General features: G+C 34.0%; 1 protein-coding gene across 1 annotated transcript; it reads left to right on the plus strand.

Annotated features, from left to right (window-relative positions):
• Positions 1 to 9049: 9049 nt before the first annotated feature.
• LOC129239659 (ataxin-8-like) lies at positions 9050 to 59313 on the plus strand. The gene is made up of 2 exons (XM_054875327.1): positions 9050 to 10188; positions 59258 to 59313. The coding sequence occupies exons 1-2, from the start codon at positions 9752 to 9754 to the stop codon at positions 59259 to 59261; spliced, it is 441 nt and encodes a 146-aa protein (XP_054731302.1). The 5' UTR covers positions 9050 to 9751; the 3' UTR covers positions 59262 to 59313.
• Positions 59314 to 72089: the final 12776 nt, after the last annotated feature.

Below are 72089 nucleotides of genomic sequence, written 5' to 3' on the forward strand. Positions count from 1 at the left end.
GAACAGTTAATTCATAATTTTGTGAAATTAATTTTTAGAGTAAATTTTCTCCAAAAATGCTGCAACTATCCGGTCGATCTATAAAATAAAATGTCATGTGCGTTCACACGCCAGTCGTCAGGGTAAACCGCTCTGGTCATATATCTACCAAGAATTTTTATTTCAGCAACAATTACGAAAGCGTTTTTTTTTAGAATTTCTGTGATATTAAAACATCAACATTCCTTGCTATACGCTTATTTTTTGTCATAACTCATCAAGTATGTATTATAATTTTTTTTTGTTCGTTCTTCATTTGCTCAAATTACTTAACATATTTAATTAGGCTTAGGTTGCTTTTATTTTTACGCTCAATAAACGTTGTAATATACTTTAATTTGTTTTTTGCTTTTTTTATGTTACTTGAAGTTCACAAGTTCAATTTACATAGGCAAGTGAATTGAAAAAGCTGCACTGACACTCGGCGCTGGCTAATTAGAGACGCCATTACAGAAAAAAAAGAGAAAAAAACTACAAAGTAGAAAACAGCTGAAACATACAAAATATTTGCGAAAAGAAGTTACAAAAAAAAAATAATAATAATAATAACGAACACTAGCCAATTAAATTAATTTGCCTCAGCATTTCTCAGTCTTGTTTAATTTTTTTTGTTTTGTTGCCTGGGTGAAAATTGTCAACATTGCGCATCGTTTCGTCTACAATTACAGTTTCAGTTTCGCTTCAATTCAATCCAATTTAATTTCACATTCAATTCAGTGCAGTTCTGTTGACTTAAGTTGAATTCAACACTCGGTTGGCGCTTTACACATATATATGGATGTATGTGTGTATGTCTACATGTGTGTATGTGGTGTACATACGTGCATACGTATCTATATGTATGAATGTATCGAAATTGTCGTCAAGTGTTTGGCAAAGCATCCTCATGTGACGACAGCCATACAGCTGTGCAGGCGTAACACCCCCTCCCTGCTGTTGCATAAATTTATACGAGTATACGTACGTAAAACATTTTGTCACCAATCAACCAAACCAAGTGCCGGCAAGCAAGCAACCTCGTCTCTAATCCGGTCAGCAGTCTCTGCGTATGTGTGTGTGTATGTAATGCGGGTAGCGTAGCCTTAACGTGCAGACAACCGTAAGCATTTATGTATGTAGTTACAAACAGCCATTCTGTGTATTTATTTATAATTGGATGCAGCCCCTTAGTTTCGCTCACACAAGGCCTAAACTGTGTCCTTCAAGTTCTGTCTTTCAACGGCTTTATCAGCATTTTTTCCTTTTTTATTTATTTTTTGCAAAGAAGTAAATCAAAAAGCAAAAAAATGTGAGTCAAAATTAAAAGTCAATAAAACAAAGCAAATGATAAAAATACTCGTATTGTACACGTTTCAATTGAGCTGGAAATTTATTTTCCAGTTATGTAAATTTTTTTTTATTTTTGATTTCGTAATTTGCTGCTCTGATATCCGATTTCGACTTTTTATCGTTATTTATTTTTGGGTGTCTGTATTTTTTTGTATGAAAAAAAGTGTACACTGACACGCTTGTCTCTCCTTATTTCGCGCGCTCCTCCCGCTCTTGCGTGGCTGGTTTAATGTCTGAGCTTGTCGCATATCTCTCTTAATGGCGGGCATTACGAATTAATATAAAATGGGAAATTTACAAATTGTCATTTGTATGCAAATGTAACTGTTTATAGCGGCAAACCAATTTTGTAATAAAATGATCATTTTTCTATACATTTTTGTGGGCTGGTTCTGGTCGCATATTTTATGAGTTACATGCATTTTCTCACTGCTCTGCTTTGCATTACAATTATTTGATTGGCGTCTAATCGCTAATTCACATCCCAAATGGCGTGACTTGCTATCGAATCATTGAAATGGCAATTGTGTCATAAATTGTATCTTCAAAGTTGCTCTGAATGGCTATTTATTCTAATCTACTGTAAGATGAATACGAAAATAAGAAAGTGAGGGGGAAAACACAGGGGCTGTAGTCAGGGGAAGAACGCTTAAAAGTTAAAAGATGCGTTAAAATTATCAGCAAATATTTATTTCCAGTGCGCATCTGTGTGCGTTGGGCCCCTACATACATTCATATGTATTAAAAAAATTTGTTAATAATTTATTTAAAAAATTAACACATTTCAATATCCAACTGAAGGTTAACAATCTTTTTTTTTCAAGGAATGCTACATGTGAGCACATAAAAAGATTTTATATAAAAAGATATTAAATATGTAAACAAGTTTATATAGAAAAAAAACAATACTTAATATGTGTTTATAATAAAAAAAAAATGTAAATAGTTTTTATGATAAAAAATATTAAACATGCAAATAAGTTTTTGTAATAAAAAAAATTAATTTAATTAATAAACTTTTGTATAAATAAAATTATATATAATTTACATTGCGTTCTCAGAGATCTTTGAGGTCACTGATTATAAGTCCGATACCAGTTTTGCAAATTCAAAGTGGCGCTTGTGACGTTGGTGGGTTTAAGTTCACCAAATTGAAAACTCTGCCGATTTTTGGGGTCGCAAATATGGTGATTGGCGCGAAAAAAAAAGAAAAAAAGGGAAAAAAGGAAAAAAAAGAAAAAAAGTAAAAAAGAAAAAAAAGAAAAAAGAAAAAAAAGAAAAAAGAAAAAAAAGAAAAAAAGAAAAAGAAAAAAAGAAAAAAAAAATAAGAAAAGAAAAAATGAAAAAAAAAAAACAGGTAGATCTGTGTTACCTGTTTAGCGACATAGATACATACACCACCTTACTCTAAGAGTTCCCGCAATATATTCAGAAAATTGAAAATACAAGTTTATTCCTCAAAACTGATATTATCGCCTTCACTATTACTTGGCTGTTCAACAGGGCTGCAAAATACGCTTCCGCAGCTGTTATAATCTCATAATTTGGTGAAAAACGCTTTCCTCGCGTGCATTTTTTCAACTCTGGAAACAGATGAAAGTCGCTAGGAGCCAAATCTGGTGAATTTTTTCCTTCAGTTGATCTAAAGGTTACAATAATATTCAGAATTTATTGTTTTACCAGTTTAAACAAAATTTCTTTCGCATTCCAAAACACTGATGCTAACACTTTCTTGGCCGATTTCTGGACACGAACTCGTTTCGGAGATGAAGAATCAGGTTCACGCCACTCCTTTGTCTCTTCTTTTGTTTTGATTTAGGATTATCATCCATACTGATGAATCGACGCACAAAATCCACTTTATCCTTTCGAAAACGTTCTAAATGTTGTTAAGAAAGCCGCATTCGAATGTGTTTTTGTTCCGTTGTTAGCGAATGCGGCACCCATTTGGGCACAGAGCTATCTGAAACCCAATACTTCAGTCGAAATATTGCTTATACTGCCCAATGAGTTGGCTAGGGCTTCTACTAAATCTCTTTCAGTCACCACTCGACCACTCTGGTGCTGTTGCTGTTTTTGAACGTCCTGGAAGTGAATCGTCTTCAAGACTTGTGCGACCACGTTTAAATTCAGTATCCATCTTTCCACTGTACTAATTTATAGCGAAAAGTGCTTATACATTTTCAACGTTCGTTCACAAATTTCCTTTGATTTTAGACCTTCCAAAATAAAAATCCATCTTTCCACTGTACTAATTCATGGCGAAAAGTGCTTATATAATACATTTTCAACGTTCGTTCACAAATTTCCTTTGATTTTAGACCTTCCAAAATAAAAATTCAATCACTGCACGATACTTGATTTTTTCCGTTGTAGAAAATGCTGTGACAAATCGATACTAAATGAATAAATTGACAGATTGAAATGAAACTTCACCTACATACAGTATTGGCCAAACACCCCCCTAATGGCATTTTAAATAATGCTAAATCTCTCAATCAAACATCTTGAAATATGGCATATATTGTACATATCATGTCTTTCCTTGTAACTTAAGTATTTATAAAATAATACCAAATATACAGCGTTTTGGTAATACTGAAAAAAAAAATTGAAATGTTCATATTATTTAAAAACTGAATGGTCAAACTAAAGCACTCCACATTTTTTTTCTTAACTACGGCTTTGTTTTGTTGTTTTTAAGTTAATTTCTCTTCCTAACGGTATTTAAAGCTGAAAGCTAGAAAGCCATTTATTTCGCAGACTCGAGTTTGCGAAATTGCATATTAATTGGACACTTCAAAAATGGAAAACTGTATTTCTCTCTGATGAATCCAAATATAATTTGAAACATTCAGATGGAATAAGGCGAGTAAGAAGGCCAAAGCAACAGCGACTAAATCCGAAGTATTGTATCGGAAGTACCAAGTATGGTGGAGGGAACATTTTGGTTTGGGGTTGTTTCTCTGGCCAGGGTATCGGGCCTATTCATCGAATAGAGGGAGTTATGGACCGTTTCATGTACACAAACATCCTTAAAGATGTAATGCTACCACACGCTGAGGAGGAAATGCCACTGAGATGGAGGTTCCAGCAGGATAATGATCCGAAGCATACCTCTAGGCACTGTAAAACGTGGTTACAACAAAATGCTATAGAGATCTTAGACTGGCCAGCTCAATCTCCCGATCTCAATCCCATTGAGAATTTGTGAGAGATTGTAAATTCGAAAATTAATAGGGAAAATTGCAGGACAAAGGAAGCCCTCTTTGAAGCGGTTAAAGAAGCCTGGTACAACATTTATCAAAAATAATGGGTTTAGTACAAAATACTGAAGAGTAAAAACAATTATTTTCGCTTTTAATGGGGGGTGCTTTAGTTTTGTCCAGACAAGTTTTGTTTATTTGAGTTATTTGACATTATTTGAAACGCCGAGCTCCTCCTCCTATTTGTGGTGTGCGTCTTGATGTTGTTCCACAAATGGAGAGATCTACAGTTTTAAGCCGACTCCGAACGGCAGATATTTTTATAAGAAGCTTTTTCATGGCAGAAATGCACTCGGAGGTTTGCCATTGCCTGCCGAGGGGCGATCGCTATTAATTAGAAAAATGTTTTTCTTAATGTTGGTGTTTTACCGAGATTCGAACCGACGTTCTCTCTGTGAATTGCGAATGGTAATCACGCACCAACCCATTCGGCTACGGCGGCTATATTACCATTGATAATTATTGGACGAGGACGAGGTATTTTACTAACTTGTTCCGTTTTTTTTTGGTTTTGATGAATCATTAACACTATTTGTATTTACAAATGGATTAAATATTGATATTTTGTTCTTCTCTTTTCACTTAAAAATTTTCCACTTTCTGTGTGATAATAATTTTCCGTTTTACTCTGAAATCAATGTCAGTAATAGCAAACACGACTAAATTCTGCTTTAGTTTTCTGTTGTATTTGCTAAAAATATCAAAATTAACCCAAAAAGTAATGGTATAACAAATAAAGATCAATTAAAATTATCAGCTAATGTAAATACACAGCACAAATTATGGCGATATGAGTGCACGAGCGCTAGAAAATTTATTATTAATCGTATTTTTTTTTGTTTGTTTTCAAGCACTTGAACTTGTCTGACTAGGCAGCTGCTCCTAAAAATAGATGCTAATCAAATATGAAGCATAGTTGTTTAAACAAAGTAAACTTTTAAATAAATTATACTCACGATTTTCGTTTCATTTCATTTTATTTAAATTTTTGCAATTCTGCTTGTACTTTGTTATTTATTAAAAAATGCAAGCCTTATTTCAAATACCAGAATTACGCCATTTCCAAACTCTATGTCATTTGCTGCCAGACATAGTATTAGATTAAAGTGCGTCAATTATTTCTTTTCTTGCTCTACATACATACATACATATGTACTATGTATTAGACTGGAACGTACATTCTTTCGTTGTTTACGCGAATTTCACAACATTCTTCCAACAACCATCAGCAGCTATGCCTTTGAATGTCAGTTGACATTTTTATGCGTCTTCTCTGCCTGGTTGTAAATTTTTTCTTTGTCCAACTTTTCCGCCCACTAACCTTGGCGAATGCAAATGCAAATGCTGTCAAATAACCCGCTGTGAGCAAACAGAAGGAAATGCAAGAGAGTGGTGATAATGTGTGGTTTTGTGTTTGTGGTGATATGCAAATGGGATGTAGCATCGTTGAGTGTCTCGGCGCACATACTCGTACATACACACATAGAGTTCGTCAAATACAGTATTCTTTGCTATTGTGTTGTTGTTTCTATGCGGTTCAGTCCATAAGCGGATATTGAAAAATTGCTAGCAAATTGCATTTAAATTGCCGGCTCTTTGGTTTTTTGTTTTTCTCTTTTTCTCTTTCTTCATTTGTCATCATGTTCGCTAGTGTACTTTCTTAGCCAATTTCCTCTCCATTTGTAAATTAGTTATGCGCCTATTTGGCTGTTATTTTTGCTCTAATTTTTTTTTATTTATATAAAGCACTCAATATGACAGCTGTAGTTGTAGCTGTCATGACAACACCGAAACAGGATTTTGCATTGTGAATTTTCATTTTCATTGAAAGTAATATATCTGCATATGGATATCTATTGATCTTTAACTCAAAATTATTCTCAAATTTTAACTAACCTAAAGGTTTACTGGGGGAATGCAAATACATTTTCATACCCTTTAGGGAGCTTTTAATGGCGATTTAGCCACAACTATTGATCGTCAGTGTAAAATTGTAATAGCGCAGCAGGGTCAACAAATTCTTTATCTAACCACTTGACGCTAAGGTTTTTTTTTCACAAAAATATAATGTAAACATCAGCGCAGTTAATTCTGATTAAAATTGTAGTGTGACACACGGTTGTTACGAATATTAGTGAACAGCTGATTTGCTTATTGGATAGTTTTGTCTTAGCTGCCTCGATAATAAGAAATAATTATTTGTTTAAAAAAAGTCTTAAATTGCAATTTCTCAAAAATTTCCGCAAAGTCAAAACAACTGATTAAATTTCGAACGTGTTAGTGCAAACTAGCATTGCATCCAGCCTTTCTTGTTCTTCTCTGCAAAAGTCATTATTTTTCATTCACAATGGATATTAACTGTAATTTTACGGCAATGGTGCGATCGAAAATTCCCCTCATTCTCCTTATGAGTATAAAGTCAAGTTGTCAATCCTTTTTAGGGCATTTAATTTCTGAGATAATTCCGAATTAAGTCGTTAATCCAGATTAAGTTCACCGTCTGCCTAGGCTATTAGAGTGTGTCCAGCGCTCGCGTGCGGGGGTTCAAAATCATTAAGGGGGGGGTAAGGGATAAAAATCGATTTTTTTTGCATGTTATTGTAGTAAAACATTTCAAAAATACCGTGTTAAAATTTTAAGTCAATCCGAGAAAAAAAATTTAAGTTATAGAGCATAAAGCCGAGCCGCCTCAAACATCTGCCGAGACGCAGCAGTTGCGCGCGTAGTCCGTTACAAACTTTAAACGCGGTTTTCTCGAACCTTTTTTTTTAAAGTGCGTAGTCATTGGCATTTGAAAACTACTCAACCGATCCTTTTGAAATTTTGCACACATATTTTACATATAAAAAACCTCCCCCCAACGTTTTTTTTCGCCATTTTTTTATATTAAGGTGGTTTTACACCTACAAAATGGCGGCATTTTTTCGTCAAAAATCACTTTTTACTTCAAACGACTACCAAATGGCTGAAAATGAAAATAAATCGTCAAAATAAACGTTGGGGGGAAGTTTAACTCATACTTTAACTAAATTATTCGATTTTTTTGATTTCAGATGATTCTACGCTGAGATATGCTGACTATTGCAAAATGTATTTTTGAAAAGACGTCTACGTAAATGGGCTCTCATTCGCTCATTTTGCAATATTTTTAAATGAAAATTTTATCAAATATTCTTGAAATGTTACTTTATAATATGCAACAACTTTTAATAAACTGACTTGAACCGTTTCGCTACAATAAATTCATGAAAAAAGTGTTTTTTTTTAGCGTTTATCCCTTACCCACCCCCCTTAAGCGGGTTAAGTAACAAAAGTTTTGCTTAAGGAAAGCGTCTGAATTATTTTATTTTTGGTACAATTAAAATTACTAAAATCCGTTATGGTAAAAATTTGTGTTAGCCCATTTTATTGCAATAATTTTAGTGTTATTTAAATAAAAAATATATAAAAATTAAAAAAAAAACATATTTTCACTATTTAAAAACAAAAATATTTTTACTATTTATTTTTTACTATTTTACTAATAAATCTTTTTTTTCTATATTTCAGTGCTCGCAATAATTTTGGTGTATGTGGCCAAGCTGGCTTCTTACGGATTTTTAAACCTAAAAATGTTATAAATATGTATGTTAAATCAGAAAAAATATAAAAATATAATAGCAACCCAATTGTGCGCGAACTAATTTGAAAAATATGCAACATAAATATTAAATAATTTTATTGATGTGTGTGTGAAAACGTCGAAAATAAACCATTCAGTTGAATTAAAACCACTTCGCTCGCTACGCGTAACTGTCAACGCACCATCGACTGGCTGACTGACGTGTGTGCCCAATGTGCCATTCAACGCACACAACCGCCAAATGCACAAATTTACGCACTTGTTCACGTTTCCGTCCTTTCACTATGCAATTTCCGTTTCCGTTGAATTATAAATGAAACGCAATTAAAAATCATATTTATTCCAACCATTTTGCATTGTTTTAATATTAATGAACATAATTTTAATTTGTATTTTTTCTTTTTCTCCACAGGATGTGAGGAAATTAAATAAAATGTTTTTCTCCGCATGAAAAATATATGAAAAAAAATATTGCAAATATTTCTGGAGAAAACTTGTGTTCTTAAAAATTAATTAAAGATAAAGTCTAAAAGTAAAACTTCAATAAAATCAAATAAATAATTTTCCGTTAATATATTTAATAATAAATAAGCTGTAAAGAGTAATTTATTCTAATATATTAATTATAAAAATTAATTTATGAAAAATTAATAATTTCCAATTTAAGGGCAAGTGTTTTTATGTAAAAAATGAAAATGAGTTTAAAATTTCATTAATTGATAAATAAATAAATCAATAAAAATAAAATAAAATCAAATAAAAATTTGTGGCTAAGCTTAAAGCTATAATTAATTACAAATAATTATCTTCAGCAGCAACATCAGCTGGAAAAAGCGCAAATATCGCATCGATAGAAATTTGCAGTTTAAATCAAAATCATTGAAAGAAAGTGTTAAAAAAATAAGAAAGAGTAAGAAAAGCTTCCTATGATATGGCATGGCATCGATAATGTACGAAAATTAAATTTGAAATATCAAAAGCAGATCATTGCTGTGCTCATTTGCCATCATACAGTAGCAGTTCAGTTCAAAAGGTGGCAAGGTTGCAATAGCGCATAGAAGCGAGGAAGAATTCGTTCCTCCTTTTGCGGATAAGGCCGGCCCGTGGCCTGAGGCGGTGTAGTGTGCGCGCGTTCGTACGTACGTGTGCGGTGAGTGTGTGAGAGCACCTGTCGGAGTAGTGAGTTTGGCCAGTGTTGCCAAACGCATCTTTTCGCGTTAAATTACCCGCGTTGTTTCTGGTAAACCAAGTCGATTTAGGTTCGTGCGACGTTGAAAGTTTCGAATAAGTGTTGCCACCTTGCTACTTTTTTCGTGTATTTGTGTGTTTGTTGCTACGAAAATTAAAAGCAAACGACAACTATTGTCGCAACTGCCATCGGTTTTTCTTTACATTTTTGCTGTCGCCGTAATGTGGTGTGTCTTTGGTCGCGGCAGCATAAGCAGCAGCACCGGCACCGGCAGCAGCAGCAGCAGGAGCAGTAGTTCGGCATGAAATGGAAGCGGCCATACGCTCATCAGTGCAGGTCGGTGGTCCACCACCAACATCAGGTGGTCAACAGCAGCAGCAGCAACACCACCACCAACAACAACAACAGCAGCAGCAGCGCGGTGGCAATCAACAGCCACAGTCGCACTTGCATGATAATGGACCATCGCCTCAGCATCAACAGCAACAGCAACAACAGCATCAGCATCAGCAGCAACAACAACAACAGCAGCAGCAGCAGCAGTATCATCAACAACTCAGTAACCTACCCACGCACCTCCATCCACATCACCCACCACCGCAAGCGCAGCAACAAACTGCTCAGCAACAGCAGCAAAATAATAGCGGCAGTAATAACGCGCAGCAGCAGCACCAACAACAGCAACAGGCCAATATGTCGGCCTATCAGCAGCGCATGGCGCCTGGACCGTCGCAGATTCACAGGTGAGTGGGCGAGCATTTTTTGGTGTCGCCAAACGGTTATTTCTACATACATACATATAGAGGTATCTAAATATGTATATAGTAGGTAGGGGAAATGCTTAGTTTTGTGTTGAGGAATTTTGTCGCCCAATTATATAAAGGTGTGAACACCCACTAATCACAAAACATTCACGCAGGTGAGATTGCCATCGACGTACGAATGTGTCATCATATTTTATGGTTCATTATTTTTTCTTTACATTTACATAAAATTCCTCTTATAATGTTCATATGGTAAATATAAATATAATAACTTAGGTGTAGAAATTCTTAATTCAAAGTGAGTGTAATTTTTTCAACTTTACTCAACTTCTGAACAGCCCATAATCACCCGTATTTTGGCTCACCAGCTCGAATATGTAATGGGTGTTTGGAGCGCATTATTTATTTAATTATTTATTTACTTATATTTTTGCGCCTCTTTTCTTAAGTTTCCGTTTATAATTTTCCATCATTTTTAGATGTATCTTTGATTGCGCCCGCTGAATGAGCGAAATTCAACATATTTTTTATGCTTTCATTTTTTATCAGTGAAGGGTTCAAACTATATTTTTAAAAGTAATGGAGAAAGTGTCTTGACCAAGGCACATTAATCAGGCAGCAGCAGTAGTAGGGTGGCAATTTTGATTTTTGTTTTCTATTCATGCGGTCTTTAAATTACCAAATTTGTTTCTGAGCTGTCAATCTTTCTTTAAGGGTTTTGAAATTCGATGGACTAAAAGCAAAAACAAAATAAGTTGCTCTTCTCGTTTTTGCACTACTGCTGCTAGCAGTTTATGTCTGAACCTTTTTTTCTAAAACCACAAGCATATGACGTTATTCCTCATATGATTCAAGTTTCAAAAAAACAAAAGAAAAAAAATCTAACTACATTGATAAAATCAATATAACGAAATAATGTCGTTTTTATGTCCGTGAATTAAACTTTTTTTATGCCTGGTGCCGCATGTACTAATTACGAATTGCTGTCGCGTTTTCATAATGAGATAGAATATGAATATTAGATATGTGCATATAAATGGGTGTGTTTTTTTGAGGTATGAAACTTCTTCTTCTTCTTAAAACTGAAAAAAAAAATCAATTAAATGCTCAGCATTTTATACATTTAATGGCATTTAGTATTTTTAAATAATTTCGGTCATATGGGGTCATATCTTGACTTCGTCTTATGGATTCCGTTGGCCCGATTTCGTACCACTTTGTCAGCGCAACCAAATTTTGGCTTCTACGTCTTCAATCATAGCATGGGCGTACCTGGTCCTCACACAAAAAATTAACTATTGAAGTCAAATTTCGTGCAGTTACTGTTACTTTTACAGCTGCGATGAATGCGTTTTCTATGTAGAAAACAATATCGTATGTAAATCTTTGTATGCTGAGTTAATTGAAATAGCTATCAGATAATAGAGGATATTAAAAATTCTATATATCTAAAAAAACACCCGTTACATATAGCAACATGACTTGTATCATCACTTCTCTGAAACAGCTATCGGATAACAGATATCCTTATCAAAAATTCTATATATCTAAAAAATCACCCGTTACATATTATATAAGAAAATGAAATCTTTGTATAGTGATTTTCCTGGAACAGGTATCTTTATCAAAAATTGTATATGTCAAAAAAACACCCGTTACATATAAGAACATGACTTCTAGAAGCCAACTTCGTATGTAAATCTTTGTATAGTGATTTCCCTGCAACAGATGTCCTAGTCAAAAATTGTGTATGTCTAAAAAGACACCCGTTATATGTACATATATGAGAACATGATTTCTAGAAACCAAATTCGTAGGCAAATCTCTGTATAGTGATTTCCCTTAAACAGCTATCAGATAGCAGATATCGTTATCAAAAATTCCATATGTCTACAAAAACACCCGCTACATATAAGAACAAATGCCAACATCATTTAGTTTTTGTGGCATTTTATGCATGTGTGTTGTTTGTAAAGACCTATAAAAAGGATGACATAATAACGCATTTTTTGTTGATAATTTATCATTTCTGGCCTGAAATATTTATTTTTACCTGCTTCTATCACGCTATGCACACATGCACGAAAAACATGTTCGTGACAAATGACAAAACGACTGATGACGGAATATAGAAATTATGATAATAGAGTTCCGTACCGAAATGTGGTAATCAGACGCTCTTATAATTTATATATTTACAGATGTACATACGAGTGTCGTGCTTTCAATGGTGTAATTATGAACAAAAAAAATCGAATTAAATTCAATGTACATATTTTTATTTTTCAATCCTTACGATAACCTCAATACGCTTGGTATATATTTTAAAATTATTTTCTCAATGCCCTCTAAAAATATCTTTCTTTCTTGTCCGAAAAATGTGCGTTTATTGTTTGCCGCTTTGAGCTCTTCATCGCCATACAATTTTTGCAAGCAGAAAGTAATCAAGTCAAGGAGCCAGGCCGCAAACTCGTACAGCGGCTTTGGAAACCGGACCTGTGTTAACCGGAGCGTTGTCGAGAAGAAACAGCACAATGACGATAGTCAGTTTTCTTCGTCTTTTTTCCTCAATAGCTTCCCTTAACTTATATAAAATGGTAGCGTCGGATGTTTCTTTATGTTTCCGCCCATTTTTTGTACCCAATCATTAAAATTCCTTTCGCATTCCAAAGCACTATAGCCAGGATCTTGACGTTGTTTGGAGTGACTAAACATTTTTAGGAGAGTCTACACCCTTCTTATGCCACTGCATAGACCCTTGCTTACTTTCAGGGTCAACCTAAATCTCATCTGTAGTATCATTTTGGTCGAAAATACCTACTTATCGAATTCTCCCCAAAGAGCTCCAAAAAACGTCTACACTCTACTCGCTCTTGCTTTTGAGGTGCCGTAAGTATTCGCTGTATCCACCTAACTTTTGAGATACTACCAACGGATAAGTCAATTTTCTTTGCTAATACGTTAACTTTTATTCGGGCGTCCGTACAAGTTTCTCAAATTTGTTTACATTTTCTTCTGTAGCGACAGTACAGAGCGAGGATTATTCAATACTGTCCCTCCACCTTTAAAATTTATTTGACCACTTTTGAATTGTAGATAGTGAAGGTGCAAAACCGTGGTAAAAGGCCACCACTTCTTTGCCAAAGGGGGTTTTTTTTTTAATTTTTTACTTGTTCTGCTGTGTTGCGCTTCACATTTCGAGTTTTTTATCTGAAATAAAAATATACGAATATTTTCAGGCAATAATTTTCACATTTAACAAAAAAAAAAAAATTATAAACACATAAAAAATATAATAAAAAAAAACAATAATATAAACTTATAAAAAAACCAATAAAAAACAAGGAGTAAAAAAATAAAAAATTAAAAGAAAATAAAAGAAAAAAATTAACCGAAAAAAAAAATTAAATGGTAAAAAAAAACTAAAAAGACTAAGAAAAGAATATAAAATAAAATAAATTTAAAATAATAAAAATAAAATTAAAAATAATAAACTGAAAAAAAATTAAGAAAAAAATATTTAAAAAGTAGTAAAAAAAATCGTTCTCCCCTTCGGTCACCAATTTCTCCGTGTGAAATCTACTGATTTAAGGGGTTAGGTGGGTTTGAAAATTTCAAAAAATCGATTTCTTTTTTTTTGTCTTATTAAATAGTATAATATGTTTAAAATATTCTCCTAAAATTTCAAATTGATCCGAGTAAAATTCTACGAGATAGACCCTTCAGAAGTTCCGCCCATCAGGCCATGTCAGTGCAGCGTTTCGCAGGTATACGCGTTTATCTCAAAACTCGATTTTTTAAGTCGGTGGACACGATTTCTCGAAAAGTTATGAAGCGATTTTGTTCAAATTTTGCACACATCTTTGGAATAACATTATCAAGTTATTGAACGAAGGATTTTTTTTTATTTTTATTACAACTAATTTTTTCGAGCCAACACATGACGAAAATTTGACCAAAAAATGTGTTTTTTTGTTCAAAGTCTGTCAAAAATTCAAATTAAATTTTATTTTTTTTTCCTTCGTCCAGTAACGAGATTTATCCATGTACTAACGAAATATTTTTGGTTTTTTGATTTTAAATGAACCAATAATGAGTTATGCTGTCCACGGCAAGAGCATTTTTTTGTGAGACGTTAAGGGAGATGAGGTACCAACGGCTGAGTTTTCGGAATTTTTAAATAAAAATTTCACAAAATACTGTTTAAATATGTATCTTTGATATGCTGTATTGTTTAAATAAAATATATGATTGTATATATTAAAAAAAAAATAGTAAAAATACCCTTTTTTTGAACCTCTGTAACCCACCTAACCCCTTAAGGACAGATACCAGTAAACGGCCATATTTTCCCTGATTTTCATTAAATTTATTTAAAATGAAGAAGTCAATATATTTTTTTCAAAATTGGCATACAGTTTATTTATACATTAAAATAATATAACATTTTTTTTTTAATCATTTAAAATGGTGGATGTACACTTAATTCTTCCACGAAGGTCGCAGCGGGGCTTCTCAATCGGTGGGCATTGTAGCATCGGCGTCAGTGACCTGAATACTAAAAACCAAAAATTTTTCTGTTTATTAATGTCATAATTTCTATATGAATTAAAAACAAATGGCACAAAAAAAAAAATCGCGGAATAAAATGTTAAAAAAAATGAATTGTGGGGCGAATTTTCTTACTATTTTTGCTTCGAAAAAATTATTTTTTCGAAAAATTTTCGAAAACTTAAATTCACATAGAAAGTAATATCATAAAAGAGATGTGTGCAAAATTTCAGGGAGATCGGTCAATAACTTTTCAAGTTATTGTTTACGGCAATTCGAAAAATGTAGTTTTGAGAAAAACTCGTCTAAAGTTTGGATACATGACTATACCTCTCCCAGCGCTCGAACGCAAAGAATAGAGTCGTCATGGTTGACGATCAATAATATAAGAAATATGTACTTAAATTTATGTTCTAAAATTTTTTTGACATATTCTTAAAGGATTATATTAACATTTTATGAAAAAAACAAAACACTTTTTTTCGAAATTTGACAGGTATCTGTCTCCTTAAGCCCACAAAATGCAATATTTTCGAAATAAATTCCAATAATGCAACTACTAAACGACACTCACCAGAAGTTCATTAGTATCTTCAGGCATTCCCATGGTATCCGGTTCTACTCAACCGGAATCCCGCCCTATGGAAATAGTTCGTATCGTGGATCAACGAGATTAGATGAGATTGAAGACAACGTCTCATGATTTCATTGGTTGGGATCTGTTAGCTGCTACAACAACAGCAGCAACATATCGTGAAGATCATATTGCCTCTTTGGCACTTTTTTTGTGCGCGAAAAGTAACCACATCTCATCTGAAAGTAACTGATATTACATACGTACATTCCTATTACATGTCGAAGGTATAAGTTAATGAGTTTGGTTAAATAAAAATGACAGATTTCACAATGCATTTGCATATTATGCCTTGTAACTCTGGCTTTGGCAATAACTTCGACTATCGCCCTTCCTCAAGCCTTATTTCCTCCATGAAGGAGGTGCTCGAAAAGTGAAAGGTGCTCACTGTGAAATTCCTCTGCCGAAAGCTCCCAGCGGTAATTTTTGAAATAGGTGTATAGTTAAAAGTATCTCCAGGGCATACCTATTATTTATTTTGTTTTTCCTTTTTATGACTGCTAAGTACTGGGTGTGCTCGCCTAATAAATATCTATTGTTGGAAGTATTTTTGCTAAGTTGCAATTACTTTCTGGAATTTATTTGTGCACATTAGTTGACTTTCTTTTAGTATTTTCGCTATATATTTGAAATGTCGTTGGTGATAGCCGCTCATGTAGGCCCCTCCCTTTGATGAAAGGCAAAATGGTAAATATTTTTAACCGCTTAATTTGCTTTTAACTGTTCCATTTTGTATGACAGTATGAAATACCATCAAGTAAACGGAAATTATTTCTTATTTCCTTGGCATTGCTGTTGTGACTACTTCACTCAAGTTTATTGCCTTCACTAGCGTGTTTTTGTATTTATTTATTTTATTTTGCGCTGCTCAGTGGCTAGAAATATTTGTGGGTTACTTGTATTTTATTATACTTTTTTTTATTTTTATTTAAATTTTATTTTTATTTAATTTTATTTATTTTTCTCTCATGCGTACCATACGCAGTGGTAAACTTACTTGTCGATCGTTCATTATTCTTTTCGTTTTTTTGTTTAGCGAAATTCACGCCACGGCAATCGCCAGCACTTATCATCACTCGATTGCAAATCCACTCAGCTATTGCGCGATTGCACTCTTATTTTGTTGAAGCATTTCACATTGCCATGAGTTTCCATTTGTTGCAGGAAATTCAAGTAATGTTTTGCCGTTTGAATTACACAAATGAAAACAGCGAAATAAATTACAAAACAAAAACAACAAATTATAATAATATTGCCTTTTGTTGCAGGTGTCGATAACACAGCACTCTCATTTTCCTCACTTAGTTTTGGTTGTTTTATTGGCGGCTTTTTTTCTGTTGCTGTGGCTTTACTTTTTTCTCTTTTGTTCAAGTTTTCGTTTACAATTCAGCCAGTTGCTAGTTGCCTGTAAATACAATAAATAAATATCTAAAATGGTTGCTACTGCTGCCGGCTTCATTGTGGTTAATATCGGCGCCTGCACTGGCATTGGTTTAGTGTTGCTCGTTTCGAAATTCAAATATTGCTAAAGTATTGAAATCGTAGCATATATTATTACACTTGCTTGCAATATTTGGACTTTTACCTCACATTTATTTGTAGTATTTAAACATTAAATGAGAGTTTTAAATTTACGAGCGCTTCATTTTACAATAAAAAGTGTGGGAATTTTTCATTTAAGATATTTAAGCAGTTTTGTGGTGTTGAGCCCTAAGGGATGACACACTTTTTAACCTAATGTGGTTGCAGTTTAGTTTCCAGAATGTAAAATTGCCCGAAGAGTCGCTGTGAATATCCATAGAGGTATTTGTCGATGCAGTACTTTCCATCTCGCCAATTAAATTTGCACTTCGCCCTATGTATCATCTAACAATACTTGAATAGCAGTAGCTTTTTAACGTTGATAACAAATCGTTATGCCGGTATTCAGTAAACTGGCATTAGTCGCTAATCAGCTGATTGAAATCTATTAATCGCTAATAAATATTAGCACTGTTGACTATTTTCAGCTGATTGAAATCTATTAATCGCTAATAAATATTAGCACTGTTGACTATTTTCAGTTGATTGAAATCTATTAATGGCTAATAGATATCAGCACTGTTGACTATTTTTAGCTGATTGAAATCTATTAATTGCTAATAGATATTAGCACTGTTGACTATTTTCAGTTGATTGAAATCTATTAATAGCTAATAGATATTAGCACTGTTGATTATTTTTAGCTGATTAAAATCTATTAATCGCTAATAGATATTAGCACTGTTAACTATTTTCAGCTGATTGAAATCTATTAATCGCTAATAAATATTAGCACTGTTGACTATTTTCAGCTAATTGACATTAATCGCTATAGATATTAACACTGTTAACTATTTTCAGCTGATTGAAATCTGTTAATCGCTAATAAATATTAGCACTGTTGACTATTTTCAGCTGACTGACATTAATCGCTAATAGATATTAAGACTGTTGACTATTTTCAGCTGACTGACATTATTCGCTAATAGATATTAACACTGTTGACAATTTTCAGCTGACTGACATAAATCGCTAATAGATATTAACACTGTTGACTATTTACCGCTGACCGGCATTAGTTGCGAATAGACATTAGCACTGCATAGTATTTTGAGCTGACTGACTAATTTCAGACTCTAAAATATTTGCCAAAGGGATTGCTAGATGCTATTATAAATATATTACATTATAATTTGAAAAATCTATTGTGGCAAATGTAAGAGAAAGTGAAAGTCAATTAAAAGGAGACGTTTAGATTTATAAAATTTCTAGTTTACTTAATACTTTTAAAAGTAATTTTTCTGCAGTTTGTACATAATTTGTGCGTTTGAATTTTTTGTAACGGACCATTTTTGTCGCCTTTATAATACTATTTTGCTGTCCATTCGCTTGCCATATTTTGTTGCTTGTTAAGGTTTGTTATTATTAAAAGTAGTGTGAAACGTTAAAATGATAAGTTTTTTATAAAAAAAAAATCGAAAATATAAGGTACTATGTCGTTACGGTAATGATCAACATTAAAATGTGTAGGTGGAATAACATTACTCTGCAAGGGGTCTTAATTAAGAGTGATATGATGACCGATGGCCTCAATTTTTGTGCACTTTTTATACTATGGGTCGGGTCGTATGTGATGGAAAGTGCTTTGAATTGTGGCTTCTAAAGTATTTAAAGCATGGAGAGGGTCTGGTTATTCACATAGTTCCTTACAAGAGGTGGTGCAATACATTTAAATCACAACTTCTTGAGGGCCATTCAATATCGCAGTTGCTTCACAAAATGGAATCGACAAACTTTTCCCGCAATAGTTCGATTATTTCATGTGCTGTGTGGGTTTTCGCACCAGAACCAACCGACAGTTTTGTTTACTCACTGAACCACTCAGATGAAAATGAGCCTAATCGCCTAAAAATTATGTTTTTTCAATCTGATTCGAAGCTTCGTTGAGTTGCCCATTTCTATTCAGTCCAGAATGCAGATAAAACCGATAAGCTCTTCAAGCAAGGGCATAAATGCTGATTTGTGCACTCGAAATTTTTTATTAAATGTGTAATTTAAAAATGGTAAAATTACTACATGGTCCAATAAGTTCATAAGATGAGGCATAGATGGCGGCGTCAATATCGAAAGCATGTGGTATTTAGTGAGAACCGCCCTTTATAAGCTACTTGTCAAATTTTCATAACATTTTGCCGATTAGTTTGTGAGTTACAGTGCGTTAAGTGAAGCTACTTTTGGTTTTGTGAAAAAAATGTATTCAAAAGAATTTCGTGTATTGATAAAACACTGTTTTTTTATTAAAAAAAACACTGTGGAAACACACTAATGGCTACGGAAGTATTATTCGGAATTCGCTCCGTCGATCGGAACCGTTGAACGATGGTTTCGTGAATTTAAATGCGGTCGTACGGGCACTGAGGACGCAGCGCGTTCACGACGTCCAAATGAAGCAGTTGTTCCAGAAAAAAACAAAAAAATCCATCGTATCATTCTGAATGATCGTAAAGTGAAAGTGCGCGAGTTAGCAGAAGCCATAAGCATATCGAAAGGGTCAGTAGGAACGAGTTTGTCTGAACATTTGGGTGTGAAAAGCTAGTCAGAATATGGGTGCCGCGTTTTCTCGCAATCAACCAAAAACAACAACGAATAATGGATTCTAAGCATTGTTTGGAGTGGTTTCGCCGCAATCCAAGCGAGTTTTTGCGTCGATTCATAACAATGGACGAAACATGGATCCAGCACTACACGCCACAGTCGAATAAACAGTGGGTAGAGTGGTTGGAAGCCGGCCAAACCCGACCAAAACGTCCAAAGACGCAACAATCGGCTGGAAAGGTCTTGGCCAGCATTTTTTGGGATGCTTGCGGTGTAATCTTCATCGACTATCTTGAAAAGGGTAAACCGGCCACCGGTGAGTATTATGCCAGCTTGTTGGACCGTTTGAACGACGAAACCAAGAAAAATCGGCCGCATTTAGCAAAGAAAAAAGTGTTGTTCCACCAAGACAATGCACCGGCTCACAAATCAACGATTATCGTGGCAAAATTGAACGAATTGCACTACGAATTGCTTCCCCATCCACCGTATTCTCGAGATTTGGCCCCCAGCGACTATTGGCTGTTTCCAAACTCGAAGAGATGGAAAGAGATTTCGATCAAATGCAGAAGTTGAATGGGAAACAGACAAGTATTTTGAAGGACTTTCTATCGATCATTTTTCGAAAGGCATCAAAATGTTAGAAGACCGTTGGGAAAAGTGTAGCGCCCTAGAAGGGACCCATGTTGTAGAATAAAATGAATTTTGGTTGAAAAAATTGTGTTTACCCTCTCACCTTATGAACTTATTGGACCATGTAGTATATATTTCGAGTTTTCGGGGTTTTTTTGCTAATGGTGAAATTTCTTATCAATGAATTTGCAACCAATACCCACAACATTTGTTTTTAATTTGGTTGAGGCGGAGCTCGGCCAAACACCGAAAAGATGTGTACGCGCCAATTATTTATTTTTATTTTTTTTTTTTTAATTATATATATTAATTTTAGCAACGAAGAATTTTTCTTAAAAAACGTCGCCCATTTGCAAGGGATTTAAAGCGTATCTCAATGTTTTGCGCGTGATTTGAAGTACTCTTAAATTTGGCTGTCTTTCTCCACTAAAAAAATACTACAGCACTCCCAATAGAATTCGTTTCATTCGCAAGAAAATTAAAATAGATGCAAAATAACGCTTAAGAAATAATTTTGAAAGCTAAATTTTGCTTGTTTACTTTGTATCAACTGGTATCTAAACATCAAAAATTTAGCATTTGAATCTGCCATCTCTTTTTTGGGTTCACGTGGATTTATTTCATTTATTCATTTTAGTAAGTCAAGAAATACAAAGTTTCTTACAGACTACAGAGAACTAAGAGTATTTATATAGAAGTAATTAACAAAATTAAAGCTTAGGAAACTAAATTAACAAATATATACTAGGTAATTATTTAGGTTTCTTACAAAGGAAGAGCATTTTTAATTGTGTATTAAATACATGTTTCGATTTAGTGACAGAAAAATTTTCTTAGGCGTAGCGAATGGTTGTATGCGTTCGTAACTTCGTTATACGACGAGCTCAGTGATAACCTAACATCCCGGCATTCAGTTCCTCATTTTATAGCAACTGCCAAATTTGATTGAATGCGATGGAAATGTTTTAAGTGTGGGCATTGACATGTTATGTTATCGTCATTTTGAAAAATTTGTCAAGTAAGCCAATTACGTTGTGCTCGAGCGCTTGATTGTTTGAAAGTATTGTTTAATTCATTCGATTAAGGGGGGGGGTAAGGGATAAACGCTAAAAAAAAACACTTTTTTCATGAATTTATTGTAGCGAAACGGTTCAAGTCAGTTTATTAAAAGTTGTTGCATATTATAAAGTAACATTTCAAGAATATTTGATAAAATTTTCATGTAAAAATATTGCAAAATGAGCGAATGAGAGCACATTTACGTAGACGTCTTTTCAAAAATACATTTTGCAGTAGTCAGCATATCTCAGCGTAGAATCATCTGAAATCAAAAAAATCGAATAATTTAGTTAAAGTATGAGTTAAACTTCCCCCCAACGTTTATTTTGACGATTTATTTTCATTTTCAGCCATTTGGTAGTCGTTTGAAGTAAAAAGTGATTTTTGACGAAAAAATGCCGCCATTTTGTAGGTGTAAAACCTCCTTAATTTAAAAAAAAAATGGCGAAAAAAAAAACGTTGGGGGGGGGGGTTTATATGTAAAATATGTGTGCAAAATTTCAAAAGGATCGGTTGAGTAGTTTTCAAATGCCAATGACTACGCACTTTAAAAAAAGGTTCGAGAAAACCGCGTTTAAAGTTTTAAGTTATCTCGGCAGATGTTTGAGGCGGCTCGGCCTTATGCTCTATAACTTAAAAAGTTTTGCTCGGATTGACTTAAAATTTTAACACGGTATTTTTGAAATGTATGCAAAAAAAAAAATCGATTTTTATCCCTTACCCCCCGATTTGCTGTTAAATATGCAAAATGACAGCTCATTGCTTCACAGATGTTGGCAATATATGCCTAGAAATATTTCTCCTGATATGCATTGCCAATTTTATTCAATTTGCTGTCTCGTTTGGCAATTTCATAGAAATTGATCATTGAAAGTAATTTAGGCTGGCCAATTTTCTTGTGGTGAAGGTTTTTTAATAGTCTTGGGTAAAGTTTGCAAGCGTCTAAATAACTCGGCTGAAATGTCTAGTTGCCCTACCCTGGATACGCCCTTGGCGCCACACTCTATTACTCGTGTTTATGATTAGCTCAAAAATCTGATTGTGTTGCTAAAAATGGTTGCTGTATATTATAGTTTTTTTCCACATTCACACACATACATACATATTTTAAACAATCAAATCGGTTCGGGCAATTTAATCCAATCTCGCTGATTGCTTTACATACATACAAGCATATTTATTTTTCTTAGACACAAAAACAAGCTAATGAAACAAAAGAAGCGCACGCATTTCCATTTATTCAGCGCGCAAACCCGATTTCATCTACCTAACAACTAATCAACAAAATCTGCCCTGAAATAAGCAATTGGATTCCCTTGCGTTTTGTTTCGTTTTTTTTTCACATTTCTTCGGCTGCCTTTGATGATGGCTGCGCGTGTCTTCTGCTTAATATTAAGCTTTTTTATCTCTCTACGCACTCTCGCTTATTGCGTCTTTCCATTAACCCTAAAGAAGCTTAAATTTAAATCAAACCAATTTGCCCTGCGCCAAAGTCGGGATTGAAGCCGTGGTTGCCTGGTTTTTCGTAGACGACATCCATATGTAGGTATGTATGTGTGTATTTAGATTTATATATATATATATGTATGTAGTACGAGTACATGACATCCTTTGGCATTGACGTCGAAAATCAAATCATATGAACGCGCATATATAAAATAAGATTGGCACATAAATAAAAGTAAAAATAATGGCAAAGCAAACTGGCTTAATATAATACAAAAGCTTCAGATTTTATTGCTTCATCCGCCATTAAAGTCGAAGAACAAGCAAAACAACTCAGAATTCAGAATTGTAGCAATTTACGAAACCGTGATAAAATCACAGCGATTTCAAGAATTTCAATTCTGGCACAAATTCTTTTTCTGCCTTCATTTCCACAGGCCATTGAATAAAATGTGTAAGCTAATCCGTAAGTCTCCTGCCTTTCTTGCATCCATCTTAAGTAATAACTAAATACTATTGTCGTACATATGTACTATATATATGTATGTATGTACAACTAAATATATATTGCATATGATATATACATCTCTGTGTACGTATATGTAAATCCACACACTCATACACACGTTTGTTTATATGCCACATCCATTTATTATCCAACGGCGACATGCCAGGCAAAGGCAGCTGCGGCAAAGTCAACGAAGAAGATAAGCCCACTATGAATCCCGAGAAATTATGTAAATGGATGATGGCAAAGTTGAAAATTGCTTGCCATGACGCAGCAGCAATTCAGCAAACGTTGTGGACGGACGTGTACGAAGGCAGGGCGGCGTATGTATGTTGTGTTGGGTGTCTGGCATCGGGTGTCGTATATCGAATGTGGTTAGGCGACTGGCGCTGGTGTTGGTTGTGTGGCGGCTTACAACGAGTATGCGTTGACTGGAGCTTATGGTAATTTCTCAAATTTTTTACACAAAGCAGAAACTCGGTAACGACATAATTTTGCTGACATAACGGCAGTGAATGCGAAAAATAAAGAGAATTAAAGGCAGAGCAGTCGTCGGCGGCGGCGGCGGCGGCGATATATCGAAATACTAAAATTTCGCAAAGGAAGAGTGCGAGGAAGGAGCATGCAAGGAAAAAGATTATGCTGTGGAAGAAACTTTAATATCATAACGGAAACCAGCTACAGCCGCCTCCAACTGCCTGCTTGCTGAGCCAGTTGCATTGCTACACTCGCCTTGGCGGCAGCTTTGTGGCTTTCGCAGAAATGAAAAGTAATGTTACAGCGACTTAAAGGTGTTCTCCGCTTGCAAATGCTGGGTTGTGAGAGGAAGGCGTTACACCTGAGACTTTTTGTTATATGAGAGGAAAATGTTAGTTAAATTAAAGGACTTTCGAAATATCTGCGTTGTAACTGTAATTTGCGAAAATGTTTTAGAGAAATGGCATTGGCTTAGCGCAAAGGGTGCGCAGTAGTAATAATGCATAGAGCAAATAGAGTTAGAATTTGTTGTAAATAGGCAATATGAAAAACCTAAATGTTGATACTTATTAAATTAAAAAAACAAAATTAAATTAATTCATATCAAATAACAAAACAAACAATTGTATAAAATTTAATTGAATGCAATAAAATAAAAATAAAAATTAATGCAAATAAAATTTTATGAAAAGTAAGTACAGAAAGTTCAAAAATTTTAAAAATTGTTTATGTATATTATATTTATTTTTTGAGCGTCAACAGCCGTCTGAATTTATTGAAGCCAAAATTTTACATAGGTGTGTACGTGAACGGCAAAAGCATAAATAAATAAAATATTAACATATTGAAATAAGAAATTTATTGGGGTTGCCGTAGCCGAATCGGTTGCCGTTGCCAAGCTCGAAACCCTGGGCACAAAACAGCAAATGCAATTTTTTTTAATAGCGGCAATAACGAGCCTCCGCGTATATTTCCACCTTGAAAAAATTCCTATTAAAAAACCCTCTGGAGGCGACATGAAACTATAGGTACTTCCATTTGTGGAAAATCAGCAAGACGTGTACCACAAATGGGAGGAGATGCTCGGATAAGCACCACATAAAAGGTGTAAGCGTTAATTATTATTAAGTAATATTTATGAACATCATAACAAGTGTTTACATTTAATGTTTTGTTAAATAATCATAAACAAATTTTAAAATTAAAATCTCTACTTTGTTAGCAAATTTTACAAAAATTTTTTGTATTTGTTCATATCAGGTCAGTCCATAAGTTCGTGCGTTTTTTAAAAGTGGTTTTAAAAATAATAAAAAAGGTGTTTAAAGTATTTATTAATCAATAATATATTTTCCTTCATTATTTACAATGTCTTCCCAACGTTTAGGCAAATTTTTAATTCCCTGCTCAAAAAATTTGTTGTCCTTGGAGCCAAAATACGCTTCGATATCCCTTTTTATAGCTTTCTTTGAGGAGTAGTTCTTGTTACTCATACGCGATTGAAGTCCACGGAAAAGGTGATAATCGCAAGGTGCAATATCCGGAGAGTATGGTGGATGCGGCATTAGCTCCCATCCGAGCTCGTTCAGCTTGCCTAATGTTTGCCTTGCGGTATGAGGTCTTGCGTTGTCGTGGTGAAACAAAACTTTGCGTCTATTCACTAAATACGGTCGATTTTTTTAAGTGCCTCATTCAGGTTTGATGGCTGATGGGAATAATAATCAGCAGTTATCGTCTGGTTTGGTTCCAGAAGTTCATAGTAAACAATACCGGCCATATCCCACCAAATAGACCGGAGAATCTTCTTGGGGTGAAGGCCATCTCTAGGGATCGGTTCTGGTGTTTCAACTTTATCTAACCATTGGCGTTTGCGAACACGATTATTGTAAAGGACCCATTTTTCATCACCAATAACGATAAGGTTCAAAGAATTTTCATTTTCAAGCCGTTGCAGCAGCTGAGAACACACATTCACTCTCTGCTGAAGGTTGACGACGGAAAGTCTATGCGGAACCCATTTTCCCAGCTTTGCAACCTTTCCCAACTGAACCAGGTGCCTGTGAACTGTTCCATGCGATGAATTTAACCTCTGAACTATCATATCGACTGTCAAATTTGGCTCAGCTACCACGAGTTCGAGCAAGGCGTCGGAGTTAAAGGCTTCAGAACGACCAGCGCGCGGGGCATCCTCCACGTCGCAGTTACTACTTCGGAATTTTAAAAACCACTTTTGCGCAGTCCTTACACCCACGGTATCCTCTCCGTGAACAGTGTTTATTTTTGCAGCAGCAGTTGTTGCATTTGTACCACTTTTATAAAAAAAAATGCAAAATATGCCTCTTATACGCGTTCGAAGATTCCATTTTATTTTTTAACAACACGTGCTTCTATCCGCGACTAAAATCACTTGTTGAATGCACAATATATCAAAGAAAATATAAATAGTTCCGTTATATTCCGCTAATAATTTTTTGTATGCAAAAAAGGTACGAAAGTGAAATTATGGGTAAAATACCCTCGAACTTATGGACTGACCTGATACGAAGCTGACATAATAATTAATTCTTATATAAACTGAAGCAAACACAGCGCTAGCGGCAGTGGCTGTTGCAAAAATTACATTGAAAGGGAATTGAGAAAAAAAACGAAAAAGAATAGAAGAAAAAAAGATAATAATACAAAAACAAAAATAAAAAGTAAGAATAATAATAAAAAAAATAATAATAATAATACCAAAAAAGTATTAATATTAAAAAAAAAAAAATAATAATAATACAAAAACAAAACTACAAAAAAATAATAGAAAACAAAAATTATTATAATAAAAAATAAATGAAAATAAAATCGTAAATATAATAATAAAAATAACTCAAGTAAAGAAAAAGTTAACAAAAAGAAGCAATTGAATTTAAAATTTAATGAAAAAATTAAGTAAAACTTTAAATCTGTTACTAATTATTAAACTTAAAAAATTGTATTCATGCTATTGAAAATTCCAATGTAAGTCAATTTTAATATTATTATTTTTTATTAATAAATAATATTTTTTTTTGTTTTTTTATTATAATTGATTTTTTATTATCGTATGTTTTATTATTATATTATTTGTTATTACTGTTTTTTGTTATTAATAGTTTTTTATTATTCCTCGTTTTTTTTATTTCGTTTTTTTCTACTTTTTTAATTTTTTTTTATCATTGCTCTTTTTTTATTAATTGGTATTATTGTGTTTTATTATTTCTTAGTTTTTTATTTTCTTATTATTTTTCAATATTAAAAAAAAACATTTTTATTACATTTCATATTTTTTTTATATTTAATTTTTTATCTATTGTTTTTAGGTATTTTAATAGGAAAAACTAATAAGATAATAATAGAAATATTAATAATTATATTAGATAGATAATTAGAGTTCTTTTCTATCTTTGAGGAAGTGGTTTGTGTGAAGTTTGATTGAAATCGGTGCAGCCGTTCCTGAGTTATGACATTTTATGTGAGTAATGGTTTCCTCTCATACGAGATGCCTGTATGGGAAAAACAACAACAAATACACAGCCGCTTATGAGAGTTTCTGTTGTACTGTTGTGGTTGTAAGTGTTGTGTGTTGTATTATGTTAATATTAATTTTGGACGAAAATATAATAAAAACTGGAGCATTCAAGGAACTGGAAAAACATTTTTAACTTTATTTATTTTAGCATAATTTATTTAGGGTAAAAAATTGAAATGGAAATTAAAGAATCAAAGTTTAATTACAAGTTTTTATCGGCTCTTTCACCTTACCTGTATATAGGTGACCACCACAATCAAATTTTAAAAAAGTACAGAAAAGGATGTCACAATATCTTTAGAAAGTATGTTGAATGAAAAAAATCAACTAATTCAACTGTTTAAACATTTTACGAGTTCTATAAAGAAAACTTAATATGAAAAATTTCTTGCGATATAAAAAAAACATTTTATGTATAGTGGTGCGAAGTCCACTGGGAAATGCTAGTAATGCTATAAATATAATAAAAATGTTATTTTAAATATTTATAATTATATTTTTTTAATCATTATTTTTTTCAGATTTTTTTTAATTATTAATATTTTATTACTTTATTTTTTTTTTTAAGTCGGTTAAGGGGATACATGGGTTTCGTTGGTTCAAAAAGTCGATTTATTTTTTTTTTTGGCTTATTAATTTCTACAACATCTCAGGAATATTATCTTAAATTTTCAAGTCGATCCGAATAATAAATTCGGAGATACAGCCTTTGGAATGTGTGCGCTCCAAGCCACTTTTAGTTAGAGGTTTTGTGCTATCGGTTCCGAATGAATTTTCTTGTTAAGGCTGCTTTAGAGTCCAAGAGGATCAGTAAGCGTGCCTTAGATCACAAAAGACAGCCAAAAATAAATATGCAAATTATTAAAACCGTTGAAGTCGTTGGTTGTATGCCTAAAATGTGCATGGGACGCAACTTTGTTTGCAATGGTCATCTCTCGGCAGTCAATCAAAGCAACCAATTACTTAAAAAGTAGACCAAAGCAGCGCTATGAATCTAATAGCTCACTTCGCATTCAACATCTTTTCGTAATTCACTTTTTAATTCTATATCCAAAATATTAATTTTTTTTAAATAATTCCAAAAGCTAAATCGCGCTAAATGAAAATCATGAGGCAAAATTTCAGGTTTACTTGTAAATGCAACTAATAATCTCTAATGCAAAATTTTACGGCGGCTTTGAAAAACATCTACACACAATTTTCTGCTTAATACAAGTTTTTTTTCTCATTCAAAGATGCATTTGTATGTACGTGTATGTGTGCCTACTAACATTTCTATTTAAAATTTCCTTTTTTTGGTTACGTTAATGGCTTCGTTTGCTTGCGGCTGCAGCCTTAGTGCAATCAGAATATTAGTTTCGGGCAGATGCATTAAGCCACATTTGTAGACAGCCTTTGACACTTTTGCTAACAGTTTTACATAAAAAATATTTCCTCTAATGTTTTGTTTTTTTTTGCTTTTTTCTTTTGCACCAGTCATCATTTTTAGTTATTGCAAATATGAAAGCGAGTTCCTGTGACCAATTTAAAATTGTCTGCAGTTTTTTCAATGACTGCTTTCCTAGAACTCTACGCTCACGAACTAATTCCACCAATGATTTTTGACAACACTAAGGCGAATTCCGCAAGTGTCTGTGTCATATCCCTTTTGCCTTTCATATGCGGATATTTTTCGTATTTTATGTTAAATTTTTTATGCTGCTGAAGTTTTTTTCTATGCACTTCATGTTTCATATTCCTTTTATTATTATTACTGCCATTCAGTCTGTAACTTCTTTTTTTTTTATTCTGGCTGCAGCTGACAAAAATTTTTGTGCAGTACTGCATAAATTTTGTCGAATTCTGCTTCCTTCCGCCGTTACTGCTAACCACTGATGCTAATATCTATCAAGTGTAGACGAAAGCAGAAAAAAAGTCATGACGCATACTTTTATATATCTGGAATATGTCGCTCTTGTAGGCTATCACTTCCTCTCTCAGCAGACCACTGCACGCGAAACACACAGCCACTCATCCATACACTCATGCACATACGACATTGTTGCTAGTTGTTCTTCGTTGTTTCCTCCAGCCTGCGATGGCGCTACTGTTTGTTATCACAGAAATGAATTGCAAAAGTTGCTCCATTACTTAGTTTTAAGTACTAAAAGTAACGGCGGGGGGAAAACTCAAAATATTAATATAAAAATTTAACTTGTCAAGTAAGAGGAGCATAAAAAATAAGTAAAAGTCAAACAAAAGAAAATAATAGAAAGAGAAGAAAGGCGAATATGCGGGCGAAAACAGGAAATGAAAACTGTTCGGAAGTTTGGAGCAGAAAACTCTGTTGGCGGCGTTGCATGAGTGACGGCTATCGTTTCGACCAGCAGGAATAGAGGCAAAGACGACAGAAGTTTTGCTGGTGACGAGAATGCTGATTGCTCTCCCTTTGTCATAGGCTTGTGTAGCAATGCACATATACATATGTATGTATGTATGTATATGTATTATAAAAATGGTGCTGCCGGCGCTTTTTGTCGCCAGGCTGACTCGGAAAACATTGTTTGAAGACGAAAGTAACTACAAAGTTTTGTAAGAAAAACTGGATTTTCGCCTTATTGCGGGTTGTGTTGGTGGACTCTTTTTGATGTAAAGTTTTGAAGCAGAAATTTAAAATTTATAATGCTGATAAACAGGAACTTTTAAAGAGCGGTGAAAAATATATTGAAAAATACTAATGAGCAACCTGCGATGAGCAATTTTTATACGAGTATTGCCAGGCATAAAAAGTTGTTTCTAATTATTTCTTTTAAATCTCTTGCTTTTGGATAAATAATCTTACTATGCACTTGCTTGCAATTGTGCTTCTATAATCAAGTCACTCTATCTTTTTGCAATTAAGTTCGGAAGTATTTTATATGGGAGAATATGTTCAGCCGCATATACAAAAAACAAATTGCCAAAAATCAACGAGAATTTTCAACGACTTCAAACTTCTTTCTTATTATACTAAATTGAATGGGATATGCAAAAATGTTGATGAGAATTTTTTGAAATTTACGGAATTTTTATGAATTTTGTACAAAGTTTTAAACTTTGATGCCTTATAAATTTGTTATACAGTAATTGTTATGTAAATATATTCCGATAAAAAATTTACGAAAAAAAAAAGTTTGCATACCAAACATAATGCAAATATTGTAAAAATGCTTCAGTTATGTGAGCGCACGAAAGTATGTGTCCGAGGATATTCGGAGGATGTTCGGATATTCGAATTCAATCGGGATTGTGGTCGACGTTTTAATGCCGATATTCAGCATAGTCGATGCGATATTAGTTGCTCTAGTATAGCAAATCTCTTGCTCTGAAACGGACGCTTCACCCGGCCGCATTCACGGTTCTCTCAAGTCAACCTCTCTATTGCAGTTGTGTAGCTATAATTTCGCATGAATTTCGCACAGCTTCTATCTGGTGTAGATTTAGTAGACCATGCGTGTAAGTAAGCACCTTTTAACTGTAAACATTTTTCTGGCTTACCCATTTGAACAGACACATTTAGCACAGCGTTTCTTTACGCCTTTATGCTACCGATATAAAAAATGTTTCATATTTCACGTTAGGTTATTGTCAGGAATGCGAGCCATCATAGTTGGGGTGCAAGAAAATAAAATATAAAAAATCCAATAGGGGACATCGTTTGGGATACCCAGATTCTTTATCTTTGAAACAAATTTGTATTGCACAAAATTGACTAAATGAAGCCTCTATGCTGCACGCCTTTAAAATTTATTTGAAAACTAGGTTTTTCTATGTCTAATATCAGCAAATGTTTAGAGATGCGATGTGAAAGCAATCTCCTTAATGTGCCAGAAGTTTGAAAAATTCCAAAAAAAAAAAAAATTGCATAGCATCCCGAAATAAAACGTATAATATTCACTGGGAATACTATGAAATGCTACGCTAAGTGCCGTGTTATAGTCCAATTTAGTTTTCTAGTCCATTATTATTATTTTAATTTTAGTTTTCTAGTCCATTATTATAATTATTATTTTATATTTTTACTCCCGCGTTTTGTTCCATATCACTAACGGAGTTTATAAGCTAATACTAACTTTGCAGTGCCCTTTAACACTTTCGCTTCCTTAACTGCCTGGCAGTGATAGATTTCCTAATTCCGCAACTAATGCAAGGCTACTGTAAAAATCCACTACTTTGTTTAACAATTTTCAAGGCTGGTAATGCCGCTGAACAAACCCAGCTGTTATTTATTTACATCACCTTTCTTAATTCCATTTCACTTTAAACCTTACTGTAAAACTTTAAACGGTAATTTGAGAAATTAGATTAACAAGATTTTGTTGGTATGAAAATGTGTTTAATGGTGTGTTGAAATTAGAGATTAGTTGACAAAACGGTTTTAAGTGCTCAATTTATGTGAAATTCTTTGAAAAAAAAAAAAAGAAAAACATGAAAGTCTTTATTGAAACGCGAAAAAAACTTTCTCTATCAATGCTTAAATAAATATTTACGTGTAAATGCTATCGCTATCAAAGTGGGCCATCTAAATTTTGTGAAGACACATTTCCGAATTCAAGAAATACCACAAATTTTTAAAAAATTTAGAATAAATTTTGCTGCGGCTAAAACTGAACGGCGAACATACAGCCGAATACTATATGTGTAACTTATAAACACACAAACGTACATACATACGTATGCTATAAATATAATTAATTTTCCCAGATAGAGTGCCAAGAAATCGCGTCATTTTTTAGCTTTCTTTAAAACGAATTACCAACTGAAATGCAAAACGAAAAGTGACAAAATTTCAGCGAATTTCAGCGCAATTCTGAGAAATACAGCAAGGTGAGGTAGCGCAGGCAATCACCACCGCTAAGGCGAATTGAGGAAACGGAAGAAGAGAAACCAAAGCGTAAGCATTTGTAATGAAAAGCAAATGCAAAAGGGGAGCGGAACAAAATTAAAAATAAAGGTGAAAGCAAAATAAAGGTACAAAAACACAACAAAAAAAAAAAAAAAAGTAGCCTGTGTAAGTATTTTAAGAAAGGAAAAGGAAATTTGGCAAGCGCAAGCAAGCAGACAGCAAGTCAAGTAAGGATACAGGGAGGCAGGTAGGCAGACGTGCACGAACAATGGGGATAAAAAAGACAGTTAGACCAGACCACATTTGAAATATTACCCAAACAAAACCGAAACCTAAATACGTAAAAAACCAGGCCGATACAATACAATACAGACGACGCTTGAGGCGGCTCAAAGGTAAGTGCCGGAATGTGAGACGAGACGACAACGACAACGACAGCTGCAAAGGTGCGGCTGACAGCAATGATTGAATGACAAATTCCAGGTGCATTTCCGACTCGATACTGACTCTTCAAGTGTTTTTCAAACAAATTTGCACGTATGTACATCCATGTGTGAATGTGTGTGTATACATATGTGTGCCTGCGCTCTAAACAATGCTTAAAGGGGAATAACAGACAGAAATAAAAACAGAGCACACATACAGATGTGCATGAACATGTGAGTATATAAAAAAGTGAATTAAAAGCAAAAATAAAATAAAAATTAAAAATAAAATGCAATGGAGTTGAAAAAACCAACTAGCATGGCTGCGCGATCAGCTGGACGAATCCGCTATTGGGTATAAAAAAATAAACGAAGTTCATAAAGGAGAGAAAGAAAGAGTGCGGATGAGGGTCGGCAACTTGTTAAATGCATTTCTATATTTATCCACCATGTCATGGTTTTCCCCCCACATACATACATACATACCATACATACATACATACATACAAACGTAGCTACATATCTAAAGATAAACATTTACAACTCGGCCGCTTGGCGCAAAACAACTTCCGTTACATGGCCCGTGTGACGATTGCCCCATTGGCTGCTGGCGCCCTCACCCCCACAATAATCGATCGATAAAACAAATATAATTACAGGCCAATAAACTGTGTAAACAGTGAGCTGAGCGCACGTTGATGCACAACAAGAAATGTGAAAGAGAAAATGAAAAACAAAAAACGGTTGTTTGCTTTTGGCGTTTAACATTAGGGTGGATAAACGAATTTGCTGCATATGGAAGCGTAACTTGTATTAGTAACCTGAAATGCGTTTTGCCTTAAATTATTGTTTTACGAGTGCAGTTAAAAATAAAGAATGCGTCAGAAAATCCACTGCAACTCTGCTGGTTAGAGTAACTGTGGCTTTGAAAAGGTTATATGTTAAAGTTGTTGTTGGTGTAACAGCTTAAAAACATTTTTCATATATTTTCAAGGAATGCTGTTTAAGGGATAGTTCTTGGCTGAAAAGTTTTTACGTAAAAGCGTTGTTGTAACAGCATATAAACTTCCATACATTTTCAAGGGATGCTGCGGAAGGGACAATTCTTGACTGGATATAAATTCAGGTCGTTCAATCAGCAAATCCATTGCAACTCTTTTGGTTCGAGTAACGGTGTGCTTTGAAAAGGTTTTAGTAATGTCAAAGTTGTTGTTGTTCTAACAGCATAAAAGCATTTCCATACATATTTGCATTGCAACTCTGCCTATTGGAGTAAAAAAGCTTAAAGAAGGGCTTTTATCAAAGTTATAGCAACAAAAACATTTCCATACATTTTCAAGGAATGTTGCGGAACGAGCAATTCTTGGCTGGATATCAGTTCAGTCAAGAATGATAGAAAGAAGATTGCGCCCATCAAGAGTGCGTGACGTCACGTTTGCCGAGTTGTGCAGTGTTGCCAACCATTTGCTCTTCACAATAAATTTAATGCTTTTTTATACCCAAAATGCAAAAATTTGTAAGTTTCTTGTTTGTTTCTTTTTTCTTAATTTAAAGCTACCGAAACTTTAAGTTAAAAAACAAACTAAATTATTAAACAAAAAAAGGTTAAAAAGGTGATAGTTTGAAAGTGCAAATTTAATTATTGACTCCATTTAAGGTTATGCAAGAATATTAAATCTTCTTCTCTCAACTCTTCTTAAGATTGAAAACCTTCTTATACGTTTCAAAAAGCGTTTGAACTTACTGAATGCGAATTAAAACCATAGAGGTGTAATCGTTTCTTCCGGTCATCAGTCCTTAGTGAGACATAGGACATTAAGAGTTGTATTCATTGTAAAAATAAGCAACAAAATACCAAAAAATACTAAAGAAAAAAAGAGTACCTTATCTAGTTACATAACTTCAAATATAGCAAAAAAGTCGTTCCCTTAACAAAAGAGTCTCGCTTAACAAAAAAACTCATAAATTAAATTGTACATAAGCATAACACATTTATTAAAAAAAAAACGCACATTTTAAAGACAATTTGTCACGCATACAAAGTTCTTTAAGTGATTCAATAAAAATTTGTTGGGTTATTTTCTTTGAATGGGCATTTTAGTGCGTTTTTATATCCAAAGCTAGGCAACACTGCAGTAGCGAGAGAGATTTGACTGCCGAAAGCAGAAGAATACCAACAACACCTGCAATCGCGGGCAATGCCACCAGATGTTAAAAAAAGTAAAGCTAAATAAAACTGGGTGAATTATTTAAATAATTATTAAAAAATGCATATTTTACAAAATTATAAACATTACATTTTAATTAGAACAGGCTAGAAAAATGTCATGAAGAAAGAACTAAAACTGCGAGACTAAATAACAAAAACAAAAGCTAAATCAAGTTACGAAAATGGTAATCTGGCCATACTGGAGCTAAAATCACGTAACTCATTGTCAAATTCGCTGAGAGCAAAGTAACGGGACCACGATAGGCGCCACCTCATTATTCTTTCCATCATGAGTTCAATTCATTCCGGCAACATTGTTGTCTTTGTTTTTGCTTACTTTTATTTTTTGTTGTTCCCATTTCACTGCCGTAGAAGGCCCTAAGCAGCTCTGAAATATTTGACAGAGCTATTTTGATATTTGTGATAAAAAATTTGAAAACTAGAAACTAACGATGAAAAATTTATTGACTTAATGAAAAATTATTTTAGGAAATTAAATTTATTTATTTTTTTATTATTTATTTAATTTAAAGGGAATTTAATAAATTTCTTATTTTCCTTTATTATTCAATTCTTATTACTTCTACTGCAATATTAGCTGTTTTTGGTTACGTCACGAAACAGCTTCAAGGTTATAGCTATGCCATGACATTTTTAATTGCGCCTTTAAGCCATAAAATTTAATAAATATTTTTCGCTTTTTTTCTCGGCATATTTGATTGCGAATTTGCGAAAATTCTTGTAGCTTTAGACAAACTTCTTGCTTTCACAACTAAAATAGCATTCACTCACATGCCGGCGAAAAGCTTTTAAATTTTCATAAACACATACATATATCAGATAAAATTCGTTTAGAATACTTGAATATAGGGATTGGACCAGGGACACTAATTTCCTATTAAGTTTAAATTTAATTGCAGTTTAATTGCTGTCATAGTTTCTAAATGGCACTATAAATGAAGATAAGATTTATTTACTTAAGTAGCGGATGCGGCCTATCGTGAGCCCATAAGAGTACCTATCATAAAAATTGCCCTGCTGTTTCTGCTTTACCACTTCCACAAAAATGCTAGTATTTGTCCTACTGAGTGTCCAAATGTGATTTGTGATCTGCAACCCAGCAGTTCAAACAATCTGAAACTAATTTTGAGGCCATTTTGTACGAACTAAGTGTCTGGCCTAATATGTGTCTGATCTACCATATATCTGACCTAAAGAGCCAGCCTTACTGTTGGGCAGAAAAAACCGCCTTTATAATTGAGTTTCCTTCGCTAAGGCATGATATTTCATTTCTTTTGTTTCATCTAAACAACCCGGAGTTTTAAATCCAACAGCGTACCAAATACGGCAATATGGCTGTTTGTTTCGGACTCTCTTCCCTCAGTTTTCCTTGCTAGGCAATAACGTTTGGAAGTTAAAGGAATATTGTATTTGGGTAGATAGGATTGGAAGGGCTACCTGATAGCCTGGTTTTTTCACTTAAAATTTCTTTCCCTAGCAGTAACCCTAAAAGCAGGAGTGCTCAGCTGAGTTGCCTTCGGTCGATACTGCGCGCAACCAAGAGTAGTGATTTCCATAGAAATTTAGTATTATTCATGTAAATGATGGAATTATTAATATAATCAATCATCTGGCGATTTAAAGATGACATTACGCTTCCAAAAAAAAAAAAAAATTATAATAATAATAATAATAAAAGGAAAAATCCGTGACAGTTTCATTTTTGTTGAACCTTTAAATTTCTGAATAAACCAAATTATAGTAATAACAAAGAGAACATTTAATGCATTGTTCACTACCTCTACGTCCGCTATTGCATGTATCCAATACAGCAACGAATGTAAAAGCAAAGCGAAGACAGCTGCAATTCCATTTGTGTAATATGGACTTCGTAGATGAGGCTCGCTTTTGGTTGGTCAACTGTCGAATAAACCAGTAGCTCGCGCATGTGAGCACTCACTCCATTGTCCAGGAGTTGCAGATTAGTTTAATAACATTTGGGAATCGAATGACCGAATTTTTATATGGAAGAAAATGCGAAATACCATTAAAGAAAAAAATTGTCAAAAATCAATTAGAATTTTGAAACGCTTGTACCATGTTGTACTAAAATTAAGTTGGTTACAAAACGACATACCCAGATACATATTTCTATCAATTCGGCTCAAAAAGTTTAAAACTTTGATAAACATTTGTGGAACTTTTTAAAATTTTAAACTATGTTATATGAGTTTTTTTCGTAGTATGAGCTATATTTTTACCAAAAAAAAAAAAATATATACGAATGTACAATAATAAAAATATAGACGTACATATCTATATACAAAAAAATAGTAGTAAATAAAGAAAAAAATTCTAATAAATGTATATTATAAACACAAAATATATGTACATACATATGTATATACATCATATAAAAGAATCAACAGGATAATAAAAAAATAAAAATAAAATAGTACTGAAAAAGAATTAAAAAACGGATAAAAAATAATAAAAATATTAATAAAAAAGTAATCAAAATATTCACAAAAAGAATCAATAAAAAATTAAATACAAAGAACAACTATATATTTTTTAAATAAAAACATTTTTTTTTTTTCATAGAAAAAAATAATAATATTCGTATCGTAAATAATACAAAAATATGTATTTATATATAATACATTATATTGTATATGTACATACATATATGCATTATATAAAAAAAAAAAACAAGATAATAAAAAGCTAGTACAAAAATAATAAAAAGTAATAATGGAAAAATAATAAAAATGCTATAATAAAATAATAATAAAAATAATTGTAAAATATTAATAAAAAAATAATAAAATATGCGAGCATTTTTTGATAAACTTTTCACTTAAACGTTTTTAGAGATGGATTCTGTGTGTTTGTAATTCAGTGATCTGTAGGTATGTGCGTAACAAGAATTCGTTAATTTCTGATGACCATTTTTTGCGCTACAACTGGCTGGTCGCTGCATGCGATGCTTGCGAATCAGTCCCCGGCTGCAAAAAGTCTTGTCTATTATCCCCAGAGTTATATCTGGAGTATGATCAGTCTGGGGCCGAGCTGAACCAAATTCCAGAAGTGTATGATTAGAATTAAGATGAAGGTTATCCGAGGCTTGATTTATTCTTCTCATTTTTTATAATGTTCCATTTTACCTATACCTGCTGACGGTGGGTTAACAGCCGCTTTTAATTATTAACTATTTTATACAATACTTAAATATATATATTTGTACTTGTTACGAAGCTTGCAGCTAAGCTGTCGCCAATTAATGTAATTTACTCCTTTTTTGGGATGCAATAAATAAAATAAAATAATATTAAAAAAATAATAAAAAAAATCGACAAAAAACTAAATAAAAGTAACAAGATAATAAGATTTATATATAAAAGTAATAAGATTTGTATATATTTTTTTAACAACAAATAAGTAGTATTAATATATCGTCTTTACTAATAAAAATAATACAATATTTTTTTTTATAAAAATGTTTTGTTTTTATAAAATTTTTTTTTTATAAAAATATTTTGTTTTTATAAAAAAATTTTTTTTTTATAAAAATGTTTTGTTTTATAAAAATTTGTTTTTTTTTTATAAAAATAATAACTTATTAATTTTTTTTTAATAAACATTAAAGAATAGTTAAAACTTGGTAATATGTCGTACTGCTACTATTTTGCGTGCCACTGCATATATCCAATTTTGAAACTAAACAATCAGTACACGTACAAAGCAAAAAAGAAAATCATTGAATGGCGCGCATATTTTCTAGTTAAAAATTTTCCATTACACCAAAAAGCAATTTAATTCGCAATTTATACCTTTCCATGCGCAGTTATTCACACGTTTTCTTGTTCAGCAGCAGCTATTTTTATGTTAATTCGCTATACGTTTTTATTTTTCATCTCACATTTCGATTGGCCTCCAAACCGCATCGACTCGTTGCCATGGCCAAATAAATTACACTTCTTAATTTCTGGTATTCTCATTTTTGTGTTAACGTTTTTTTTTTGTTTTTGCGGTATGTGCGCTTATTTAAAATATTCATAATCACTTTAAATGTTTAATGCTGAAAATAGTTCATTGCCTTTTGGCCGCTTTGCATTTTAATAAATAAGTGGCTACTGGCACTGGGTTGCTTGTTTTTGCCTGCCTTTAAATGGCACAAAATAACAATTATTGCCCATTTTGTTTTAGATTGCCAGTGTTTTTGTTGTTAGTGCGATTATAGTGTGCACACGATTAGAGCGTATATAGTATATATGTATGTATGTATGTGCAAATATTTACTTATATATAACAGAAATCTATATTTATATGGATGCATATGTATAGTAGAAATACAAAAATACACACGCTCACACGCACGCATGTATTACGAGTATAAATGAAAATGTGCCATTTGCTGTTAAATAATAAATTAAATGCGCAAATTTTCTCTGCAAAGTTTACTCATCAAATATTTATATGCAGAAATTGCTGCCGTTAGACAACTATTAAAATTTCACAAAAATCCATTTTATTACGTGCCACGTCAGACTAGCCTAGGCTGGACATCATGAACATACCCGTTTCGAATTCCTATGCAAATATCTACAAATACATATAGTACAACAAAAACAATAGCTCAATAGCTCAAATGCACGTTTGCGAATGTGAATAGTAAATCATTTTGAAAATTCAGTGTTTGGGTAATTGCAGACATGGATGGGCTCTGATTGGGGTGGTCGTCTCTTTACAAGAAAATAATGCGCACAACGCACAAATGTGGCGGCTGGCCCACATTGAGTGCCGCGTAGTGAGGTTAAAATGAGACAACGAAACTATTAATAAATATAACAAACAACAACAAATAACCCCTTAGCGTTGGTCATGATGTGGCGCTGTCTAGTTGGCAACGCGATTATAATGCTGACAGTTGAGAGGTCTCGTACGACTCACCAGGTTAATATACAGCGATAGCAGAGAAAAAAAGCGAAGCACAGGATGGCAAAAAATTTATGTTTGTATGTATATAGGAAGTACATGTATATGCTAATGTGTATGTAGTATATAGCTATATATACATACATATGTATATACCTCGCTAAATAAAACATTAGGCAGCTTTCGAGCGGGTAGGTTGGATACCTGGCACGCCCTCAGCTCAGTGGAAATACAATTAGAGCACTGCGTTGCGTCGTAATTGCAAATTGTTGCTTTGAAGCAAAATGATCGTTGACAATTACAGCAAAATAAAATAGCCCTTTTAAGCAAGTGTAAAGCGCTTAGGTGCTAAGGCCACAGTGAGGGAAAGAAAATTAGAGTGTTATAAGTTTTTTGTTTTTGCTTTTACTAAACAACTTATTTACCTCTAGTTTAGGCACTGAACTTCAAAACAGATTCTTACATACATAGGAAATATTACATACATACATATGCATAATACAGGAATAGAAAATTTCTAAATCACGCAGATGAATTTCTTCGCGTGAGGTAGTTTTTGTAAGATACTTCTTTATGCGGTGCGTTATAGGTACTGCAATTTTTATCTGAAATAAGTAAATGAAAACCTTTTTTAAAGTTCGATAAATTATAGAGTGAAAACAAAATTTTGCTAAAAAAGTTAATTAAAGAAAATTATAAGATTCTTCTAAATTTACTAATCAAAAAAATCCTACGCAAATAGCACTTAAATTTTACATTACATAAAAAACAAAAATTTAAGTTAATATATACATATACATATATGTATATACATAGGTTTCTTTCAAACTTGGAGTCTAGGACGTCAACAAATAGGAGTACTTAATTTTTTTTCTTTTGGTTTCGTGTTAAAAAATTTGTAATTTACGTTGTTTGTGCTTAAAAACCGTTACGAACTCTGTGTAGAATGTATGTAAGAAGATTTGTGTAAATTTTCAGATCAGCTGCCCACCGTTTTGAAAAATTTTTTTTTTAATTTTTTTTTCTATTTATTTTTAAATTTTCTGTTTTTAATTACATTTTTTTATTTTTATTATGAATAAATTTTATTTGCAATCTATCAGTTGACAATCAGCAAATTTTTTAAATACAGTAGATTCTGTTTTTATGCGGTAGATACGTTCCGCAAGAAACAGCATAAAAAAAACAGCATAAAAAAAGCTACCACTTCTATAGTAAAACTATAGATACGTTTCAAAAGTGCTAAGAACCGCATAAATCTGAAATAATTAAATAAAATCGCACAAACAAAATATTGTATTTTTGAAAATTATATCTTTATTTAAGAAACGTCAGAATCGAAAAATAAATTTACGTCAGAAATAGAATCAGACAATACCCACATGTTGCGCATTCGTTTAGGATTTGGCGTAAAATCACTTTCGTCACTTGAGGAAATGTACACGTCTGATCTAGATGGTGATGCAGGCGGTTCCATACTTGTAGGGTTAGCATTTTTGATGTAATCTGTGATGAGTTTTTGCTTAGCTGGTTTAGAATCTTGTTTATATGTACAATTCCCGATAGGTCGACATGCATTTTTTAATTAAAAAAAACCGCACTATTTCAAAACCGCATAAAAAAAAGCCGCATAAAAACAGAACCTACTGTATAAGGATTATGACAGGATTGATTACGCTCCATTGAGACCAATCAGTATATTGTAAAACAGTTGTATTCGCTACAAATCAATTATGTTTCCTCAAATCTGTTTGGGAGATCCAAAATACGAATTTTTTAAGGCGTTTGACATCCGTGCTATTGTGTAGAAGATTTCTTGCTAGTAAGCTTTCATGGTACGACAGTCTGTTCAGGTATCTTCGAGAGGCTTTGGTGATTTCATTTAATAAATTACAAAAAAAAAAATTATAAATTTAAAAAACAAAATTATAAATTCAAAAACCAAAATTATAAATTAAAACATATATATACTTATATTATATATAGACTTGAAAAAGTTATAAATTTAAAAACATTTGTATAAAATTTGTAATCACAACTTTTAGTAAAACAAGAAATAATGCATTTTATATCTCTTATTTGCGTCAGATGTTTGCGATTGCGTAATTTAAACCAATTTTATAAACCTTTAAAGTACATTTTTGAGCAATAAAAAATTTTAAAATTCTGCTATTTGCTTAAGATTGTTCGTTTATTTTATTTCAATTTTTTTTTTATAAATTTGAACAAAATTTTATAAATTAAAAAACAAAAAGTATAAAAATAAAATAAAAAATATATAAAAATTAAAAATAAAATTTAAAAAATAGAAAAATAAGATAAAAATTATAAAGAGGAATTATAAAAATTCAAAAAATAATTTATTAGGTCTATGAATAAGTTCGTGCGGTTTTTTTTCGAAATTTGAATTTCGGATCATTCCCATGGCTTTTAAACGTTTGGAAATGGTTGATTGATCAACTCCCAAAGTTTTTGCAACCTCTTCTTGCGTTTGAGCCGGATCTTGATCGAGCAATTCCTCCAATTCGGTATCCATGAACTTTGGCGGCGCGGCCAAAATCACCACTTTTAAAGCGTGCAAACCACTTCTGGCACGTTCGCTCAGCTAGAGCATGCTCACCATAAACTTCCACCAAGATACGATGACTTTCGGCTGCTTTTTTCTTCATATTAAAGAATTCCCCGCAAAAACACATTATTTGGCACGAAATTCGACATTTTCAAGTGTGGTAAAAATATTGTTGTTTACGCTTCAAATAAAAAACTTATACTGACGTTTGTGCCTTACGACAGTAGCTCTCCAATGAATGTTTGGAAATGTGGATCGATGGAATAATAATCAAGTTACGCCATCTGTTGTAAAACCGCACGAACTTATCCATAGACCTATAATTTATAAAATGTTTTACCAAAAACAAAATTAATCAATAAATTAAAAACAGAAAAAGTATAAAACTGTGCCAAAAGAAAAAAAGAAATATTAATTGCTTACATTTGACGAAGATTTTGCGATTGCATCATTTCAACTTTTTTTACAAAAAAACAAAAACAAATTTTATATTGTTTCAAACAAACCAATCAAAAAATTAACAAAAAAAAAGTATAAAAGTTTTTACAAAAAAAAATTAATTGCTTATATTTGCGGAAGATTTTTCGATTGCTTCAAAAACAAATTTTATATTTTGCTAATTTTTTCAAATAAACCAATCAAAAAACGGAAATTGTTTTGCTCAAAAATTTATACAATTGTTTTAAATTAATGCGTAATATGCGGTCGAATATTTTTTGCAAAATGAAGTAAGCTTCAACTTGTGTGGGTGCCTGACTTTTGAGTGAAATGAATCAACTGACAAATTCATTAACTGCGGATTTGCAGGTTATTCAAGGGGGTCAGAGTTCACTATTTCACAAGCTTTAGGGTCTGTCTGGTGGATCTAGCATCTCTCGTCGGAGAAGTGGAACAATGCATAGCGATTTATGTAAATATCCTCGGTATTTACGCGACCGAAGTTACGCACTTTGGTACAGCTGTTCTGAGAATTTCAAATATTATCTCAAAATTATCAAAGCCTTAATTTTCTATTTTGAAGATATCGGTAACAGAATGGGCCGTAACTCTTTCGCCGCGATCGTTTGGTCTCAGCGCAGAAGTGGGCAGAGGTGGTACAGATGCATTGAGAGTTTAGAATACCATATTGAAAATATGAACCTATCTATTTTTATTCTTCAATTTATTTCTTGTATGCGCCCATAACACTTTTGCCGTGATCCTTTGGGCAAAAGAGCTCAGCATAGAAGTGTGCAAATGCGTATAGCTCAAAGACCACAAATACCTGGAAAAAATTGTCCAAACCTATGCTTCAATGCTCAGTCACTTGAAACCTAACTAGACATTTTAAAGCGCACATCACCTAAACTTTAAATAAAAAATATAAGAAAAAACTGTATTTATATATTGGCAAGATAAAGTTAGTTAAGAAATTTTCGATGATAAATGTTAGTCGAGGTCTTTTTTACTTGTAAAATATTGTTCTCAAGAGATTAAAGTAAAATTTTCCACCTAAAACAAAGCCAAGCAGCTTAAAACTCTAATAAGTTGTGTTTTTAGAAACTTGGCAAACTTGCAGACTATGCGTCAGCAATTTCTTTCTTCTAAATATTCGCCTTCACTACCGCATTATTTTAACACAACTTCCACCAATATATTCAACCCATTTCGTTTACAAATTTGAATGCCTGCAAATTATTGAGAATATTCCATATACTAAACAGTTTTTTGACAGTCGCAAGCATAAATGCAAATGTGAGCAGAAAGGAAAATATAAATTGTACCGAACGATGGTGGAAAAACAGGCATGACAGTCCACAAATTAATACGACCATGCGGGCATAAATTGAGAAGAAAGTAACGAATGACGTGGAAGTACGGATTTTCACAGCTGTGCGCTTTAGCAGTTATCGAACCGAAAAACAGGCTGCCAACGCAAATAAACAACGGTAACTTATTTTATTTTTGGGGGATTTTCGGTTCATTTTTTTTTTTTTTGTTTAATTTTTTTTTTTTCATTCTAACCGCATTAGGTATGAGTGGTGCACAAATGTTTAGTGCCTTCTTTTTCATCAGCAATATTTTCCACTTGACTACACCCTAACGTTGGGCACTACAACAGCGTGTCTTAAATTCCACAACCATGCAACTGGGCATACCACAAACTCGGTACCTTATTACAAGTTAGCAAGAAGGAGTTTTGCTCACCATGAACTTACTTGAAAGATGCTGGTCGTAAAAGTTTATGCCTGCGTTTGTATGTACATCTTTACTCGTTCATTTTTTTCTTTTGATAGCGCAGGAAATCTCTTGGCGCACTGCCAGCTTGCGGTAATGCATAGTTCAGTAGTGCTCAAAAAGCATTTTTGGCAGCTGAAACATGAAAATTTATACACGACTTCACTTAACTTCTGTTACTTGGCAGACTCACAACTTGTTTGCGCCCATCGCTCTGTGGTGCGAGCAAATCTAAGTACACTCTGCCGCATTTGATTGTAGCCAGCTGGAGTTGTACTTATTCAACTCTCAGAAAATTTTTGTTTGCTTTTAGGACATTTATTATAATTTGCTTTTAAGTAAAAGATAATCTGAAGGGTATATTGATTTTTAAGAAAAATTATTATCTACCTCAGAGTTACTTTCTTATTTTGAGTCATTGAGCCATATTTTCAAAAATGTAAATTTGTTTATACCTTTTTTGAACCTAAATTTAAGAGTACGAGTATTTCATTGTTTCAATATTCGACGAATTCAATTTTCCACAATTACTTAAAAAAACAACTTCTGGAAAATAAAATAAATTTAAGATAATTCACCAAACTTTTTTTGTTTTTTTTTTCTCATTATGAAATTGTTGTTGTTCTGGCAGCTTACATATCCCTGTCATTCTCATATAAAAGTAGGTCCACGAAACGCATAATTTCGACTGGGCCGAATAAAAAGAAAAGAGCGGTCTAAGCGGACATATGAAGAGCCGCACATACGTCGAGCTTCACGGAGCAATATGCGCTCTTTTCTGGCTAGACTTCTTCGACTTTGGTCGTGAATTTAATATATTTCTATTATAGCTAACGACTTGAGCTTCCGGGTAGCTTCCTAAAATTCAATTTTCTATCGATTTATGCGTATACTAGGCCGGGCCGATTTGTGGGGAGGCAAAAAATTCGCCCATTGCTCTGTGAAAACCATATTCTAGGGATCAAAATAAGAAACTTTGCCGAAGAAACCATACCTCTAAAACGAATTCTGATGTCCCCCAATTTGGGTCGAACTTTTTAGTTTCTTTTCTCATGTAAAGGCCAAAAATGGTGATATTTTTAAATGATTGTATGGGGAATCCCCCAGGGGAGTTCCAGGGGATGTGCGACTGGCATGGGTGGATCGGCCGTCCAAAGTTAGTGGGGGTCGGTCATACATTTGGACTCGATTGGAGCACTCTAAATGGGTCAAAGTGAGATTTTTCGTTCGACCCAAATTGGGGGACATCAGAATGCATTTTAGCGGTGTGGTTCCTTCGGCAAAGTTTCTTATTTTGATCCCTAGAATACGATTTTCACAGAGCAATGAGCGATTTTTAAATCGACCCGCCTTAGGGTGTACCCTTTTAAAAAGGATGCTCGAACAGAGCGAAAAACGGCCAGGCCCAAGTGCCCAACCGAAGGATTTAAAAAAGGTGTTCAACGGAGGGTTAACGGTGATAATGCTGGATAAAGTGGTTTAACCCGCTCCAATGTCCATAGCGCTGGTCTCCGCCAGGAGGATTTCAAATAATCAGCTGACGCCCAAGCATGCTAGATTACCGGGTTTGGATAATCTGCTGTGGTGAAAAACAAAATTTTGCGCGCAACTTCGGTTTCCACTTTATCGGGTACTCGGCAGCCGAATACCGACAGCTCATTCCTCACATATGCAGACACTCGTACCATCAGTCGTTGTTTAGACGGTAACAAAGCAAAACGAGCGAAGACTGTGTAAATTTTTTTGTGTGTATCACCAACACTATCTAACCGCTGTCATGACCCCGTCGACGTCAGCCAATCAGCTGATTCTTTAAAACTCGCTGAGAGTCGTTTAAGGGTCTGATCTTGGCCACTCCTTCCGATTTCTTTTCACCATGGCTCTCAACTTTCAATTGAAGCTCTTCATTTCCGACAACAGCATTCATAGGGCAAGACTCGTGAAGATGGCAATGAACTCTCGGTGCATGTCGTTTCAGCTGAAGCTCTTCATCTCCGATAACGGTATCTCTGATAACGGCGAGAGTTTGTGAATATGGTAATGAGCTCTCGGTGCATGTCGTTTGAGATCTGCTTGTATGCCTTCTGGCCCAGTGATTATCAAATTGTCTACAGTTTTCCTACACTTACCGGGCCAACCATCCTCAATACTCTGTTTTCCACGATATTTAGGCTAGATGAATATAGTAACGATGACAGACGCTTGTGATTGCTCTGCACTTGCTGCATAGCTCGAAGGAAGTGTTCCGAAAATGTTTCGAAACTCTGTCAAAGTATTTTCTAAAATTTGTTTGGGGGATAGCGTCATTGGATTCAGAAGGTGGGCCGGAAATTTTTCAGAACTAAGCAGTGTTCCAAATTTGTTTAAAGTATAGCCTCGTTTGTTTTTGTTTTGTTTTTTAGTTCTAAAATTTTTTAAAATTGTAAAATTAAAAAAAAAAATAAATAAATAATTGGCGCGTATACTTCTGTTAGGTGTTTGGCCGAGCTCCTCCTCCTATTTGTGGTGTGCGTCTTGATGTTGTTCCACAAATGGATGGACCTACAGTTTCAAGCCGACTCCGAACGGCAGATATTTTTATGAGGAGCTTTTTCATGGCAGAAATACGCTCGGAGGTTTGCCATTGCCTGCCGAGGGCGAACCAACGACCTCTCTGTGAATTCCGAACGGTAATCACGCACCAACCCATTCGGCTACGGCGGCCGCCTAAAAAAAAAATTTGTAAAATTGTTTTAAATTAAAATTGTTTTTAATTTCGGAAATTGTCTTAAATTTTTAAATCAAAATCTGTTATTTCGGTAAATCAAAATCTTTTCGCAAGTAGTGAAAGGAAGTGCCGATTTGCACAGGGAAACATTTTGTTCGTGGGAGAACACCAGAAAGAGAGAGGGAAGCTTGTTTCCCGTACTGGCGGCACGTTTTGTGCTTTTTATTCGTATTGTCTGTCAAACTTAGGTAAAGAAGTAAACCCAGCTATATCTTGAAATAAACGTGAAAAGCAACGAATGCTACGAAAACAATTTTATCCGTGTGACGCGCGTGAAACAGCAAAAGAGAATTTCCAAAGTCTGTCTTCAAGATGTCTCTGTGTGTGAATCGAGTCTAAAAATCGTGCCTTTTAGGAGTCGAAATACATATCTATATATCTATTTCTTTTCATCAGAAAAGACAATGCATGCCCCTTATAGTCCATGACATTTTACAGCCATCGAATTTGACACCTAAATTTTATATAAAAAATTGTTTAATAAATAATTAATAAAAAAAATTAAAAATATACTTTGAACATAAGCAAACTATTAAGGAAGTAATTTCCAGATACAAAAAAATCAAATCAACAAAAACAAATTTCAAAAAACAAATTAATTAATATAATAAACGTCATTTTTGATTTTGACTTTCGTCCGATAGCTATTTCTATTTGATTTCTTCTTGAGTAAAAAAAAGATTGTGAATATTTTGGAAACATTTGAAATCAGTTATTGCTTTAAATATCAATTACAAAAATATGTGGCCCTAATTATATGACGCAGAGTCTATCTAGGAGCATGTACATAACTGTATATATATTTTTTTAGTTTTATTTTTTAAGTATATTCAAGTGTATGTGTGTATAAAATACTATTTGTGACCTCGTCGTCGTGCAAAATAGCTGCGCTGTCTTCCTCTTACACTTTGCTCGTTTTTCATGCATACGCCCTTTGCCCTTAGTTAGTTTAGTTCAAATTTCGCCTTTCATGCTCTTTGGCATTGTTTTGTTTTCGTGCTGTTGGCAACTATAATTTATGTTAGTGCACTGTCATCTTTTCCTTTTATTCTAGCAATTCGGTAGCGATATTTATATATCCTTTGTTTCCAAAGTGCGCGTGTTGATGTGCGTGCGTGTGTTTGTGTGTAAAAAGAAAAAGAATAGAATAAAAAATTGTGAAATTCACATTTCCTTTATATTGTTTCCTTTTGCGTAAACAGAAATGTGACAGAATTATGGTCCAAACTCGTGATTTGCGGATTGCGCTGGTTTCTATTTTTTGGTTTTTTTTTCTTTTCTGTGACAGAGACCAGCAGCTAAAACGCATAAATCAGGCATTACTTTAATTTCCTCAAACTGTTTTGCGTTTGAATTTAAATTGAGATTGCTGTTTCTTTGTTTTTGTTTTTTTTTTCACTTCGGAGATTTAATTTCTGAAAATATCCTTTTTATATTTTTATATCTAGGTGATATGTATTAACAGTACCTCATTAGATGAAAATATGCCTTCTAATACTTATACTTAGGGAGGGATAGTAATTTGAATATTTTCAAGTCGTTTGAAAACTCTATTAAATGAGTTATGACGTTTTTGCGATAAACGAACGATTTTTTCTTTACAAAATTTTTTTCTCACTGTTCTTCCGCTTTTCCACCGTTCTTCGGTTTTTCTCGAATCTTTGAGGTTTTGAGTTATGACACTCTTGCCGGAAATGCGGGATATTTATTTTCTTTACTAAATATTACAATATTTTCATTATTCTGCTAGTGAATTTTTTTAATTGTTCTCCCGGTTTTTGATTTTTTCAGTTATAACATTCTTGTATCAAGCGCACGATGTTTTTTTTCTCTACTAAATATTTTTTCATTATTCTGTGATCGAATTTTTTCATTGTTTGTTTGCTGTCTTCTTAATTTGTTCATTGTTCTTCCGTTTTACTGAATTTTTAACTTTTTGAGTTATGACATTCTTGGAGGAAGCACACGATATTTTTTTGCATCATAAACATTTTTGTAATTTTTCTTCCGTTTTCCACTGTTTTTCCGTTTCACTGATTTATTTTTTATTTTTTTAGGTACGACATTCTTGCAGCAAACAAGTGATATATTTATTTCTGTACAAAATATTTTCATTCTTCGGCTTTTTATTGCTCTTCCTTTTTTTATTGTTATTCCGTTTTGTTCAATATTTTGAGTTGTGGCATTCTTGCAGGAAAGAGCGCGATTTTTTTTTTTCTTTACAAAATATTTTCATCTTCGAGTAATTTTGTTTATTGTTCTTCCGTTTTTCTGAATTTTTCGATTTTTGAGTTATGACATTCTTGCGGTGAACGAACGATTTTTTTTCTTTACCAAATATTTTCCACATCGTCGCTGTTCTCCGTTTTTCCTTCTCTCTTTACTAAATATTTTCGTAACTTTTCTTCCGTTTTTCTCAAGTTTTTGAGTTTTTGGGTTATGACATTCTTGCAGAAAACGCACAATATTTTTTTCTCTATTAAATATTTTCATTATTCGTTTTTTTATTGTTCTTCCATTTTTGTCGATTTTTTGATTTTTTCAGTTATGACATTCTTGCGTCAAACGCGCGTTATTTTTAGCTTTACTAAATATTTTCATTATTGAAGTGAATCCTTTTCTTTGTTCTTTTTTTTTTGATGCTGCTAGATTGCTTTCTATCTGAATATGTACGTAGGCATTACATGTCTGAACATTTTTTCGTTCACAATTCAACTGGTTTCTAAATTTGGCTCTCATTCATTTCGCTCAATTCGTTGCTTTTCTCTTCTGTTTGCTAAATATAGAAATAACGCTTTAATTATACTGGCTTAATTTGTAAAATATTTCCTTTGAACTACTACAAATCTTTTTAATTTAGCCGACATTTTCTTGAGCGTCAGCATTTCTTCAAATACATTTTTCTTTGTTGAAATTATTTTTTTGTTGCTGTATTGTAGTATAATTTCGTTTTGAGTCGTTGCCATTGTCATTAGGGCATAGTTCCCATTCCTCAAAATCTTACGATGAGTACCTAAGAGATTTTCGACGAAATTGTTTTGGCATTTATTTTTGATGCTAATTACATTTTTCATTTTATTTTTATGAATTTCATGAGAAGCGGAGAGAGGTTACATAAATGCCTGCTTGATATTCCTCTAAAAATGAAAGAGCTTCTAGTAGAATGGGCTTTTAAGTGGCAATTTTTCATAATAGAAAAATATAGAAATAAAAATATAATTTTCCTCTAATACTAGGAGGCTTGCAGGTGCTTTCAGAAGAGTTACCACTTTTGGTTTTTCAATAATTTCATACTTACGGGCTTATTCGTTCGATACCCACACATACCAAATACTCGTACTACTTAGAATGCTTTCCATGTAGACTAGGTTTGTAAATTAGTTTATTGTGAGGCTATTTATGCTATGGTGGCTGCCGTTCCGCTTCGTCTGTGAAAGCCTTTTGCGATACTGCGCTAGTGGAAATTCTAGTCTCGCTCTTTCTTGAGCAGTTTGTTACGTTGAATCACAGAGTGCTGAATATGCCGAGTCTAGACTTTCCAAAACGTAGTTGTGGATATTATTATTATGAGGTGCAAGTAACTACTACAGCGACTTGAAATATCGGTTGTGCCTCCTGCATGGATTTTGAGTATTTTTCTGAACCCAACTTTATCAACAAATTTCAGTATTTATCTTGTTTTAAATTCGTTTCGAAATTTATATATAAATATATTTATAGTTGTGTAGATAACGGTATTAGTTTTTAGCTAGAGCAGGACAGAAACATAAGCAATGCTCTGTACCACAAAAATATTATTTTCGTGTCATTCAGTAAAGAATTATTATACTAACCTCTAACCATCAAGGAAAGGCAATCGAGGTTGTGCCTATTAGTGCCTATACTGTTTTATAAATTTTTTGGACAGGCTTGTTCGGTTACCCTAAAAGGAAAATAGAGTAGATCAAAAGAATATTACACTGCCTTAAGAGCCTTTATGCCCTACCCAAAAAGTAGATCCTGTGACCTAATTCACATTTGCTTTGTCAATGTAAGCCAGCCTAAGGCAATGCTTACGATGTGCCCCACATTTTCAGGAAAGTTCGCCGAAAGTTGTGAAGTTCCTTTCCTTTCTGGTTCGTTCGTGGCGCATATTTCGGTTTGCTCCTGTTGCTAAAGTCGCTACAACGTTCGTGGTGCATTTCGTGATCAGCTCGGACTATTGCTACCTTGAACTGTAATTAAATGTACGAATTTAATGACAGCCTGACTGTGCGAGTAAATTATAAGATCTAGCAGTCTTTGAACCAGCGCGCAGTCGCTTTTTTTACTGTCAGTTAGCCTAAAATAAGCTTGCTGCGTTGAGTAGACTCAGACTCATATTGAGTGGCTCTAGATCAGAGCCATTTTCAAACTCGCCATCAATATATATATATAATTGGCGCGTATACCCTTTTTGGGTGTTTGGCCGAGCTCCTCCTCCTATTTGTGGTGTGCGTCTTGATGTTGTTCCATCAATAGATTGGGTTTAATTCTGAAACCTTACGAAAGGAATAGGAATCTCATGGTATCAGCTCGTGACTTTGCATGCCAAGGCATACGGCTAGCTGTGGCTGTAGTTAATAGTTCAGCTGTACTACTTCCAGAGGATATTTTGAGGTCTGCTGACTGTGGAGTGACAAGAGCAAAGGAAATATTGAAGGTTAATCAAACCTCCTCTGCGTTGGAAAGATCAGGTGAAAAAGGACTTGGCTTCATTTGGTGTGTTAAACCGGCGCCGGCTAGCACGAGAAAGAAACTACTGGTGCGCTTTATTAAACTCGGGCAAAGTCGCGTAAGCGTTTATCGCGCTAATCAAGAAGAAGAAGAAGAATACATATACCTAATTAAAAATTGCTGGGGTCAAGCCAATGCTCTCATTGATGTTCGTGATGTTGTCACTCAACGGACAGACCAGACCCTCTGTTTTAAACCATCTCCACACCGTCGTAAGCTATTAGAATTTCTTTTAATGTTTGAAGTTAACTCCTTTCGATTGTTCGCAAAGAATTTTGTAACTTTTTTCTTTAAAATCTACAACCAAAGGTTAAAATAGCTTTGGCATGCGAGTTCTCAGCAAGTAATGCCAGTTTGAAAACTCCCAGATACTATCAGGTCTGACTAAATTGACATAAGTACACCAAAGAATGATCGATCTATCCAATAGAGCCAAAGCGAGTAGCCATCGTACTGCCGCAGATCCTCCTGTCGCAGATCCTTCTGTCAGTAAGCAGAAGGGACTGTAGGCAGCTGGTTGGACTGATGACAAGCCGCTTCTTATGGGCGAAGCACATAGTCACAATGCACTCTACCCAGTATGTGGAAAGGAGGAGGAGACGGCGGACCACTTTCTGTGTGAATCAGACTTGATGAGTTTGGCAATGATGTGTTAAGAAGCGGAGCCCCGGTAGATTTAAGGAAAGTTAAAAGAGGAAACCGAGTGCAGTACAATAGACTTAATGTTGTCTGAGAGCTCTACTTGCTAAGTGTCACGACAAAAACAAAAAGCCAACATACTTTTTGGTTGTTCGAAAGGAAAAATTTCGCTGTCTTTCATGAAGAACATCTTAAATCACCGAAAGTCGCTGATCTTAAGATAATTGTTAATGAATACCACTTGAAGGGTTGTCCGCGTTGTTAATAATTCCATTTTATTAAACCAAAACAGGAAATGTGTGAAGTGACTGCTATTTATTACATCATCTCAATCGCACCGGCAGGCTGGTAACTCATCAGCAACTCACTTCGCGCCAACTCACTTCTCACCTTTCGCGAATAGTCTCAATATTTGCCCAGACTTTTCAGAAATTTTTTAATCATACACAATTCTTGGAAAGTGAATTTGCATATGAAGCAAATAAAGATACGAAGAGATTGGGGAAAATATCCGTATTTGCACTGCGAATTGTAAATAACATGGCAAAAATACATAAAATGAACTTTTAAAACTGGAAATTAAATCAACAAACAAACTAAAAAAACAAATATTAACATTTTTAGCACAAACACAAAATGCTGTATTGCCGTACCGCATCGTCATTATAATCTCAACCGTAGGACGCTTGGTGAAGGTTGTAAAAGAATTAACAATTTTTTTCTCGCCACAAAGCAGGTAACGCCGAAGCGCAAAGATCGCGTTTTGTTTGGCTTGAAAATATTTTAATTTATGCAAACAGGCATGGAAAAATACACACATTCATATGGGGAGATACATGAGAAAATAGCAGGAAGTACGTACAAATAGTGAGTGTCACATATAATCGTAAGGTTTTTTTTTCGAAATTTTCTTACTTGCATCATGAAGGAAAATAATAAAAAATATCAATTATTTATTATTTGTTAACAAAAGTAGTTTTCAATTAATTTTAATTAATTTCACTTTTAATACCAAAACTTGTTGCATAATCATTATTGTGCAATTGCAAATTTTAATAAGGCTGTAAATCATTTGCTTCACTTTCAGACGATTGCTCTATACTCGAAATTCCCATCACACTTATGACATGAATAGTAGAAATGGGTTATAAAGTGTTGGGCTCTGGCTTTGCTTGTTAATATTTTTTTGAAGTTGCTAATCTGAGTGATTGAAACTAACAGTAGTTGGGGCAGAAAAAGAATTTTCTTTCATCTGACAATATTTTAGACTGTTTGTTGAAAATTTTATATTTAGTTTTCATGTTTCCTGTTTTAGAATGCATTTTTTATGTTCATTGCAACAGAAAAAAATGCTTTACTTTTGGAACTAGCTTCCGTTTGGTCGCAATTATATTATATTAGTTTGGTAAGAATTTTTGATTGCTTCATGTTTTTTGTTGATCCCTTCATGTTTTAGAATTCGTTTTTTAAATTCTTTCCAACACAAGAAAAACGAACTACTTTTCTAACGAGTTCGCGTTTGGTTGCAATGACACAATGACTATTTCATTTTTTAAGATTCTGTTTTTTTACATAAATTTCAACAGAGAAAAATGAACTACTTTTCTAACTAGTTTGTGTCTGGTTGCAATGGCACTAGTTCGGTGAGCACTTTTTTTTGCTTGTGATATGTTGATTCCTTCGTCTTTTATGCTTTGTTTTTTGAATTCATTCCTTTTAATAGAAGACAAGTTAACTAGTTTGCGTTTGGTTGCAAGCACACTAGTTCGGCAAGAACTTTTGTTTGTTTGTATTTTGTTGATATCGTTGTTTTTACTTTCATTTAAGGGGGTCTTCTGGTCTCGAGGCCCTGAAATGAAGGGTTTTTTTTGGGGATTGATTGTGACAAATCCTGTGAATATTTAAAAAAAAAAAATTTTTTATTTTAAAGGTACATGTCTTGGCTTTTAAAAAATGGTTTTGACTTTGAAAAAAATTAACACCCGCGACCTTGAAATGGCGCTGAAGACGTCCACCTCCAAACGAAACAGGTCTCCATTTTGGTCACGGTTTTTCCACCTGGGTAATCAGAAAGCAAAAATTAGATATGCGTTGTCTTCAGAGTTGCCCTGGTTAAGTTTTCCCGTGACAGATTTTTTTTTTTTAATTTTTTTCAAAAGTTATGCAACAATTTGCAAAAAAATTTTCTTTTGCTCATTTTTTGAACTTTAAAAGGTTATAAAAATGGAATGAAAAAAAATTTCAAAAATCGTACACGGGGAAACTTAGCGGTAAGTTTTCCGAACCTTTTAAGACCAAAACCATTGAAATCGGAGTATAACTACTATGAAAAGTGTGACCAAAATGCTTAAAAAACACGATTTTCGGGGAAACGCGTTTAAAGATAAAGTTTATGATAAAACGGCCGGAGGAGGGGACACTTCGGTGCCCAGAAAAATGTGAAAAAATGCGATTTTCAAAAAATCCTTTCTGTGGCGTATTCTCGCATACACATACAACAAAATTATGCAAAAAAAAAATCGATTTTTTTTTCGCTGGAGACCAGGAGACCCCCTTAAACACAAGAAAAATGAACTATTTTTCTTACTAGTTTGCGTTTGGTCCCAATTACTCCAGTTCTCTACAAAGTTTTGTTTGTTTTTCTAAACTATTTAATTTTTGAAGATTCTTTTGTTTTACTTACATTTCAATAGAACTACAATACTTTTCTAATTAGTTTGCGTTTGGTCCCAATAACACTAATTCTATTTATATATTTTTTTGTTTTTCTATTTTGTTGACTATTTCATGTTCGAAGTTTCGGGTTTTTTACTATCTTGCAATAGAAAAAAAATGTACTACTTTGCTAACTAGTTTGCGTTTGGTCGCAAAAATTTTTTTTTAATAACTTTTTCCCCCCATATTTTTCCTACAGTGTATACTGAGTGGGGACAGATATACTTTGGCATCTATGTATACAGTGTATAAATTTACAAATGAACGTTACTTCAGAACAAATGAACTTAGAACGCGCCGATTGTGAGTCTTGCTATGCATGTCCCAGTGTCTTAGGCAGACGTTTTCACGTACTGTTAGTTAGTTGCGGTGGATTCGCAGTCAATGCTATATTTTCTCTGTATTCATATGTAGTTTTCGCTGTTTTAGCCGTTGTCAGGTGGCACATGGCAGATCACGTATGTTTGCTTTGCAAATATTTACCTAAAATATTCACACGAACATGACTGAATAACTGACTGTAGGGGACAGCTGAGAATGCTATGATACGTCAAGTAATTCTAACCGCAAAAAAATTACCGCAATTGTTGAGAAGTTGGTTGCGCATCACTAGGGCAACTACAGGGTGGGCCAAATAAGACCTACTAATGACTAAAGACTACTGCCTAGCAGTATGCGCAGTTGCTCCATCTTGTTGAAACCACAAATTAGGATACTACTCCGCCATTGGCCGCAAAAAGTTTTTCAAATCAATGTTTTGTAAGAAGCTCCTGAAATCGATTCCGGCGTTTCATCCTCATTTTCGAAGAAATATGGACCGATAACTCTAGTGGCCATAACACCGCACCAAACAGTACATTTAGATGGGTGCAACTGATGATGGTGTGTTGCCCTTGGATTTTCAGAGCCCCACAATCTACAGTTTTGTTTGTTGACACAACCATTTAATTCATCCGACATCAAAACATTATTTAAAAAATCAATTTGTGTGGCTAATTGTGTAAGAATAGAAAAACTCGATAATTTTAACGCGGTGTGTTGTACTGTAGGGTTCCATAATAAATTTCCAACAATTCAATTATAACCTACCAAAAAAAGAGAAAAATAAATATGTCAAAAAATAAAAAAGTAATTTGTGCTTAAGGGGGAAGCTGGTCTAGAGCGCAAAAAATGGGCATATTTTATGAATTTATTTTGACTCAACAAAGGAATCAATCGAAAATCTGTGAAATAGGTTCAATAATATAGCTTTCATGGTACAAATACAAAATTTTTCGTCTGAATTAATTTCAAAATGGCCGCTGTCCAGCAGTTCTCCTAAGGCGCCTTTTTTTCTAGTGGGTCCATTGCCGAAGACGTAAACTCCTTAATTTTTGTCCTGGATCAAAAAATAAAATTTTTTTAGTTTCTATATAACAACAGAAAGAGACGTATGTAGGATTTTTTCGATATTTTGTTTTTTCGCGAAATGGTGCACGTTTGAACAAAAAGTTACAATTTTCACTATAAAGAACAACATAAAATTGTTGATTAAAAAAAAAACTATGTAATATAAATAAAAAATCCTACGTACGTCTCCGGAGAAAGGTATTTCGAATGTATTGTCAAAATTTCGTAAGAATCGGTAAAGATTTGTTCGAGTTATGTCTTCGGCCAGTTTAAAAAAAGCGATTTCGAGAAAAACGCGTTTAAAGTTGTAAGTAGCGTTCGGGGCATACCTGCGAGGCACTGCCGTCGAATGAAAAATTTGGGCATTTAGACATTTTTGCTGGCATCCCTCATTTGGTATATTATTTCTAAGACCCTAAAGCACCTTTTAAGACAAAAAAAATTTTTTCGATTTTTTCAAAATTCTAGACCAGCTTCCCCCCTTAACATTAGTAGGTATTATTTGGCCCACCCTGTACATACAAACCTCAGACACATTCACTAACTGGTATGCCTGGTGCAAATTGGTGTCGCTTGAATGCCCATACAAATTATCACATTTATTTGCTTAAACTTGTGAATTTTTTTTAACAACAAATTCCATTCGAATGAACCTGGATAAGACACTGTGGGTGTTGTGCAAGTCAATGGCAATAATGCATACCAACAGTGGCTCAAATAGGTGTTCGTACACCTTTTAGCCGATCTAATATATCGACACTCATACACAATAAATTAGATGTGCGACATTTTGACTAGTTTTGATTATTTTACTTTTGTTGATTTAGTGCCTATTAATTGCAAAAAAAAGTTTAACTCATTAACAACAAAAGCTACATAAACTGGTTTTTCAATACTTTGTGCAAAAGCATTAAAATTATTTAAAAACGAAAATTTTCACACCTACTTCGTACTCTCTCACTAATTCCCAGTGTGGTGAGATCTGCTTAATAATAAACGATGAAGTATTTTGTATGGCTTCGGACTCTTAAGTCTGAGAAAAAGAGTTCAAAATGCCCGTCAATTTTGGTTTCCTGTTGTGGTTTTTATCGGCTTTCATCTGCCTTTTACTTAACTTTAATCTTAGTCCGAAATTTGCAATTAAGAGTAAAAATTTTCCAAGCATATACATAGGTATTTTATACGTTTATTAAAACATTTGGAATTTTTTTCATTTAAAAATTTCAATATTTCTTTAAATTTAAAAGTTTCAGCAGTATTTTTTTGTTTAATTATAATAATTTTTTTTCTTCGACATCTGGTTTCTTATCTCACGTGTCTTTATTTTATTTTTATTTTTTGCTCTTCATTCATCGGCCAACCAGTCAAAGATTCGGCAATCTTGTTCGACACAAATCATCACCTTCCAACGGTCAAGGCTACCATTTTGTTGCCATTGACGCGACTATTAGTTGCTGTGCTGTTTTATTGTCACTGCTGCTGTAGTAGTAATGGTTTTTGTTATTGCTGCTGCTGCAAATATTAAAATATTGTGTAAATGTTTTACGTGTGTGTGTATGATTTTCACCACACTCTTAACTAACTGACTGATTATTCAACAGTGCGTTGAGCGTTCAAACGACCACACATGCATGCCAACAAATACGCGGGTACGCAGCAAACGACTAGCTGACCGACTGACTGGCTGACAGACCGCCTGACTGGTTGGCTTCACCACCTATGGGTGGCTCATTTGCTGATCGGCTGTACGAGTAGTATTGAATTTTCGTAGCAGCGAAGGTTATCTGCATTGGTGAATAATTTTTTATGTGTAATTACATATGAGTGCGTGTGTGAGTGGGTACATAAGTGCTATGTTTTGGAATATATTGGAGAATGTAAATTTTTTCACAACAAAAGTTTGTAAAGAGTTGCGGAGAGTACTATACCTATAACACGACTGACTTTGGTTGCGGGGAAAGTGGATAATGAGTATTTCATGCCGCCGCTCATTGCTGTGCCTAAAACAGCGATAATGAATTCTCCTCTGTTAGAGGTGGTTTGGGAGAGGGTGCAAACTTGCGAACATGCATATACATATTTTTTGGCTCCATGCAAATTAAACTCTTTCTATGATTTCTTTTTTGTCGAACTTTTTAATCAATAATTAGTTAGCGACCAGCAGACTGTGAAGATTGACGAAAATTAAAAACAAAAAACAGAAATTATAGTTTTTTTTGCTTCATTAGATTTCGTGTATGAAATTGATAAAAATATTTATGTATACAAATTTATAAAATCCGCATCCCGCTACATGGGTATTCAGAAACCAAAATTAATTTAGCTTATCTTCTATTCTGTTCGCCCATTTGCCGTGTTTATTTGTATTTGCACATCAGCTGCATTAATTTGCCAAGAAAAATAATAATTTCTCTAGGCTCAAGGCCAGGCAATACATTTCAATTTTAATTAATAGTTTATTCTTGCCGTAAACTAAAATTTAGTATTCGCCTTTGAAACAAGAAATGAAAAAAATAAATATAAATTTTTTTTTTTGCTTACTTTTCTTCAATATGTGTATTAATAATTGTTTTCTCTCTTTTCTTTGCAGGTAAATATTGCACAGATTTTCGTTAAATTCGACTTTTGTGTCATTCTTTGTATGCGTAAGTATAAAATTGATGGAAAAATATTCAAATTAGTGACTAAACTGAAATAATCGAATGATTTTGGGAACAATGAACTAGCAATTTTTCTTATAAATATGCCTTGCATAAATATATATGCATGTATTTATGTAAATATTTTCCATTAAATTGCGTATGCAAGCTTTGAGTCATTCAAGCAGAAACAAAAAGAAAATATAGATACATACATACATACATGTTTCGCATCAGTTTTTATTACAACAAAAATGTTTTAAAAATTTCGTAAGTAATAGTAAGAGATTTTATGGTGCGCATATACGCTAAAAATGTGCTCTTAAACGTTTACAACTGGGTTGGGTGATTCAGTGTGAAATTCAGTATAAATAAAATTGTTCGAAATATAGTAAAATGATATTGCTGAAATATCGTATTTTTATATGTGATTATAAAATATGAACTCAAATATTTGATAAAAATATTTGCACTCTTTTTTCGCGCATTTTGTACGACATCTGGTCAAACATAATGTCCTTGAAAGGTGTTAAGGCTGTGAGTGTCTGGGCTTCCCAACCTACGAATTTAATGAGCAGCTTTTTCATGACACATGGCACACTCCATTGATTGGCTTTGGCTGTCACTGAAGCCTTTTTTGATATTTTATGATGGCAGCGGAGTAACGAGTATATGGCGAATATAAAGTATAATGATTGCTCCAAAACTTGAATTGCAGCTGGCTTATTTTCATTGCCGCAACCACACAGCAAATAATTACCATCGCACTGGTTAAAATTCAACATTTTTCGGCGCTAAAATTGTGTTCAATCTTTTTTTAATTTCTACTATACACAAAAAAATTCTCAGAATCATATTGAAAATAGTGTAAAATAAGGCCTCTTCTTTTTGGCAAGAGTTAGCAAGTGGCGAATAGATGAAGCAATTGGTACAAATGATCATATGTCGGCAACACGGGAATAGAGCTGGCTTAAATTACATGTGCTGGTAAGGCAGTGCGGCCTAATGAGCTATGGCCCTATCGGCGAATCTTGTTTTTTTTTTTTGTTTTTTTTTGTCGGGACAACTAGCAAGTGCAGCACTCAGGCATTAATTAAGTTAATTGTACTGCACTTGGATTCTCTTTTACTTTTCTTTAAATCTACCCGTTCTCCGAAGAAATCGGAGTAGATCTTGTGGTGCCAAGGAGCCAAGATGGTCGCTCTTAACACATCAGTGCCAAAGACCTCAAACCTGATTCGAGCGAAGGCGTTGCAGACGCCCAAGAAGTGGTCTGCCGTCTCATCCTCCTCTTCACAAGCTGGGCAGAGTACACTGTCTGAGATGCCCAACCTTTCCATGTGCTTCGCCCACAGAAAGTGGCCCGTCATCAGTCCAACCAGCCGTCTGCACTCCCCTCTGCTTGCGACAGTCGATCGAACATGACAGGTAACATCAGTTTAGTCCATTTGCAGCCTCTCTCAACCTGCCAAGCTCGCTTGTGGCATGGAGAGAATCGTTGGATCGACGTCCATGCCTTCTCTGTGTTCCAATGCCGGACAGGGGTCGTACCAGTTCCCATTGTGTTTCACCCTGCAGATGGCCTTCAAGGCCTCTCTTTGGATGAAATAATCAAGTGGTGGTAAACCAATCAGAGCATCTAATGCCGGGTCTGAAGTAGTCGGAAGAGCTCCGGTACAACAGATGGCCACAGTGCGTTGTAATCTCGATAAGGTCCTCCGGACTCCCACTAGAGAGAGTCTACTCATCCAGACCACTGATGCATAGGTGATAATAGGTCTTATCAGTGCCGTGTAGATCCATAAGATCTTGCTAGGAGAAAGACCCCACGTTTTCCCAAAGACACGTTTGCGCTACCAGAAAGCTGTCAGTGCTTTGGAAGCCTTTGTTTCAACGTGTGATTTCCGTAGGAGCTTACTATCGAGGATTAATCCAAGGTATTTAATTTCCTTGGATAGCTGGATTGTGACTCCTTTTAGCTTTGGCAGAACGAGTCCATCAAGCTTCCTCCTTCTGGTAAAGAGGACAATACCAATCTTGGCGGGATTTGCCGATAGCCCGTTCGCACAGCACCAAGTGTCAATCCGATCCAGAGTTTTCTGCACTTTCCTGCAGATATTCATAAGCGAAGGGCCTGTTACGGCGAATCTTACTTGATAACTTTGTTGTTGCTTTCATATGCAAATTTTTCGTTAAGTTAATCGAGCATAGATATAACGAGCGGGTAAATGGCGAATAGAAGAGGCCTATAGTCACATTTTATATTGCTTGGTGGACAAGCAATTGACAAAAGCAACTACCATTCACTTGAATTCTTTGTTGAATGAGCAGCACACACACACACTGGCTTAGCATTCGAAAAAAGCAGGCTCGAGTACTGCTAAAATCGCGTAAGAAGTCGAATGAGGGGAAGTGCTGATTCCCGAAAAAGCAGCTCTCGTTTTTTTCGCATTGATTATTATAGCTTTTCAATTTTCAATATCAAAAAACAAATCAAACCTTTTGAATTTAAACTCGTAAAAATATTATTAATATTTTAAGTTAAATAAATTTTTAGTTGAGTATCTGCTCGAACAACACAAACTACTACTCTGATATCTTTCATTTTAATTAAAAACAAAAATAAAAAATTATTAAACGTTTCTCTCTCAGTTCTAAAAATGTTTTGTTTGGGCGTCGATCGGATCCAAGTAAAGGTAAAATAAGTTAAGAGGAAAGCGAGGCTTATCAATTTGTGGGCGAAATCTTTCTTTTGACAGCTGTTTGTTTTATTTGAAGCAATTAATTAAAATGAAATTTTCGGTAATGGCTGCATACTCGAGAAATTTCATTGTTAAGAAACTTCACTTTTGCCACAAAAAAAAAAAAAAAATATTAACCGAAAACCCGCTAAATTCTTTAAAAGTACGGCAAACTCATCCCAAGTTCCGATACAAATGACTAAAGCAATAAAATCCAATGGAATGACTACCACGTAAATGATTTATGAAGCTTAAATGACAAAATAATACCCACTAACTTTTTTTTTAGTCTTAGTCAGGACTTACAAAAAATTATAAAATCACTTGTGACTCCAATCGAATTATTAATCGAATAAAAAATTGAATGCATTCCTTACTACCTCTACATTTATGCCACTTGCGTACAAATGAATAGATTTTTTTATTCTGACGCCTCAGAGGCTATACTCCAAAACCAAAAGAATTTTTTTATTTTTTTTTTATTCAACTCTCCGTTGGGCACGTTTTTTTAAACCTTCGTTTGGGCATCTGGGTTTGGTGAAGGACGAAAAGCCTGTTCGAGCACCCTTTTTAAACGATTATATGCGTAAATCGATCGAAAATAAAATTTTAGGAAGCTAACCAGAAGCTCAAGTTGTTAGCTCTCATATAAATATGTTAAATTCAAGTCCAAAGTCGAAAAAGCCAATGTGGCCAGAGCCTAGTGCCCAACAGAGGGTTAAACACGCTCCCACGGCAATCGGTTCCAAGTTATCGAAAGAACCCGGATTTATGTCCGACCGAGATTGTCACTGTAACAACAACAGAATGTTCAACATTTTTCGATTCTGTATAGACAAGCCTGGGAACAATGCCTTCACAATAACCTCGACTCTCTCGCGGCAGTTCCCATTTTATCGTTGTAGTCTCAATAAATACGGCTTTTTAATTTCTATTAATTCGTAAATCACAACTCTGGCTGCATGTCAACCAAGCCTTGACTTAAGTGCCATTTGCCAGAAACATCTTACTCGTCTGTTCTTCTTTCTTTTTACTTCGGTCGTGTGTGTGTGTGTGTGCCAATAGTATAAAAAGTCTATGACTATTCGATGTGCTTTCGCTGATGTATTGGCGGTGGGTTATTCTCTGTACAGTGTTTCTAAATATATGCATTTACTGAGCAAGTATAAATGCATGAAAAATATCCACATTGCGTGGGTTCTCCAATCCTCTTACTAAATCGTATTTAAATCTTAAAACTGCTTAATTGCCAGACTTGCACTTTAATAGCACTTTTGCGTGGCAATTATGCAAAAGTGTTTTTTGCATCTTATTTTACTTATTTCTCTCTGCAGTTGCAATAAAACTACAATACGCTTGACTAACTCCCTTCACCACTAAAGACAGAGCGCATGCAATTTCCTGTAATTTTTACTCCCCTTCACTCGTAACTTCTTCCACTGTTCACCTGTGGACCGACTCATGCATTTGCCATTATTGCATCCGCATTCTGCAATTCTTGCAATTCACTCTGTGATTGCCAGAAAAGGCCAAAAATTGCCAACTTGCACGCAATCGCCACATCAATTCGCAATTTTACATATTTAGAATGTTGGCAAAGAATAGTTGCTTTCTTTGCGTTTTTGCGGTAAATTTAAGAGTTGACTACCACATACATACCACAATACGTCGTACCTTATATGCGACAAAGCAGCATTGCAATATGACAGCAACAAAAGAGAGTCTTCATTGCAATAACAGTACATAATAAAAAAATATGAAATAACTTGTGAGCAAGTGAGCGAATGTGATGCAGTGCATTGGCGGCAAACAATAAAAACAACACCACATACATATATACGTACAAGCTTTTACAATGTGGGTAATAAAAATATTATTAAGCTATTTTTAAAATGCCGCTGCTCGTCGAACGTCTCACCAACTCATCAATGCAAAGTAGACGTGAATTTTTCTGTTGTATTAGCAGAATTGTGCCGGTGGGAAAATCACACAATGGTGGGCGAGCGTGCGTGTGTGTGTGGTGATGTGAGGGGTTTTCAATAACCAATTGTGCTACTGCATTCATTATGAAATCACCTTCAACTAGTGCACTACTCCACACTACACAACGACCTGACCACGGCGCAGTTGCTATTGGCTTCGACGTCGACGTTGACGTCGCCCACTGATGCGCATACGTGTTTAGTCTACTTGTATGGTTGTTACTGCTTATTTTTAGTTGGCTCTCACTCAATGTGAAACGCCGTATTGTAGTAGAGTGGAACAACGGGTAGTCAGCAAAAATGTGCATTTTTTAATTGGAGGCAAAGAAATGTGTAGATGTGATTTTTTAATTCTCTTATAAGTTATGATGTTGGGTGGTATTGGAATTTATGGCTGGCTAAAATAATAAAGAGCGAAGTTTTAATGCTGGCGTTTTTCGTTTTTTGTAAAACCTTACGTAAATATTTATTTAAAAAAAAAAACACAATTATTGCACTGCAACTGATCAACAGCTGAGTTAAAAGAATATGTGATGGCTTGGTAAATAACGTCGTCACTATTGTTTTTTTTTTTTTCTAAAAATTCTGTTAAAAAATTTTAGAATTTTGATGAAATGTTTTTTAATTTTTGACAATTTTGCACAAAGAGTGAAACTTTGAGTTATATGGGTTTTGTTTTAGTGTAAATAATCGAATAAAAAAAATACAAAAAAAAAATTAATAAAATAAAAAAACTAAAAGGAAAAAAAATTGAATAAAAAAATAAAAAATTAATTAAAAAAAAATAAAAAAATAAAAAATAAATCAAATCAAGTGGGTTTGATTTTTAGTTGATATTTTTATTTTCAACGGTAGTAAACTCATATGTTTTTGATGTTTTCTGGTCACAGGCGAGTCGAATAGACTATAACTTTTTATTATAAGCAGAATTGCACAGGTTTCTTTGGTAGGTAGCTTGGCTGCTACTACCCCTGCCTTCGTTTCTTGCTTGAATTTCGATTATAGGGCGTCCAATTTTGTTTTCATTATAAACAAGCCTAGTCGGTCAGTAACTAACAGATGTCGAATACTCCTCCAATGTGCGATTGCTACAGCAATTTTGAGCATACAAGGTTCTTGCAATCGTACGGCCTGAAAGCCCACCATCAACCACCTAAGAATTGTAGCTTCAGCTTTGGAAACAACCAGCAAACAACCTACCCTTCCACAAATGAAGGGACCTACAGTTTTAGGTCGCCTACGAACACCATTTGGTTTTCTATGAAGAGCTTTTTCATGGCATAAATACAATCGGAGGTATGTCCATTGCCTTCGAATGGCGACCGCTATTAGAAAAAAGTTGTTTCTTATTATTATTATTTATTTATTATTAGTATTAGCAAAACTTTACATTTCTTACATTCGATTGTTTCTCTTACCCCTAATGAATGCTAGACATTTTTGTTTTGTTTTTTATCACTTGGTGTTTCATGGACGGAGATTCGAACTTCTGCACCTCCAAGTGGTAGTTACGCCCCAATCCATTCGGCTAGATTCAAAGATTATCTCTATAAAAATTTCAAAAATGACTCAGTTTTTTCATGCTGCTGCGTGGAGGCATGCTGACTCACCTTGTACCACATTGCAGTTTACAGTGGGATTGTCATCCAGTCTATGTGTCTACTTATATATGGCATATCTATTATACTACCAAGTAATTTTAGTACATGTGGTTTTTTACTGTTATTATTTTCGCTGTTCCTATTTGCAATTTTCCATTTGCCATTATTTCCTTTTCATTGTTGTTTCTTTAGTTTTATGAGGTTTTATTTTTTTAGATTGTCGTAGCAAATAGTTTTTCACTGCAATTTACTATGCAATGTCTGTTATGTTAGATTCTAATAAACATTTTTTATTTATTTTGTCATCAACTTCCTTTCTAGTCGAGGTTTATTACAGTCAAGCTTTGTTGTTTTTTTTTTTCTTCTTTTTGTATTTTTATTATTTATCAATTGTTTTTTGTTGTTTTTTTGTTTTTGTTCTTTCCTCAATCACAATTCAGTTTTACGCTAGCTTTTGTTGTTATTATTTTATGGCTGCAGCTGCACTTTTGTTGCTGTCATTTTGCACTTTCATTCTTCACGCGCCCATCCGTTACCCGACCTCATACCGCGCTCCACCTCGTTTGTCTCTGTCTTCAAACTTGAAACTCATTTGTTCATTGGCATATCCGTTGCATTCGTTGTGCATTTGCATACTGAAATTCAATTCTTTTATATTATATATGTACATATGTATATATATTTTTTTCTTTAATTTTTTTTGTCTTCTCTTTTGTGTGGCTTTGCCCACGTCCATGACGAATGTGAGAGAATCCAAGCCATGCTATTAGCGGATAGAGTGAACCGTACTGTAATTACCCATTACCGTTGCAATCATGCAATGCCCTCCATCTGCCTCCTATTTAAGCACACTCCCCTCTCTTTTAGCAATGCTGCTCGCCAAGGCGTTGCTCCAGCTGACTTTTGCATATTTGACTGAGGCGGTTTTTGTTTTTGGTTTTTTTTACGTAGGTTTCCTGCCCACTTTTCGTTCTGATTCGCGCGCATTATATCACCACCTAAATAGCATTTAGCGACTGACTAGCTATTTGTCTGGGTGTCTGTCAGTCTAGTTTCCATTTACATACATACATACATAAGTACCGATATTCGTTCGTTGGTTGCTTACTCACTCGTTAACTTGGTTGGTGGCGCAATGAATCTGTCGCAAATTTTCAGTCACCGTTGACTGACTTCATCATCATTTTAGAAAGTTTCGCGAAAAAAAACAACAACTAATAAAGTTCTGCGACTTACAGTGGTGTGTTTGTTGGTGACTTGAGTTCATACATGGAACACCATGCGCACCATGTGTGTGTAGAAATATATATATGAGCGTGTGTGTATGTGTTTGACTTGTAAAGCGACCACTCTACTACGGTTTTTTGACCTTTTGTGTCTATTTGGTTGTTCTGAAGCGCCATTGAAAGTGTTTGTCATTGTTTCACCAAGCAGCGGTGCGCTTCAAAATATTCACTCGGCATGACAAGTTGCCGGACGCTCGTAGCCAATTACCATATTTGAGTGCCGTCCCATTCCTGGTTCGCTTTTTTTTTTAATATTTGAAATATATTTTCTTTCATTAATTTTTTGTTTTTTTTTTTTTTGTTTTTTTGTTTTGTACTTTGAAAGATTTATTATTAGATTAGGTAATGTTTTATAATAAAATTTCGAATTTAAGCTCAGCAAAATGGATTGATATAATTTTTATTTCTAATATATTATAATTTTTATTTCCGCTCATCTTCGCTGGTGTATTAACTCAGCTAAAAGTTAATTATCTGTGTAATTTAGTTTTAATGAGTAACTCCATATGCAATTAAAGACTAGATTTCATAAACTAGTTTATAATCCAACTAAAAACCATGATAAAGAAATAGGATAAGAGAATATACCGTGCAGAAATTCAATCCAATGCACACAAAGAAATTGCTATTAATGCTTTTATTATATGAGTACACCCTGTGTTAGCTGTTTGGCCGAGTTTCAATTTGTGATGTGACCTACAGTTTATAGCAAAAATGCACTTGGAGATTTGTCATTGTGAGAATTTTGTATAATTTGATTTCTCATGTACTCAGTGGTATCCGACTGATAGTCAGGTACTAAGCCACTAGGTCACGATGGCTGCCTGATGGTTCATTAGAAATTCAGAACTAGTAAATTTCATTTCGAATTGAACTTAAATATCTTTGGTGGCTTTCGTAAAAAAGGATGATAGCTTTTTCATTTCACGAATATGAGCGGCTTAGCGGATAGATCGGGTGTTAAGACGAGATGTAATAGGTAGCCGCTAATTTGTATGAATAAAATGGTAAACCTGCGCAGGAATTGGTGTATGACTCATGTAACACGGGACAAATTTAAACACAGAGAGAGGCAAATTAAAAAAAAATGCAGAGCCTTGGGCGTGCGTTATTGTTGTAGCAGCATAAACATTTCTCATACATGCATGGGGAAGGGTGCTGGAGAGACAAACCATTGGCCGGGTATAAATCGCGACCATTCCGGTAACGTATAACCACTGCCGTGAGAATGTACCCCTTAATGGGTATTCAGGATCAGTGTCAGATGGGCTAGTAAGGAAACGGCATACCCAAATAGCTCTTCATAGTAAAAAAAACACCTTAGGAATAAATTTACTACTAATTTGCCTCTTTAGTCCACAAAAATCCAGAGTAAATTTCACATGGCACATTTGTCAGTATGTTGAGGTGGCCACATTTTCACTGTAGTAGCTTAATATTTTGTTACGAAATAAGTCTTACCGTACCAGTAAATCTGTAATAGCAAAGACGTTAAATGACAAGCACCAACAAGTACCATATTTGTGCAAGGTGGCGCAAAATTAATCATTAATTTGGGTTTTGAAGAACTTTTTTACTATAGGGGGGGGGGCATGTAAAATTTGCTTTTTGAATCGGCTATAAAAACAAAACTAATCAATATTTTTTCAAACTTTTTTTTATTTTGAAGATTGAACATTGTCATTTATGAATGAAAAATAATATCGTTCAAATGACTGCTACGACTGGCTTTACAGTAGGCCATTGGATCAACCCAATTTTTAAACACATTTTCGATTGTTTGGGCTCCAATTTCATGAATGGCAACTTCGATTTTGTGTTTTAAAGCATCAATCGTCTCTGGAGGGTTCGCATAGCATTTGTCCTTAACGGATCCCCACAAAAAATAGTCCAACGGGCTTAAATCACAGCTCCGAGGCGGCCAATTGATATCGGATTTTCGGCTGATTATTCGGTTTTCAGAAACGGTAGCCAAAAATTCGAGTGTAACTTTGGCAGTGTGACAAGTTGCAGCGTCCTGTTGAAACCCAATGTCCTCCATGTCATCCTCTTCAATTTTTGGAAACAAAAACTCAATGAGCATGTTAACGTAACGGTAACGCTCGCCATTTACTGTAACCGCGGATCCTCGCTCATTTTCGAAAAAAATGGCGCGATGATGCCGCCACACCAAAAACCGCACCAAACAGTGACTCGTTGTGGATGCATTTGCTTCTCTACAGTGACGTGTGGATTTCTGAGCCCCAAATCCGACAATTTTGCTTATTGACGTAGTCATCGATGTGAAAATCAGAGAAGAAGAAGAAGACTCACCACTTTGGAAATCGGTTGTCAATATTTCCCAATTTTGTTCAAGCGCATAGCGTCCCATTTCGTAAATGTCAAACCTTTAAGTAAATTATGAATATATTTGACATGTCATTTGTGTTACCATTCTCAAAAAAATAGGTGGTTCAAAAAGCAAACGTTATGTGGCCCACCCTGTACATACAAAAAAAAAACAATGACTAAGCGATGATTGAGCTCTTCATTGCTTCTTAAAGTGTCAAATATGATTGACGTACGACGCCATTTGCAAAATAAATAAGTTTTCCGAAAGGGTGATTAATTTTGTGCCACCATGTATTTATAAAAAAACGTGAAAAAGTTTGAAAAAAATTTCAGTCTGGCCCGTAGTTATAGTTGTAGTTAAGCTTCTAGTTAAAACCAATTCTTAAGTTCAGAGTTAACTTTTAAGGTTTAGTCAATTAAATTTGAGTCGATTTTGTTTAGATTAGCTCAAGACAGGCTTTTTCCAAGGCGCATTTATTAAAGGTGGTGGCACTAAACCAACAACAATGTTTTGTACGTCTGATTGTCACGGCAAAGTATTGGAAAAATAGAAAACGAAAAATTAATTCGCCTTGTTTTATTCTGTACTGACAGCCACAGGGAAAAAAATCAACTCATTTACCAACACCACCCGTAATAGATTCGCCTTGGCTTTTTCATATGAAATAAACTAACAACAAAATTAAGGGGGGAGCCTGGTTTATAAGGTCAAAAAAATCAATTTTTTTTTTTTTCGTTTTAAGGGAGGGGTCTAGGGTTTGAGCATTTTTTTTAATGAATTTTTGAGACTTTGCTTTAGAGATATGAATAGTGAAAATGTATTTAAACTTTTTGTACATTATAAAGCATCATTTCAACAATATTGTACTAAATTTTTGTAAGAAAATATCGGGAAATAAGCCGGTGAGGTAACTTTTCCGAAAACGCCTTTTCCAAAAGGTGATTTGCGGTGACTATCGTATCTAGTTGTAGAATCACCTGAAATAAAAAAACAGAATTATTTGGTTAAATTATCACCAAAACCTCCCCCCCACTGGCTCCGATTTTTTTTTTTTTTCATTTTTACGTTGCCAGCGCGTTTTTGAAGCAAAAAGTGCGATTTTCACTGATTTTTTTTGCTGTATAAGTGGAAACCGCCCTTAATGTAAAACAAAAAAGTGAAAAATCTCTCAGTGGGGGGAGGGGGAGGTATTTTATATATAGAAGTTGTATACCAAATTTGAAAAGGATCGGTTAAATATTGTTGAAGTTCTAATAGTCACGGACTTTGAAAAAGTGGTTTCGAGAAAAACGCGTTTGAAAAAAAGGCATTTTTGTAACGCTCCGCTCCAAACGCTCGCAGCTGTAGCAGAGGAGTGGGGACAAAAACTTCTATAACTCCAAAAGTTTTGCTCCGATTGAGCTGAAATTTTGGGACAATATTTTTGAGATGATTTACTATAAGAAAAAGCTATTTCCAAAAAATCGATTTTTTGAAAGTCAAACCCTAGACCCCTCCCTTAAGCAATTCCTAATATATTTCAGAATATTCACACAAAGTTACAGAGCCTAATTCTCAATATTTCCGTAGATACAAAGCCAAAGGCAGGCGAGCGTTAGGTAGTTACGCTGTGACCGGACAGCTATAGTACAAACTTTATCTTCTTTTCTCGACTTTTCATTTTTATGATTTCTTTGAATTGGCGTACATGAATGAAAAAAAACGAATTAACCTTTTGAAATGAATCATAGCTTGTTCCAAAATAGATTAAAAAAAATTTTTCAAGATTTTTATACCAAGTTGAAGTGAATTTTTTTTTATAGAAAGGCATTTTTTTCTTTAAAACCTCCAAAAAATGAAGTTTTGGAATTTCTCTCAGTTTTCTTAGTTCATCTAGAATAAAAGATCATGATAATTAGAAATCCATTTGAATTTTTTGCTTTAGATAATAATTACGAGCTGTATCTTGTACGCCAGTTGGAAACTCCAGCGTTGTAGCGCTCTACTAATTTCTATGTTAAACATATTTTTCAACTTATTTTAACCAGTACACATTTTTTTTTATACTTTTATGTTCATTAAACGATAGAAAAAACTTTGCAGTGCTAAATTCATTTTTTCCTTAAAAAAAAAATTGCAAAGAGATGCAATTTTTAGACCTCATAAACCAGGCTCCCCCCTAAACTAAGCACTATTAAGAAATATATACTAAGTTCACCCTGTGGAAATCGAGCCATGCCATAAAACACCGATTTTACTTCCATAAATGGATATACAGTTAATCGCACCTTATCTGTTACAGATACAACTTTTTTAGTGTATTATTTTTCATAATATTTTGTGAAAATGGAAAAACAGAGTAGGCAGATATTTTATTTATTTTGTTTTATTTCATTTCTCAACATAAAAGACAAAAAATTCACGCCACAGCTTAAATGATACAGTTAAACAAAGTCTGGTCACGACTGCATCGTCAAAAATCGCAAAATCTCGAAATATCATTTGCTCGCGAAGCAAATTTTTTTATTTCGTTTTAAGCTTTTCGGTGAGCGTTAATCGATTGCACTTGATGGCAAACTTGCTGTGGAACAAAACGCGTATTTAATATTTTATTTGTGGCTTTATATAGTATTTTATTTTAAAGTCAGCATTTAAGGCGACTTAGATCTATTATATCAAACTAGAAACGACCTAATTTAAATGCACAATGATTTATGGCTCCTAGGCTCTTGGAACTAGAAACGAAGAATGGGTACAAAGATCGTTCAAAGCAGTAAAAAAAGAAAGAAATATGAAATTGATTTCTGTGTTAAGTTCAGTGATATTTTTATTATAATATTTAGTAACATCCATAAATTAGCG

This window comes from Anastrepha obliqua, chromosome 2 (genome assembly GCF_027943255.1).
Source record: "Anastrepha obliqua isolate idAnaObli1 chromosome 2, idAnaObli1_1.0, whole genome shotgun sequence".
NCBI lineage: Eukaryota > Metazoa > Arthropoda > Insecta > Diptera > Tephritidae > Anastrepha > Anastrepha obliqua.

Excerpts from the sequence above, each read along its gene's own strand:
- LOC129239659 (XM_054875327.1), top strand. The coding sequence starts at position 9,752 with ATGGAAGCGGCCATACGCTCATCAGTGCAGGTCGGTGGTCCACCACCA.